This window comes from Cryptomeria japonica, chromosome 1 (assembly GCF_030272615.1).
Source record: "Cryptomeria japonica chromosome 1, Sugi_1.0, whole genome shotgun sequence".
In the NCBI taxonomy this organism is placed as follows: domain Eukaryota; kingdom Viridiplantae; phylum Streptophyta; class Pinopsida; order Cupressales; family Cupressaceae; genus Cryptomeria; species Cryptomeria japonica.
The window spans coordinates 149,811,925-149,884,013 of record NC_081405.1 but is presented as its reverse complement, the minus strand read 5'-3'; the positions used below and the strand labels follow the sequence as shown (position 1 = coordinate 149,884,013).

At 37.4% G+C, this 72,089-nt stretch overlaps 1 long non-coding RNA gene across 1 annotated transcript; it reads right to left on the bottom strand.

Moving 5' to 3' along the window:
- Window positions 1-47,553: 47,553 nt before the first annotated feature.
- LOC131050766 (uncharacterized) lies at window positions 47,554-48,448 on the bottom strand. The gene is made up of 3 exons (XR_009107025.2): window positions 48,242-48,448; window positions 48,075-48,148; window positions 47,554-47,959 (listed from the first exon to the last, which is right to left on the bottom strand). It is a non-coding gene; the product is annotated as an uncharacterized LOC131050766 (long non-coding RNA).
- Between the last annotated feature and the right edge of the window lie 23,641 nt (window positions 48,449-72,089).

Genomic DNA, 72,089 nt, shown 5'->3' with positions numbered 1-72,089 from the left:
AAAATTTAAAAAATCATGTTACAACCATTATCCAAAAAGATATTATCCACTGAAAAGTGTGTGATGTGCTTAGATTGATTTTGTGATAGCTTGATAGTTGATAGTTTGATCTCGTGTTCAACATTGGATGTGTCTCAGTTTTCACTTGATAATAGTTGTCTGACTGTTGTTCTACTTGTTTGATTAAGCTCAAAATGATCAAGAGTTTTGCACCCAGGTAGGTGTAGGATTTTGCCCCAAGCCTAGAAAAAAATTCTTTATGATGTATCCAATGATCCAAACCATGGCAAGAAGCCACCTGGGATGCCTGTGTATGTACAAAGGTTTCTGATGGTCAACGCTGATGGAAGATGAAAGAATGCAAATAGAAAGATGCATGGACTAATAGATGGAAGAGCTAGCCAATAGATAGCGCCTATTTGCCAGGTTTTCACCATCTGTTTTTATTGCACTTTTTCAGATATTTTATTTTTTTATTTTATTTTTATTTTTTATTTTTCACTGTTTTTTATTTTTTCTAATTTTTCACTGTTTTTGATTTTTTCTGATTTTTCAGACATGGAATTTCTTCAGGTGCATGCTATTGATAGGTTCTTCAAGTTGATCACCATCCTATGTTGATAGCTAATATGCTCTTGATTCAAATACTGTTGTGACCACAAACGGACCTAACCAGTTTGGTTCAAATTTTCCTTTCTTTTCTCGATCTGCCTGGTTGTGTGGATTTTCCTTTAGCACTAGTTCTCCCACTTGAAATATTTGTGGTTTAACCTTGTGATTATAGCTTCGGCACATTATTTGTTGATATACCTTTAGATGATCAAAGGCATTTTGTCTTCATTCATGGATTGGTTCTAACTCTTGTACTCTAGATACTCATTGTTCTTCATCTGGGATGAGACTTTTTAGTGATACACGTAGAGAGGGTATCTCTACTTTGATTGGCAATATGGCTTCTGATCCATATACAAGAGAAAAAGGTATGGCACCTGTCGGTGTGCAGATACTGGTGCGGTAGGCCCATAGAGTAGGGTTTAGTTGAATATGCCAATCTTTTCCAGCATCGTTCACTGTGTTTTTGAGGATTTTCATAATAGTTTTGTTAGATGCTTCTGCTTGCCCATTTCCCTGTGGATAATATGGTGTGGAGAATCTGTGCTAAATTTTGAACTTCTCACGTAGCTCTTGTACATCTTGATTGTTGAATGGTTGCCCATTATCAGTGATAATGGTCATTGGTATTCCATAACAGCAGATGATGTAATTCAAGATAAATGTAGCAATTTGTTTTCTTGTGATATTGATGAGAGGTACTATCTCAATCCATTTTGTAAAATATTATGCAACTACCAAGATGAATTCATGTCCATTAGATGAAGAAGGATTTATCTTTCCTACTAGATCAAGTCCCCATTGACAAAAGGCCAAGATGTTGCTAAAATGTGAAGTTCTTGTGTTGGTTCATGAATCAAGTTCCCATGGATTTGACATTGTTTGCATGTTCTTGCTATTTTGAAAGAATCTCGTTCCATAGTCGGCCAATAATAGCCCAAGCATATGAGTTTTTTTGAAAGGGTAAGACCACTTGAATGAGTACCACAAATGCCATTATGGACTTCATGTAAGGCCTTCTAAGATTCTTCTTGTTCAAGACATCTTAAGAGAGTACCGTCTAGACCTCATTTATATAGGGTATCCACGATGAGAGTATAATTGGGGATTGGCGAATAAATTTTCTCTCTTGGTTCTTTAATAAGTCTGGAGGTAAGATGTTATCTTTCAGGTATGTGTAAGTTTGGCCATGGCAGGAGGAATCGTGTCCAATAAGTTGATAGATGGTTTGGGAATTAGGACAATTAAAGGCAGGATGAAACAACTCTTCAACCAAGAATTCATAACGTTGTTGATTTTCCTGTGTTTGTAATAGAGAAGAAAGTGTAGCCATGGCATTTTCTGCTTTGTTGTCATTTCTTGGAATCTGTTCAAAAGTTGTTTCTACAAAATACTTCTTGAAATCATCAACCATCTTTATGTAAGGCATGAGTTTGTCATCTTTTATTTGATAGTCATTATTGATTTGATTAATGACAAGCTGAGAGTCTCCAAAGACTTGAAGTTGTTTTATATTCCATTCTACAACCATTTTGATACCTATAACTAAAGCTTCATATTTTGTTATATTGTTTGTGCATGGAAAGCTTAATTTGTATGCTTTCAGGATTGTATGCCCTTGTGGTGTGATGAATATAATTCCTACTCCTGATCCATGTTGTGTATATGAACCATCGAAGTATAATTGCCATGATTTTGTTGTGACTATTAGGATATCAGCATCAGGAAATTCAATCTGTAGAGGACAATCAACTTGAATTGGTGTTTCTACTAGTTGATCTATGATGACTTGTCCCTTGATAGATTTTTTGTCAACATATTCGATATCAAACTTGCTTAGAATCATGATCCATTTTGCTAGTCATCCTTTTAATGTGGCTTTGCTGAGTAAATACTTCAGAGGATTGATTTTAGCTATTAACTTGATGGAGTGAGATAGTAGATAGTGCCATAGTTTTTGAGAAGCAAAAACTACTACTAAGCATGCTTTTTTTGTTGATGAATAGTTAACCTCATATCCCACTAGTGTTCTATTGATATAGTAGATGGCTCATTCTTTTCCTTCCTTATCTTGTTGTGCGATCAAAACTCCCAATGATGTTTCAGTAGTTGATACATAGAGTAATAATGGCTTTCCTGAAACTGGTGACATTAGAACAGGTGGTTGCATGTGATATGCCTTGATCTTGTTGAATGCTTCTTCACATTGATGGTCCCATTTGAAATTAACATGTTTGTGCAATAGGTAAGTAAATGGTTGACATTTATCTGCTAATTGACCCACAAATCTTCTGATGGACTGGAGTCTTCCTTGTAGTGATCTTAGTTGACTGATATTCTTGGGAGATGCCATTTCCATGATTGCTTTTACCTTAGCTGGATCTACTTCGATACCTCTTGTTGAAACAATGTATCCCAATAGCTTTCCTGAATTAACACCAAAGGCGCATTTCTTAGGATTTAGCCTTAGCTTGTATTGTTCTAACTTGTCAAAGATCTTTTCCAGTATCTCTATATGTTCTTCTCTATTGTATGATTTAGCCAATATGTCATCCACATAATCTTCCATGAATGTATGAATCATGTCATGAAATATAGTTGTCATAGCTCTTTGATATGTAGCACCTGCATTCTTTAATCTAAAAGGAATGAAGTTCTAGTAGAAAGTACCCCATGGACATGTGAAAGATGTATTTTCTTGATCTTCGGGTGCTATTTTGATCTGATTGTATCTCGAGAAACCATCCATTAGAGAAAACATGGAGTGTCCATCAGTTAAATCTACAATGATGTCGATGTTAGGCAAAGGAAAGTCATCCTTTGGACATGTGTTATTAAGATCTCTAAAGTTTGTGCATATTCTGATGCTTTTATCTCATTTTGAAAGAGGAACAATGTTGGGTACCCATTGAGGATAAGCTACAGGTCTGATGAATCCTACATCTAGTAATTTCTTTAGTTCTACCTTGACTAGTAGAGCCATATGCGGATGCATTTTCCTTAACTTTTGTTTAACTAGTTTGGCTCCTGGACTAACATTCAAGTGATGCATAATAAGCTCTAGATCTAACCCTAGCATGTCTGCATATGACCAGGAAAAATTGATTTTCCTTCATTTGAAGAATTCCACATATTGTTGCATTTCTACCTTTGATAAAGATGTTGCTGGATGAAGAATCTTTGGTTGTTCTGTTGTACCAATGTTAACTGCCTCTGTCAGTTCAATCAAGATGGATGACCTTTCTTGATAGTGCTCAGGTAAAGTGTAAAATCTCCCATCTTCCGGCACCTTGAGGAGGTTTTCACCGTTAGATGTGTCCTTTGTTTTTACTATTTCCTAGTCTAATGTTTCCAATAAATGGTTTTCAACATTAGACCTGATATTGTTTTCTTTACTTTCACTTTTGCAACTAGGAGATTTGGCACCCACTTGACTGGAAGATGCATTGCTGACATTCCTGGTGAGAGTTGTTATAGGTTTGATTGTGTTAAGATATACAGATATGGCATGGTCATTTGGAAAGGTATCAATGGTAGTATGTCCTTCATTTTCCTAATCAATAAGCTCAAGGTGGATTAGAGGTAAGGGATCTTTAGGTTAGGATGTTTCAAGGGTTTCAAGGGTCATGATGGATGTATCAAAGTTTTCAATATGTGTGTTGATGTCTATAATGGTACTCTCATTAGAATGATCTCGCGTAAGAAGTTCCTGATCATCCTCGGTTAAGTCCAAGTTAGCAGAATGTGATTCTAATTCAAGTGAACTAGTTCTTGACATTTTTCCTTCATACGTGTGAACTACATCAACTTCTACATCTCCTTCAAAGCATTTTTCTTCTACTGATTCTTCAGAGTGATATGAATCCCATTCCCATTCATTAGAATCTATATCACTTGTAGCCTATAGTCTACATATTTGGTCATATAACATTTCTTCTGCTTTTCTGGCTATACTTTTTCTTCTTTCATATTAAAACCTCTCCAGGACTGAGATTGAGTTTTGTCAACTTTTCTATGATTTCTCTTGGACTTATATTAGCTTATTTATTGTTTTTATTGAGATTTTATTCTGTTGGAGAGATGTTTTTAGTTTGTTTCTCTTGTTGATTTGAAGCTTGCTTCTTTTTCCATTTTGTGTTTGCTTGTGCTTGTTGCTTAGCTGATTTTTCTTCCCTTTCAATTGCCAGTTGTTCTGGTTTGTTTTCATATTCCTCTTATTCTTGCCTAAAATATGTGTCTTCTAGTAGACTGACTTGTCCATACCCTAAACCTATTTTGTATGTAGTCTATTTAGCATGAGGTTGAATAGGTTCTAAGATACCTTCTTTTCTTTTTCTATAGGGCCTGTTCCAATGTATCCCATCCTTCGAAGAATGTTGAATCCTTTTCCATATTTTTCTGTAGGTATTCTGACATTGCTGACCTTTTGTTGAACTTCTTTATCTTTGTATAGCCATTGTAGCACATCTTTGTCTTCTATTTCCTCTGATAAGGTTCTAGCACTAATGAATGCTCCATTGAATATTGGAAGATGCTTCACAATTGGTTGTTGTTTAGAGTTTGATGGTTTTCCCAAGGATTTAGGAGAAAGTGGTAATTGTGATATTGAATATTCTTTGTTCCCTCGATCTCTTAGCTGCATTTGTTTTTCCATACTTGATAGAATAGAGGCAAATTATTTTTCCTTGGATTGTGTGCTCAAATATGTTGCTTCCCTGTTATGAGGAACAATTAGTTCTTGAGCCATTTTCAAATTGCTACAATATTGGAATGGATTTGCATCTACAGATATTGTGATTTCTTGTCCTTTGTAGGGAAATTTTATACATTCATGATAGGTTGATGGGACTGCTTGCAAGTCATGTATCCATGGTCTCCCTAGGAGCACATTATATGATAGGTCCAAGTCTAGAACTTGGCATGTTGTGTCTTTTTGTAGAGGTCCCACTCTGATTGGTAGTATCACAATTCCCTTGGAGGAATGTTCTTCTTCATCATAGGCCTTTATAGTGATCCTTTTGCGAACATCAACTGCATCTTCTGAATATCCTAAGGCATGAACAAGACTCAATGAGTAAATATTTAGGCCAGCTCCACCATCTATTAGAACACGCTTGACTCGTGTTTTATGAATAAGGACTTCAATATGTAAGGGAGCATTGTGAGGGTGTTGCAAGGACATGTCATCATCTTCAGTGAATGATAAGAAATGAGGGGTTGTGAGGTGTCCCACCATGGTTTTGAATTGATTGATATCAAGATCTTTGGATATGGTTGTATCTACTAATGCTCGTTCAAGAATTTCTTTATGTGCGGGTGAAATTTTTAAAAGCTCCAAGACGGATATTTGTGCAGGTGTTTTCTACAATTCCTAGACTAGATTGTGTTGTTTTGATGTAGGGGATGATGTGTTTGTTGTAGGACCCAGAAAAACAACTTTAGCTTTGCTTCTTGTGATAGCCTGAGCATGTTCTTGATTTTGTTTTTCTTTAACTACAATCACATTCACCACATTGTCATATGTATGAGCAAAGTTTACCTTTGCTTTACCCTTACGATTGTTTGTTGTTGATGACTCACCTTTCTCATAGTTTGGAAGTGGATTTTTAAAGGCGGTATGAGATTAATTTGTTGTATGTCCATCCACAGTTATTACACCATTATAAATTAAGTCTTGTATGACATGTTTCAACTTTTGACAATTATCTGTGAGATGTCCCTTGTTTTGATGGAAGGTACAATACTGATTATCGTTCCACCAAGGTGGTTTGATTTGAGGTTCATAGTTCCTTTCTTCTGGTAAAGTGATCAATTTGTTTGTGAGAAGTGTCTTTAGTGTTGATCCAAGGGGTTAACCAATGTTTGTGAATTGTCTTCAAAAGAAAGTTTTGATAGTTGCTCTTTGGTGATTGTTGTTTTGTTGTGTTGCTGCTGAGTGAGTAGATAAATTCAAAATTGGTTGCTTTGGTTTCACATTGTTGTTATCTACTATTCCATAGTTCACGACATTTCAATTTCTATTCTAAAACTTTGGCTTATCATTGTGATTGTTGTTATTGTTGTTATTAGGAGGATGGACTCCTTCTTTGTATATTTTCAACTCACCCTTCTTTATCATGGCTTCTTCTATTCTGATTCCATTCTCAACCATTTTTCCAAAGCCTTGATTTCCTTGCATTTTTAAGTAATAACTCATTTGATCATTTAAGTTGTCAATGAATATGTCCATTTTTTTCGTACTTTGGCAATGTATGAGGATATTGTGATGCTAGGCGTCTCCATCATTGTAAGAATGTCATGAAGGGTTCTCTACTTTTTTGTTTAGTGTTACATAGGTCTTGTTGGTATTTTGGTATGGTTTTGTCATTGATGTCAACACCTACTAAAACTCTAGCACTTTGGAGATCCAACAACATTCACCAGCAAACAAGTGACTTTTGCACAGTCACCAGTATATGGTACACCTACAGGATATAATGATCACCGACACTTGGAATGGCATGGAAAACACTTGGTAATGTCAAAAACATCATTTTGACATCTTGTTTTGGAGAATTGGTTATTGGTATATTCACATTTGCATATTTTCTATTATCGGCAAATAGGTCTAGGGTATACACTGACAGGTTTATCTTTTCAAGATCAGCATGGCATGCTTTGGATATGATTATTTATTGTTGTAAATACATTAAGCTGACATGTTCAATCGGTTATTGCATCGGATATTGTTTTTATTGTAAAATACTTTTACTGTAAATATCTTGTAGAGCCGACCTACTAAAATTGGTCTTAGGTTATGGTATAAATGTAAGATCTTATTTTTAAGATCAAATGTGGAATGCAAAAAAGGATTGTGAGAAGGCATATGTGAGAATAAGAAGAGATATACATGCAGACATCATTTGAAGATTGAAGGAGGGTTTTTGTGAAGACAATCAGAACTACACTAGTACTGAATCCGGCATATGAAGATGCTATTTTGTGTAGTACATTCTTATTGGATTTAACCATCCAACTATAGTCAGTGTGACTCCCATTTTGTGATTGAGTAGTGAGCTCTAGGCGCTTGGCCTTTTTGCATGTGTAGACCCCATTTATGTACACTTACTATCTGCAGTAGTATCATTTGATTGTGGGTAAGGTTTCCCATTGTGGTTTTTCCCCTTATAGGGTTTCCACGTACAAATATTGGTGTTATGTGTTGTGGATGACTTTGTCTTTATGTTTCATGCACTAATCCTTCCCGGTATAGCAATTAACTGTTAAATCTGTCTACCGACATATTAAACTAGTTTATTGGTATTAAGCATTAAGTTGGTTAAGTTGTTTTTGGTTTGAATTTAATAGACAACTAATTCACCCCCCCCTCTGAGTTGTCTCCAGGACCTAAGAAATTGGTATCAGAGCCTAGTCCTCTTTTGCAAAAGTTTAACTGCTTGAGGAGATCCAATTTCTACTAACTATTTCAGAAAGGACAGTCCTAAACTTGATGGAACTAATTATGGCATATGGAAGATTAGAATGGAGACACATCTAAATTGCATTGGAAAGGACATCTGGGATGTTACAAAGAATGGTTATACTGCTCCTACTCCTGGTCAGCCTAATCCACCTACCTTGGGTAAAGATGAAGAAATGATTGCAAAGCAAGAGAAGCACTTTTGAGCACATTATCAGATCAACAAATCATGGGACTATCAGATAGGTCTACTGCTAAAGCTATTTGGGATCATTTGGAAACATTGAATGAAGAAGATTCCACAGTCAAAATTGCAAAACTTGAAAGCTTCCGGGTTAGGTATGAACATCTGAAAATGGAAGAAGATGAAAGGATTTCTGCTTTTATGGAAAGAGTAAATGAGATTGTTTTGGGTATTAAATGTTGTGGAGGAACCTTAAGTGAGGATAAAATTATTTCAAAAGTTTTAAGAGGATTGCCACTGGCATATAAAATGAAAGTCACTGCTATAAATGAATTAAGAACAATGCCTAATACATTAGTAACTAGGGATACATTGATTGGGAAACTTTCAGCTTTTGAAATTAAAGAATTTGGTCTTGTTGCTACTATAAAGACAGATTTGGCTTTTAAAGCATCAACATCATCTGCTCCATCATTTGACAAATCTGATTGGAAAGCCTTTTATACAAGAGAACTTGAAGAAGGCAGGAAAGAGAATGAAGAACTTGAAGTACTATTTGCAAGGAAAATGCCTAAAGCTCCAGTTGGAAGTAAGTATGAAGGCAAAGCACCCTTTAAATGTTTTAACTGTAATAAAATTGGTCATATGGCTTCAATATGCCCTGATAGACATGCTAGAATAAGAGAAGAAGATAAAAGGACATACATGCCTAACCCTGAATATCAGAGATACAGATTTAAGAAGAATAAAGACAAATCTTGTTACATTTCTGATGAAGGTGTGACTAATTATTCTGATGAGGATCCGATAGACAATGGATGGGTTTTTGTTGCTATAATAGAAGATCAACTGGCACCTATTACTCAACCGGTAGAATAGGCCTTGGCAGCTAAAGTTGAAGTAAAGGATGAATGGATCATTGATTCAGGATGCTCACATCATATGATAGGAGACAAAGGTAAATTCTTGAACTTTCAAAAATACAATGGAGGCTTAGGGAGATTTGGAGATGACAAAGCTTGTTTGATCAAAGGTAAGGGTACAATATCTCTTGATGGTAAGCATAACACTAACAATGTTTACTATGTTGAAGGATTAAAGCATAATATTTTGAGTGTTGGTCAATTAGTTGAGAAATGATTTCAGTTACAATTCAAAGATAGAAAATGCAAAATCATGAATAGAACTAGTTTGGAAATTGCAACTGGTAACCAAACTAGAGGTAACATCTTTCATCTAAATAACAATGAAAAGACATGCTTGATTTCTCATATTGATGAAAGTTGGCTATGGCATAAGAGACTCTGTCATGTAAACTTTGATTGCATGGTGAAGATCAGTACTATTAAGGCAGTTAGAGATTTACCTAAAATTGTCAAACCTCACAATACAGTATGTAAGGAATGTCAATTTGGAAAACAAGTTAGAGCTAGTTTCAAAAGTATTCCAAAAAAATCCAATAATGCTTTTGATTTAATTCACACTGATTTATGTGGTCCAACTAGAACTAAAAGCTTACAAGGTGATAGATAGTTCATGCTAATCATTGATGACTATTCTAGAATGTGTTGGGTTACTTTTCTTAGAGAAAAATTAGATGCACTTGGAAAGTTCAAACTATTCAAAGCAATGCTAGAAAATGAAACCAGTAAGAAAATCAAATGTCTAAGATCAGATCAAGGAGGAGAATTTACATCTAAGGAATTTAATACATTCTATGAAGTAAATGGAATCAGAAGACAACTATCAACACCCCCGACACCACAGCAGAATGGAGTTGTTGAAAGGAAAAATAAAACTATCTTGGATACAACAAGAAGTATGTTATCAGAAGTAAACCTACCACATGTATATTGGAGAGAGGCAGTCAGTACATCGGTCTATGCATTCAACAAAGTTCACATCAAAGGTGAAACCGGTAAGACCCCTCATGAACTATAGTTTGGTATTACTCCTAATCTTAAATATTTTAGAATTTTTGGAAGTAATTGTTATATCAGAAGAGATAAGTATATTGGCAAATTTGATCCTAGAAGTGACGAAGGAATATTTTTTGGTTATTCATCTAAAAGCAAGGCATATAGATGTTATAACAAAAGATTGCAGAAAATTGTTGAAAGTACAAATGTAAAGATTGATTAACAATTTAGAGGAACCTCAAGGTATATAGACTCTGAACCGGCAACAAAAATTTTAACAAATGAACCTACACTGAATCCACCGGTACAGGATGAAGATCCAATTACCCCGGTATCATCTGAGGATTCCACAGTAACTGAGGAACAACAACAAACAAAGACACCCCGGTATGTAAGACTGAATCATTCTGAAGATCAGATAATTGGAAACAAGTTTAAAGGAGTTATGACAAGAGGAAGATTGGAAAATGAAGAGGTATGTCTTATTTCTCAAATTGAACCATCATCTGTTAATGAGGCATGTGAAGATAAACACTTGATTAAAGCTATAGAAGAAGAATTAGAACAAATTGAGAAGAATAACACTTGGACATTAGTTTCCCGGCCTACAGATAAAAATGTAATTGGAACTAAATGGGTATTCAGAAACAAACTTAATGAAGATGGTAAGGTTATCAAAAATAAAGCAAGACTAGTGTGTAAGGGATATTCTCAGAAAGAAGGAATTGATTATAATGAAACCTTTGCACCGGTAGCTAGAATAGAGGCAATCAGATTATTCTTGGCTTTTGCAGCACACAAGAACTACAAAGTTTATCAAATAGATATTAAATGTGAATTTTTGAATGGAGATCTTGAAGAGGAAGTCTACATTGAACAACCTGATGGATTTTCTTTGATAGATGACAATGATATGGTTTGCAGGTTAAGAAAAGCTTTATATGGTTTGAAGCAAGCTCCAAGAGCTTGGTATGCAAGCTTGGATAAGTATCTTTTGAAGATTGGTTTTTCTAAAGGAAATGCAGACAACAATTTATACTATAAAGTGACTAATGATGACATCTTGGTTATAGAAGTATTTGTTGATGATATAATCTTTGGAGGAGATGGATTATGTAAAGATTTTTCTATTAAAATGCAGCAAGAATTTGAAATGTCTATGATTGGAGAAATAAAATTCTTTTTAGGATTGCAGATTTCACAGACTGATAAAGGTATATTCTTGAGTCAATCCAAGTACCTAAAAGAGTTACTAAAGAATTTTGGGATGGATAACTCTAAACTGGTAAACACACCTATGACTACAAATAATAAACTATCACTAAGGGATGAATCTACACCTGTTAATCCAACTAGATAAAAATCTATGATAGGGGGTTTATAGTATTTAACACAAACCAGACCTGTATTATGAATGCAGTATGTGTTGTTTCAATATTTCAAAGTAATCCTAGAGAAAATCATGAATCAACAGTAAAAAAGGTTTTCCAGTACTTACAAGGCACTATAAATCTTGGATTATGGTATCCTAGAGATGAAAACTTTGAATTATGTGTATATACAGATACAAATTGGATAGGAGATGTGGATGATAGAAAAAGAACCACCGCCAGAGCATTCTTTCTTGGAAACAGACTAGCTTCTTGGTTAAGTAAGAAACAAATTTGTACATCTTTATCAACAGCAGAATAAGAATATGTTGCAATAGCAACTAACTGTACACAGGTACTATGGCTTAAGCAAATGTTAAAAGACATAAAGGTAAAATGCAAGGAACCTATTACTATCTATTGTGATAACACTATAGCAATTGATATATCTAAGAGTTCGGTATTGCATTCTAAAACCAAACATGTTTCTATCAAACTGAATTTTCTAAGGGAAAATGTTGAAGCAAAGGAGATAAAACTAGTTTATGTGAATACTAAAGAGCAGATTGCAGATATCTTTACTAAACCTCTGCCTAAGGAGACTTTTGAATATCTCAGAGATCAGCTTGGGGTCATACCCCCACCGGTAGAGACTTAGGAAGTTGATGATTGTCATCAACCAACAAAATTAATAGAGAAATCTTTTATTCCAGTCTTTGATGGGAAGCTACTTCTCAGGGGGAGTAGTTGGTATACTAAATTGATTGGTATTTTGTATATGAACTTGGCTTGGTAAGAACATTAGCATTTGATGTCAAAGGGGGAGAGATTGGTATGGAAAAACACAAGGAAAACACATGTTTCTCCCAGGGGGAGAGATTGGTATGGAAAAACACAAGGAAAACACATGTTTCTCCCAGGGGGAGAGATTGTTGTTTGGGAGAGATTATTACTCTCTGTATCTATATTTTGATTTCTGGTTATGATCTCTTTTTGGAGATGGGTTTTTGGTATTTGGCATATTCTGTTTTTGGCACTTTGATGGTTTTTCCATCTTGTGTTGCCATCAATGCCAAAGGGGGAGATTCTTGGTATTTTGTTACGGTTTTGTCATTGATGTCAACACCTACTAAAACTCTGGCACTTTGGAGATCCAGCAACATTCAACGACAAACAAGTGACTTTTGCACAGTCACTGGTATATGGTACACTGGTAGGATATAATGATCACCGACACTTGGAATAGCATGGAAAACACTTGGTAATGTCAAAAAAATTGTTTTGACATCTTGTTTTGGAGAATTGGTTATTGGTATATTCACATTTGCATATTTTCTATTACCGACAAATAGGTCCAAGGTATACACTGGTAGGTTTATGTTTTCCAGATCAGTATGACATGCTTTGGAGATGATTAATTATTGTTGTAAATACATTAAGCTGACATGTTCAATTGGTTATTGCATTTAATATTGTTTTGTTTGTAAAACGCTTTTACTATAAATATCTTGTAGAGTTGACCTACTAAAATTGGTCTTAGGTTATGGTATGAATGTAAGATCTTATTTGTAAGATCAAATGTGGAATGCAAAAAAAGGATTGTGAGAAGGTATATGCGAGAATAAGCAGAGCTATACATGTAGACATCATTTGAAGATTGAAGGAGGGTTTTTATGAAGACAATCAGAACTACACCGATACTGAATCCAACATAGGAAGATGCTATTTTGTGCAGTACATTCTTATTGGATTTAACCATCCAACTATAGTCAGTGTGACTCCCATTTTGTGATTGAGCAGTGAGCTCTAGATGCTTGGCCTTTCTGCATGTGTAGACCCCATTTATGTACACTTACTATCTGCAGTAGTATCATCTGATTGTGGGTAAGGTTTACCACTATGGTTTTTCCCCTTACAGGGTTTCCACGTACAAATATTGGTGTCATGTGTTGTGGATGACTTTGTCTTTATGTTTCATGCACTAATCCTTACCGGTATAGCAATTAACTATTAAATCTGTCTATTGGCATATTAAACTAGTTTACCAGTATTAAGCATTAAGTTGGTTAAGTTGTTTTTGGTTTGAATTTATTAGACAATTGATTCACTCCCCCCCCCCCCCCCTCTCAGTTGTCTCTGGGACCTAACAGGTCTAGTATTGTTACTTCATGTTGTATGTTGTAGGAGTATTGTGAAACAAACTTATCCATCAACTCTAAAAATGATTTGATTCTAGGTGTAAGTTTGGAGAACCATTCCATAGCTAGTCCAGTTAAGCTTTTTGGAAATAGTCTCATTAAGTAGGTATCCTCATGTGCAAACTCCATACTAATTGTGCAAAATTCTCATTTATGATCTTGAGGGTCAGTGCTTCCATCATATTTTTTGTATCTCGAAGTTTCAAAACCTATAGGAAATGTTATCATGTTTAGATTTCTGTCAAAATGATAAGGACATATTTCTTGAAGTGAGTATCTTCTAACATTTCCTCTTTGCATCTCTTGGATTTGTGTTTGCATTGCTTGCAGTTGTTGTGTTAGAGTCATGATAGGATTATCAACATGATTTGTTCTTGCATGATCATGATTTTACATTCTAGGAGTATTGGGATCTCTTCTTGTTTCATCTCTAGCTCTTCTTGTATCCTCATTAAATTGAATATTATTCAGGATTTCTACTTCATCTCTTCTAGGTATGTCAGTTTCTTCATTGGTTATGGTATTATTGGGAATTGATGTGTCATTCATGCAAAGACCAAAGATGTCCTCATATTGTTTGTTATTAGGGGGAGGGTCACTTTTCTTTTGTGTCAATTTATTCACATCAAAATACTGGGGATGTGTAGCACCAGATTTGGCTAGCATTAGAAAGTATTTTTCTTTTTCTTCCTCCAACAATTTCTGCATAAATTTGTCGAATTGGGGATCTTTCTTGATGTCTTTGATGTTTTGTTCTGTTATCTCTTCTTCAACTTGTATTTCATCTTCATGTTCCATGTTTATATGCTTTTTGAGTGTTTTCAATGTTTCGATTTCAGTCTTTGTGATCTTTCATCTCTGAGCTCTAGTTAGAACGGGCATACACGTGTGTTATTTTGCTAGGATTTGATTATCCAAAAGGTTGTTTTTGGTAAGTGATCAATAGTCAATTTCAAGGCAATAGAGTGACATGACACTAAAGGAGAATTCAAGTGTTTAAAAGTTTGCAAGTTTTTCGATCTTTGATTTAGGAGTGCAATGATGGTGATTTGATAAGAACCAGGTCCAGTAGGAATGATATATCCTACGATGTGGGACAAGGTTATCTTGACCAAAATTTTTAGTTTCGTGATAAAGGATGATTAATCTTGATGAGAAACTATGTTTGAGTGATTAGTTTATCAAAGATGGTGATAATGCACTTTGAGATGTTTAGATCTTGAACTTGTTGGGGGTGAGCACTTGAAAATCTTAAGGTGTTTATCTTCTAGAGTCTAATTTTGATGGGTGATAACTTTGACCAAGCAAACTAAGGGGACAATTTAAGCACAGATTGATAGATAACAGGTGTTTATGTTTACTGTAAATTGATCAAGCAGAAATGATAAATTTGAAACAGGCATGCAGGACACATCTCTGGATTGCCAAATGTAGATTTTCGTATGACAGGATATGTAGCTTAGAACGACACAAGATATGAGTCTATACGACAAAGAAAAAGTTTTCATGTAAAAAGAAGAAACTCATACGACACACTTTTTTTAAACCATATGACAAAACAGCTAACTCGTATGACACAAAATTTTGTGTAACACGACACAAGATTTTATGAAAACAGGTTTGTACGATAGAGATCCTAACTTGTACGACAGATAACCTGACAGAGATAAAAAAATGTTTGTTTGGTTGAATTATTGATAACTGAAGTTTAATGTTTTTCTTATGTCTTCTAGTTTTTAGATGTTTGATTTGTTGATTTAGGGATGAATACATAGAAAACACATGATATGATAAGTGACTCCAATCAAGCTAAACCCTAAGGGAGTTGGCTGAGAATTAAAACCTTTGCTTGCTGACTTAGGTACACACCCAATAGCTAATCAAAATATGACTGCTGAGTCTCATGCAATGGATTCTCAATGCCGTATTATCTGACTCCAAATGCTAATGGGGGCACGATATGGCAAGTGTCTTGGGAGAGTTACTATCTCTCTTACACAAAGATTATCACCCTTTCGGAGGTGAATCAGGTAGCTTCTATTTTAACCGACACTAGTAAAGGATCCATTCAGCGCATCGGGGTATAAAATCAATTAAGAGGTCTCCTAGCCTTGAAAACCAAGGTTTGATATACCCAAAGGTATGGAGGAGAGCTATTCCCGAGCACTATCGTTGCTTTGATTTTCATCAAAAACACATTTATTTTATAGTGGGTTGGATTACTTGGCGTTAGCCATTCCCACTTAGGTCATTCCCCTCTCACTGACCTTAAGGGCTAAGAGTTATTACTCCTCGGGAGGGTAGGTCTACTAAAGAAATGCACCAATGAAAGCAAAAGATGAGTCTAGGTTTCTAATCACCTAAGAAAGGTGAGAGCATACTCGCCTATCATCAAAGACACGAAAGACATAGTTGTTCAATTCTTTAAGCCCAAATTGAAGTGTGCCTAAAAATATTAAAGAATACAAAAAGTTTTAGTTGAATCCTTAGGCAACCTGCAAAATAGATTCGTTAGTAGTCATGATTGTGTTTTGAATTTGTCTTTAACAAGTATATATTTGACAAGCGTCCTGCAGAAAAGAGTTAGGCTACAAACATCTCATAAACAGATCAGAGTTACTGTTAGAAAATTTCAGATTAGAATAAAAAAACCCTAAAATGCGGTTTGTTAAAAATCACAGAGCCAGAGACTTGTACGACATAGATTTCTAGTTAGTATGACACAAATTTAGATCTCTGACACAAGCCAAAACTAGCTCGTACGACATAGAATTATGCTTAGTACGAGTAAATAATTTGCAAGAAATAGACTCGTACGACACAGATTTAGATCTAGTACGAATAAAGAATTTTCAACATAGAAGCTCATACGACACAAAATTATACCTAGTACGAGTCAGGATGAGGTGTCATCCTAAGATGAAAGGAAGTTCGTACAAGCTGAAAAGGTAACTCATGAATTTTTGAACCAGAGCCTGATAGAGATGAAGTTTGTTGAAGATTAAGAGGCCAAGAGTGATGATTCCGGCCCCACGGTGGGTGCCAAAATGTCATGCTCTGTGAAGTGTACTTGTACCTGTACCTGCAACCACAATGCACTCAATAAATCATTACAAGCATGGTTAGAAGATTTAAATCAAAGAAAGACAAAACCATAGCTAATCGGCTTATTACCTCCTAGTAAATATGAGTATGAAAAATCTTCTGAGATTTGATTATGCATATTCCAATGACTTTACTACAATTAGATGGAGGATTTGAATGATGAAAATGCATGATCTAGCAAGAATAGCATGATTAAGCTATACAAGCTCATGATTGATCTATAAATGAACTAAGATTAAGATGCAATTAAGCTAAAATTGAGCATGATAACATTGCTAAAGATGATAAGCTATAAACTAGATGCCTATAGTAACAATGCATAAGATGAGAATGAGATGGGATGCATATTGCTCAAAATGAGGTCTATTTATAGGATTTTACAAGGCTAGGGGTGAGGTGGCAAGAATTAACAGTCAAGATTGATCTGAAGATATCAATGGTTAAATTGGAGGAAGTTGGCAAAGGGGGTTGGATTAAAAGGAACATCTATCATCTGTGTGGTGACAAGTGTCAAGAGGCTTTGAGAAGGAGTTGGATGAAAGGGAACACTTAGTGACAAGTGTCACAAAGGTTCTAGAAGAGGTTGGATGAAAGGGGACATGGTGGTAGGTACAATGGGTTAGGTTTTAGAATGGTTAGGTTTAGGAGTGGTAGAAGTTAGGAGAATTTGAATTTAAAAATTCAAACAATAGGAAAAGGCTATTTAATCTCAACAACTCATGGATTTGATTTGTTTTAATTAATTAGGAGATTTAGAAGAAATGAATTTGATGGGGGGAATTAATTAATTTGAATTAGTTAATAAAAGGGGATTATTGAAATGAACCTATTAAATAAATCCTTAGATTTATTAATAAGTAGATGAAAGGGGAAATTTAATCAAATTGTTGATGAATTCAATTAAATTGGGGAGGGGAGATTAATTAAATAATTACTTATCGAATTAATTATCTTTAGTCCATTTTTAGGTGTATACATCAACCATTTAATACATGTGAGCAAAAGAAAGAAGCAATAACATAAACCAAACAGCCATAACACCATAACACCAAGGCTTTTATATGTGGAAACTGAGGTAAGGGAAAAACCATTGTGGGGATGAACCCACAATATAAATATACTCTGCAAAATTATATAAATGTTACAATGGGGAATGCACATGCATTCAGGCACACTTCCTAGAGCTCACTACTCAAAACAAAGAGGCCTACAACCCCAAGAAGGCTCACTACCGTAAAAATTAGTTATAAATGATTGTAAGAGAATATGAACTTTTGAAAAGAATCTACAAATGTTTGGATATAGTTCCGGTTAAGCACATTGACCACTAATTTCATATTCTGCCTTATACTAATCTGTTCCATAGTTTTTGCAATATTCCACAGCATAAATCTTCAACTTGCGCACATGAAACTACGAAAATTGATCATGAACATCTTGCATACACATCGATATACAAAATGATCATAACAGTTGACCATATATATCCGCAACAATAAATTATGTAAGTTATATGTCAGCTTCAAGAATATTCAACAAATTATGAATGTGTACATATTGTCAACTGAATCTGATCTCTAATGCATATGCGAACCAAAAATAATTATCCACATGCTTCCCAAATCTCAGCTAAACAACCTCAAACCTAAAAATAATCACAAAAACTTCTCCATCAATTTCGTTCAATGATCAATTACACAAGTCGGCCATACTATATTGTTCAACTCCAGAACCAATATACTGTATCTTCTACCTTTCACAACAATCATCACCAGAGGATAAAATCATGGAATAAGGTACTCCAGACATCTATCAAGCTTCCCTTAGCTCCACAACACAAAATATTGAACTGAAATTAAATATCGATCAACATACTATACTCTATCGGACACCGTATTCTAACTTACCGGACTTAACTAAATCTTCACTCAGACTTCCAGTATAAGACAATCAATCACTTTGGATGGGAACGCTAACTTGAGTTGACATCAATGAAAAAATCTAATGACCTGAGAAGTGTCTCTTGCCAACAATACAATATCATACAAAGAAGGTGATATGGGTGTCCCCCCTTAAGATATCAATATAGCCCTATTTTGATGTCTTAAGGAAGCTAGAAACAAGGATACTTGCCTTCAACAATGAGGAGATATCATTTAAGCAACAATGCCATAAATCCAAGCTAAGGAAGGAATACTCTTAGGAGAAAGGATAAGATAGTTGAAAAAGAGATATCTTGCAACAAGTGTAAAGAGGATCCTTAGAGGAGAAGAGATATTTGCACAAAAGACATCTACTTCCAAGAGGAGTTCTTGAACAAAGCTAACATATTCTACAAAAATAAGGGAAGGAGAACAAGGATGCATATCTTCCTCTTATTACTAAGTGAAAGAGATTCTTGATGAAGGATGACACACTTTTGACCCAATGTGAGGGGCAAACTTATAATAGATATTCATTTTCAAGTGAAAAAAGAGGTTGTAGCCAAGGACATACACCTCTTGCATAAGAGAGAATCCGTGAGCAAAAAACAACTTCACATAAGGAATAACATCAAATTATAATCAAACACCACTTAACATAGGAAAAGTGGATCCTTAGAAAGGACAAGAGAGAGAAATAATTTCCACCCAAGTGCAAGGACAATGAGAAGAATTGTACACAACCTCTAAGGAGAGATTAGACAAAAAAAAATGCACAATGTACTCACATGAAGGAATATTCAATGCAAGAAAATATATTTATATATGTAAAATACAACTCTTAAAGAAGAGGTAATCTTGAAAGGGAAAGAGAGAAATATTAGAATGAAGATCACATACTCCACTAAAGAGAAAGATTAATCATAAAAGATAATATTCCAAGAAAGGATATCAAAACATGAAAAATACAACCCATAAAGAGAATAGTGACACTTTACAAAGAAAGAAAGGAATAAGTTAAAGGAAATAATGAATAATGTTGCTGCCCCAAAATATTTGATATAGAAAAAGCATCATCTCTTATGATAAATAGCCCTCAATTAAGTTAACTACTAGTGTCATAGGGCGAGGAGCAACATGAAGGCTGAGTAGAGTGCTACGTCGCTACTTTCTCACTAAGAAAGAGAGTAAGATTAGTTGAAAGATCTATGCGGGCCCTATTGAATTGTAGTTACACTCATACAAGATGTACATATTCAATATTTCATCAATGATTTTACTAATGAAAATTAAGCATGCTAATCATATCAAACCTTACCACAAATTTTGTACTTGGCCTTGTGAAGTTTATTGTTATAATCTTGTCCTACATGACCAATGAAGTGGTTTAAGATAGCTTTATCTCCTCAGTGGTTATTTGTTCCAAATACCATGCTCATAATCTAAGATGATTAAATTAAAAACAATTAAAAATCTCACGTAAATAAATATTTTTATTTATTGTTTAATTATGAAGAAAAATAGATTTTTTTATAAATGCTAGTTAAGATTTCTTATGATTGCTCTAAAATTGAAAAATACTCATATTCAAATTTGTTATAAATCATTAAAAATAAGCTAAAATTTTAAAACTGAAATCATTTTATTGAATATTTTAGTTCATTTAAAAATACACAGAATAATATTATTTCTTTATTTTTTAAGAAGGTAATAGTATGTGAAAAATTGAGAATAAAACTTTTCATTTAAAATTTAATGTTTATATTATTAAGACAAAAAGAAGAATATTATTAAATGATATTTCTAAATAAAAATAATAATAACTAAAATTTTAAGAGGTAGGGCAGAGGGGCCTTTAGTGGAGCAAGATCTAATTGTGGGGATGTCGGGGGAACACAATTAGACTATTAGTGGAGCACAAAAAGTGTCATGTCAATACTTATCCCCAAAAAGGTTCCACTAAAATTGAAAAAGCAATTACTTATCTAATGTCACATTGGTACACCAATAAACATGAATTAGTGCACACTATGGGTCTTACTTCTTTTTGGATCCATTTTGGACACTTCAATGAAAAAAGTCATGTGACGAGGCATCATATTTGACCATGTAGACTTGAAACCAATTTTCTTAAGTAGGTGACTTGACATGTAAGCAATTGTACAAAATTGAAAGTGATTTGAAATATGTAAAGTAGATTTTGGGAGGTGTGAAGTTAGGGTGTTACATAAAAAGGTCCTTGCCCCTAGAAATCCACCATTAAATGTTTTATTTATTTTGATTTGTCTTTTCTTATGTATAAAAAACTAATTTATAATTCTAAATAATTTTAATAGTTGTCATGATTTATAGGCATTGAATTTAAAAGTGAATATCAACATTAACTTTACATTGTAGTGTCTATTATCACATGTATATATGTTAAGGATAATATATTTATTTGTACATATTTTTTTGATGAATAGGCCTTCTCTATTAAATAAAAATATTAAAGTACATATTTTCATTTTAAGTAAAACATACATAAATTAGAAATTTTAGATTTTTTTTTTCTATTTTAGTGAATTTTAGATTTATTTCTATAGTAATATTTTATGTTAATTCTAGTTTCTTGTAAGAGTGTAGGACTAAACATTAATTCTCTTTTGGCTGAGAGAACAACATTATTTGGAGTACAAAATTTACTCTCCCTTTTTTCATATATTTTTAGAATATATAAATCTTAATTGATGGTAAAACAAAAGATCCTGTATGAATATTCAAGAATTTAAACAACATTATTTTGATAAATTTATATTTTATTTCCCAAAATTACTTTATAATTATATTTTTATTTATGATCAAAATAATAAATTATCAACACATTAATATACTAATAAAAATAAAATCTATTCCATTGATAGACTTCTATTATAATTATTGAGTTCATAAATATATCATTATAATTCAAAGGACAAACACAATAAAACATTAAGAAGTGCACACAATAAGTGCACATTATCGTGATCCCTATATTGTTTACACCTAAGATTTTGAGAGTGTCTTTTAACCTAAAAAGCTTAGAATTTTTGTAGGGAGGATTTCAACTTCATTTACACCAGTGGGTTTCTAGACTTTGTTTATAGAACATCATGCAATAAAAGTTAAGTTCTCGCAATAAAATCTTGGTAAAGGCTATAAGAATAATTAAATTAGTTTAATTGTATTCTGTTTTTTAAATCATTGAAACTTGATTTAATAAAGTGTTGTCAAACTAAGTATTATTATTATAAGTTTATCCACCATTATGCTAAGATACTTTGAAAAACACTAAAGCCCAAAAAACTTGTTTATATTAGACTTTCAAAATACTTTGTTATCAACTGATACATTTCTAAAACTATAAGATACTAGTTAATGTCAAAGATATACAAAACTGTAAAGGCCAAGACTGAAAAAGCATAATAAATAGATAGGGAAACCGTAATCCACTCTCAAGATTGCTTCACATCATACATCCTCCTCGTCTCTTAATTGGTCTGATCTTAGGGCAACGCTATCCACTGCTATTCATTACATCGATTTTGAATTTCTTTTCGGAGGAATTATCTCAAATGACTTTTTGGGGAGTCGTGATAGAATGAGTTTTTGTGGAATAGTAATGGTGTTGAAGAAAAATAGCAATTTGGAAGACAAGTGGAATGGCACATGATTATCAGTTGAAAATTATAGGATAGATAAGTCACATGCAGTGTACACGGATGCATCACTGTCGATTGTAAGGCTGCAATTGACTAACCTGTCACTAACACATTGTATGAAAGATCTGTTTTGGAATTAGAATAACTGCAACTATATAGACATGATTTTAACTAGACAATGTGTAGATTGTCATGCTTTGTACAGGACGTGTCTATTCTGGCTCCAAAAGTGACATGTCGTACAAACAACATGCATCCAGAGTCCATTGACATACATCCCTCCCATGCCCTCCCATAATGCGATGAGTCACATTCTGGGACCCACCATCAGGTTGATCTAGAGGCATGTTGCCATTTTCCAGGTGACAGAAAGGCTTAACGAATTCACTCGAAGCATTGACCGTTTAGAGTGGCTGGTGTGGGCCCCTTTGACCCGTCCGCTTCGCTGTTACCGGTTACCATTTCTATCATCCGTAATCCCGCTCAAAGTTTGATTTTTTCAAACTCTTTTCTCCCGCTCGTAAGCCAAAATGGGATCTTTCAAACTAAATTAATATTCCCCCCATTATTGGAAAGAAAGTGGTCACTTCGTTTGTGCCACACAGCCCACGAATCAGCGAAAGTGACTAACACGCTATGTTAGTCGAATTCGTTGTTTCGCGAGGAAAAAGAAATGGCGGCCACGTAATCCATGAATCAGCAAAAGCGAATAACACACCATGTTAGTCTAATTCATAGGTTTCGTAGGGCAAAAGAAAATGGCGGCCATGCAGCCCACGAATCAGTGAAATCTACTAACATGCTATGTTAGTCGAATTCGCTATTTCGCGGGGCAAAAGGAAATGGTGGCCACGTAGTCCACGAATCAGTGAAAGTGACTAACACGCTATGTTAGTCGAATCTTCCATCAACACGCTATGTGCCTAAACAATGTTCCATGAATCTTCTCTCTCTCTCTCTCCCATTCTTTCTTTCTTAAGTCTCTCTCCCTCTTTGCCTCTATCTTTCTATCTCACTCTCCTCCTCTGTCAAGTGTATCTTTTTCCCACTCTCTCCCTACCTCCCCCCCTCCCTTTCTCTTTTTCACTTAACTCTCTCTCTCTCTCTCTCTCTCTCTCTCTCCCATTCTTTATCTCTCACTCTCATCTTCTCTATCTCACTCTCCCCTTCTCTTAGATGTATCTCTCTCTTATTCTCTCCCTCTCTCCTCCCCCTCCCTCTATCCCTTTCTCATTAACTATCTTTCTCACTCTCTCCCTCTCTCCCTCTCTTTGCACCAATTAGGGTGACCTCCAATGGTTAAATTGAGACACCAAGATCCAAAATTACCAAGAAGGGGAAGTGCACTAACATATTTAAATTGAGACAACCTATGACCCCTTAGGACTCCATATGACATCTTATGTATCGTTACAAGTCATATGGTGTCCTATGACCTCGTAGGACACATGCATGGATCCCTAGGATACCATATGAACCCTAAGAATACCATATGTCCCTAGAGAGGGAGAGAGGGGTAGGAGAGCGAGGGAATGGGAGAGAGACACACCTAATAGAGGAGGAGAGTGAGATAGAGAGATAGATACTGAGAGGAAGAGACAATAGATAAATGAGATAAAGAGAGATGGAGAGAGAGAGAGGAGGGGAGACCGAGATAGAGATAACATAATATTGATGAATCAACACCTTGAGGTCAACATAATTTGTATTATGATGATGTTTCAAAATCATTGTTGAGTTATTATAGATGTATCTTCTTCTTCATCAATAACATACAAAGGTAGCTCATTAAACAAAACAAGCATTATCTCATCATCTTGCTCAATATAACTAGGTAACTCATTAAACAAAACAATCAAAAACTTGTTATCAACACTTTTTCCTTGCTCTTTAACCTATTGTTCTATATCATCATACATATCATTTTATTGCAATAAATTTAATTTTTCTATTTCTACATCATTTGCAGTTGTATTGACAAAAGATAACTTTGTTTCTACCTCAAAAAAGTCTCTCTTTTGTTCAACAAAATAGCTCTTTAGATATATAATAGGACCTCTTGGACAAAGGAAAATGATGCTAGGGCATGAAAGTTGATTTGCAAAAGGACTTTGATAAGATTTGGGGATTCCTTGAGGTGGAGACATCTCTTTAAAGGGTTTCTCTTGGGGAATGATGACCTAGTCTTCTACATACATTTAACATCTTGCATGCGTTGAAGGCTTCTAAATCTTGGGATTTCAACTTTAGAAGAATCACTTGAAGGTTGAATAGGCTTAACTTGAAGGTTGAATCTCTAGTCTCTTCTTCTCTTTCCATCAACCTCTCTCTCACCTGGGATCTTTCTCTAGTCTCATACTCATTTTCCATCCCTTCCTCCCTCTCACTTATTATCTATCTCTATCTCTTAGGTTAGGCTTGGGAGGGAGAGAGGGAGAGAGAAGAGAGTATGGAAGGAGAGAGGGAAAGAGAGGGTGAGAAGGAGAGATACTTGAGAGAGAAAGAGAAAGGGAATGGGAGAGAAAGAAAGAGTGTTAGAGGGAAAGAGAGAGACTTGAGAGAGAAAGGGAGAGAGGGAAAGAATGGGAAAGAATGAGAGAGAGAGACACTTGAGAGAGGGGAGGGAAATAATGGGAAGGAGAGTGGGCGAGGGAAGAGAGAGGATGGGGAGGGAGAGAAGGAAAGATGAACATAATAGGAAAGAGAGACATGTAAGAGACCCGAGAGAGAGAGACCCGAGAGAGAGAGAGAGAGAGAGAGAGAGAGAGAGCTGAGAAAACAAAGATAGAAGGGTAGGGAGAGACACTAGAGAGAGAAAGAGAGAGAGAGAGAGGAAATAATGGGAGAGAGAGACCTAAGAGAGAGGGAGAGAGGGGAGAGAGAGATGGATGGGGAGGGAGGGAGGGAGGGAAAGACTGGAGAGAATGGAAAGAATGGGAGAGAGACACCTATGAGAGAGGGAGAGAGAGATAGAGAAAGGGAAAGGGAGGGATAGGGAGAGATGGAGAGAGAGAGGGAGATAATGAGAGAAAGAGAGAGATACCTAAGGGAGGGGGAGTGAGAGAGATAGAGATAGAGGGTGAGAGGGAGAAGGGGGTTGGGAGGGAGAGAGGTAAAAAGAGTTAGAGGGAAAGAGATATAGACCATATGGTATCCTAATGGGTCATATGGTGTTCTATGACCCCTCAGGACACCATATGACTCCTTAGGACACCATATGGTGTCATTATTGGTTGTATTATGTCCTAAGGGGTCATATGGTCTTCTATGATCCCTTAGTACACCATATAACCCCTTAGGTGTTGTTAGGGGTCATATTGTGTCCTAAGGGGTTAGATGGTATCTTATGACCCCTTAGGACACCAAATGGTGTTGTTATGTGTCATATGGTGTCCTAAGGGGTCATATGGGGTCCTATGATCCCTTAGGACACCATATGACTCCTTAGGACACCATGTTGTGTTGTTAGGGGTCGTATGGTGTCCTAAAGGGTCATATGTTGTCCTATGACCCCTTAGGACACCATATGACCCCTCAAGACTCCATATGGTGTCGTTATGGGTCGTATGGTGTCCTAAGAGGTCATATAGTATTCTACGACCCCTTAGGACACCATAAAACCCCTTAGGAAACCATTTGGTGTCATTATATGGTGTCCTAAGAGGTCGTATGATGTTCTATGACCTCTTAGGAGACCATATGACCCCTTAGGACACCACATGGTGTTGTTATGGTTCGTATGGTGTCTTAAGGGTTCACATGGTATCCTATGACCCCTTCAGACACCATATGACCCCTTATGTGTCATTAGGGTCATATGGTCTCCTATGAACCCTTAGGACACCATATGACCCCTTAGGACTCCATATGGTGTCATTATGAGTTTTATGGTGTCCTAAGAGGTCATATGGTGTTCTATGATCCTTTAGGACACCATTCGGTGTTGTTATGGATTGTATGGTATACTAAGGGGTCATATGGTGTCTTATGTCCCCTTAGGACTCCATATGACCCCTTAGGTGTCGTTATGGGTCATATGGTGTCCTAACGGGTCATATGGTGTTCTATGATCCCTTAGGACACCATATAACCCTTTAGGAGTCCATATGGTGTCGTTATGGGTCATATGGTGTCTTAAGGGCTCATAGGGTGTTCTATAACACCTTAGGACACCAGATGACCCATTAGGACACCATATGACCCCTTAAGACACCATATGACCCATAATGACACCATATGGTGTCCTAAGGGGTCATAGGATGCCATATGACCCCTCAGGACACCATATGGTGTCCTAAAGGGTCATTTGGTATTGTATGACCCCTTAGAACACTATTTGGTATTGTTATAGGTCCTATGGTGTGCTAAGGGATAAAATAGTGTCATATGACCCCTTAGGACACCCTAGGACCCCTTAGATGTCATTACGGGTCATATTATGTCCTAAGGGTCATATGGTCTCATTATGTGTCTTATGTTGTCCTATGACCCTTTAGGAAACCATATGGTGTCGTTAGGGGTCGTATGGTGTCCTAAGGGGTCATATGGTCTCCTACGACCCCTTACAACACCATTTGTCCCCTTAGGACTCCATACGGTGTTGTTATGGGTCGTATGGTGTCCTAAGAGGTCATATAGTGTTCTATGACCCCTTAGGACACCATTTGGTGTCCTATGACCTGTTAGGACTCCATATGACATAATATGTGTCATTACGGGTCATATGGTGTCCTAAGGAGTCATATAGTGTCCTATGACCCCTTAGGACACATGCATGGAACCCTAGGATACCATATGACCCTAGAGAGGGAGAGAGGGGGAGGAGAGGGAGGGAATGGGAGAGAGATACACCTAAGAGAGGAGGAGAGTGAGATAGAGAGATAGAGACTAAGAGGGAGAGACAAGAGATCACAATTGGACACACTAATGTGTGCCCCAAGCTTCAATATTATTTCTTTTGAATGAGTCTTTCAATGATATAATCTACACTTGCTCTAGCCTACAAAATTTTATAGTTTTCCATAGACGTAGCTAATAGAGATAACATGTAACCAATAAATAGAATCTAAACTTTTTATTTGACTCCTGAATGGATGATATGATGATGTTCCTATGGTTTGTTTAAAGATCCTTCAATTTTGTCTCATTTATGCATTTTCAAGGCAAGAAGTGTCATGTTAGTAGATGTTGTATGTTTTGTTGAGTGTTTTGACAAGTTGAAGTTGTGAATACAATCATTTTCCTTCAAGCAATTATTGAATTTAAAACTTTCTTATGAATCAATTATATACTACATGTTTCTAATTTGAGTTGTGAATGAAATTTGATCTCCATTGAAGTTGATTGTGATTTTAGGATAGCAAGTAGAATCTCAAAATTCTAATACATCACCTCCTAGAGCTAGTAGTTTTCAATTCAAAAGCAATCTTTCTATCATTTTCTCTTCTCAAGTGCAATAATTTTAGGAGGTTTTCCAAGGGAAGTATCCCATAATATGGAGGTTCATCCTTGTTTTAGGTCACTCATAGCTTGAGAAACTCCCCATGTTGTGCAAGATTACTGAGTTTTACATCTTAGCATTTGGGCACAATCCTTAGTAACAATAGCTTTTGGCACACCAAGTGGGATCATTTGGATTGTTTCAGTCTAAGGATTTTCCATACATTGTTGATAGTTTTATTTATATCAATGATATCTTCCTTTTCAGGCAATATCTTCACATGCCTAGTGACTCTGAGTTCAAATCTATTGGTTCAATAGTCCAAGTGTTGGTATGTTTCAAAGCGAATCTATTTTATTTTGATTCTCCGGCTCTTTGAATGAATAAATATGTCTATACTTCATAAGAGTTTTTCTTATCAACCCCTATTTCATGAGAGTAATTTTCCTACACCATATTATCTACATTAGACCCGAAACACTGCTAGTTTTATCCTAGACAAACTTTCTACAACAAGCTATTAGCATATTCAATATGCTTACCACCTACCCATCCCTACTCAAACCCCTTGGGAACTTGAATATAGATCATCTTATGAGGTAAAGGTTCGTAAGTTGATATGTATGATGATATAGAACAATAGATTAAAGAGAAAGGAAAAAGTGTTGATTCATCAATATTATGTTTTCTCTATCTCGGTCTCCACCCCCCCTCTCTCTCCATCTCTCTTTCTCTCATTTATCTCTTGTCTCTCCCTCTCAGTATCTATCTCTCTATCTCGCTCTCCTCCTCTATTAGGTCTATCTCTCTCCCATTCCCTCGCTCTCCTACCCCTCTCCCTCTCTCTAGGGTCATATGGTATTCTTAGGGTTCATATGGTATCCTAGGGATCCATGCATGTGTCCTATGGGGTCATAGGACACCATATGACTTGTAACGATACATAAGATGTCATATGGAGTCCTAAGGGGTCATAGGTTGTCCTAAGGGGTCATAGGACACTATATGATCCCTTAGCACACAATAGGACCTATAACAACACCAAATAGTGTCCTAAGGGGTATAGATAATGAGATAGAGGTAGAGAGATATAGATATAAAGAGATAGAGAGATGGAGTGAATAAGAGAGAGATAGTGAGATAGAGGTAGAGAGATATGGATAGAAAGAGATAGAGAGAGGAGTAAAAGGGAGATAAAGAGAGTAATAGAGAGATGAAGATATAAAGCAAGAGAGATGGGGTGACTAAAAGAGATGTATAGATAATGAGATATAGATAGAGAGGGATAGGGAGATATAGATAGAGGGAGCAATAAAGAGAGAGAAAGGTGATGAAGACAAGTAACAAAGAGAGGAACAAAGAGATAGAGAGAGGTGGAAAGGAGATTTATAGAGAGATAGAAATAAGGAGTGTGTGTATGAGTGAGAGAGATAGTGAAGTGTTGTAACTTGTAATGTAACACAATTTACACAACTTGTTGTGATAGGTTAGTCAATTGCAACCACTAATTGCAAAATTGATGGTGTAAAACGTGCGACTAACACGCGTGTTACTCATTACTGACCAGGTATCGGTATAGCAGACCGAGACCACTCTCGATAGCCAAAACATAGTCCGATATGTCCCATCGGGTATCAACATAGTTCAATTTATGTCCCTCCAATGCCCCGATGATCTCAATATACCAGTCCGCATTGTGACCAAGTCCCCCGCATCATCAACATAAATCACCCCAAAGAACTCCTAGCAACTCTCTATCTGCCTTAATAGTCTTATTGGGACTCGACATAGAATAATATTGCTTCTTCCGATGTCCCGATGAGTCCTAATACATGTTTACTTTATCGGTATAATTTACACTGATATCCCTGCAGGTGCTTTTATCTTCATTGGGGGTTAGAATAGCTATTTTCTATTCCTCCCGAAGTCCCGATCAGTCTCCGATGCACTTTTATGCTTTATGCTTCTGAGTTTATTTTATCGATATAGGTAATACCGATGGTTTCGCCTTCCTGATTCTCCATGTCATATAGTGTCTTAGCGACAGGTTAGTCAATCAAAAGCGCGCGTTACCGATAGGTTAGTCAATCGCAACCACGCTTTACTGACATGTTAGACAATCGCATAATGTTGGTCACAATATGGATGGTGTAAAATGGATTACTAACACGCCTTAATAGTCTTATCAGGACTCGCCATACCATAATATTGCTTCTTTCGATGTCCTGATGAGTCCTAAAGCATGTTTACTTTATTGGTATAATTTACACTGATATCCCCGCAGGTGCTTTTATCTTCATCGGGGGTCGAAATAGCCGTTTTCTATTCCTCCCAAAGTCCCGATCAGTCTCCGATGCACTTTTATGTTTTATGCTTCCGAGTTTGTTTTATTAGTATAGGTAATACTGATGGTTCCGCCTTCCCGATTCTCCATATCATACAATGTCTTAGCGACAGGTTAGTCAATCGCAACCGCACGTTATCGACAGGTTAGTCAATTGCAACTGCGTGTTACCGACAGGTTAGACAATTGCAGAATGTTGGTTGCAATATGGATGGTGTAAAACGGACTCTAACACGCCTTAATAGTCCTATCGGGACTCGGCATAACATAAAATTGCTTCTTCTGATGTCCCGATGAGTCCTAATGCATGTTTACTGTATTGGTATAATTTACATCAATATCCCTCTAGGTGCTTTTATCTTCATCAAGGGTCAGAATAGCCGTTTTCTATTCCTACAGAAGTCCCGATTAGTCTCCGATGCACTTTTATGCTTTATGCTTCTGAGTTTTTTTTATCGGTATAGTTAATACCAATGGTTCCACCTTCCCGATTCTCCATGTCATACAGTGTCTTAGTGAAAGGTTAGTCAATTGAAAGCGCACATTACCGACATGTTAGTCAATCGCAACCGCACATTATCGACATGTTAGACAATCATAGAATGTTGGTCGCAATATGGACGGTGTAAAACAGAGTACTAACATGCCTTAATAGTCTTGTTGGGACTCGGCATAGCATAAAATTTCTTCTTCCGATGTCCCGATGAGTCCTAATGAATGTTTACTTTATCGGTATAATTTACACCGATATCCCCGCAGGTGCTTTTATCTTCATCGAGGGTCAGAATAGCCTTTTTCTATTCCTCCCAAAGTCCCGATCAGTCTTCGATGCACTTTTATGCTTTATGCTTCCGAGTTTGTTTTATCGGTATAGGTAATATTGATGGTTCTGCCTTCCGATTCTCCATGTCATCGGGGATCGATATAACTATTTTTGCACTAGTCTTTTTCTCTGATATGGCCGTTTTTTTTTTAAAATCAGGACTAGTCTAATCTACCAGGCCCACCATTCTTTCATTGCTTCGCAAAAGATAAACTCCATGCTATTTTGCCCACCGAAATAACATAGACCATCGGATCCTTTTCAAGATGCACCTTCTTTACTTTCCACGTCATCCTCACGCTGGGCCCACTTCCCTTTTGCTTCTTTGCAAAAGATAAACTCTAAGCATCTTTCCTTTACGAAACAATGCGAGCCGTTGGATCAACTGGAAGATACTGTCTGTTAACCTTCATTCTTTAACCCACTAGCCGGGCCCACCACTCTTTTTTTCGCGGCTTCGTGAAAGGTAAAGTTCAGGCTATTTTCCTTTGTGAATTTACGCACACTGTCAGATCTACTAGAACTTGCATGGTTTTTACGGGACCTGACATCAGGTTATTGGGAGGTCCCAATTTATGTTACCCTGATACCCAATGCACTAAATGGAGAAGGGGACTCTATTAGAGAGACTCTCTCTGATAAAGTGATACCAAGCAAGAAGGGGAGTCGGACTCATCAGGATAACATACATTGTCGGGGAGATGCATTTTGAGTTATCTCGATGTCCGATGAGGAAGATGATCTTGGCACAAACAAAGTAGTCCAAATCAGTCCGACTCAGCGAAAGTGACTAACATGCGATGTTAGTCAAATTCGCCATTTTGTGGGGCAAAAGGAAGGCCGCAGCTATTCTATCTCCAAAACAGACCTATCGTATAGTGTGTTAGTGATAGGTTAGTCAATCGCAACCATTAACTTCAAAATCGATGATGTAAAATGCGCAACTAAAACGCGTGTTAGTCATCGGGATAACATACACTATCGGAAATGAGGAAAAAATGTCATCCAGATACCCGATGGGGCTATCGATGGAGCTCTTTTCAATAACCAATGGAGTGATGTCTTCATAGCTGTGACATCGGGTTATCGGGAGGTCCCAATTTATGTTACCTCGATAATCGATGCACTAAATGGAGAAGGCGACTCTATCAGAGAGACTCTCTCCGATAAAGTGATACCAAGAAAGAAGGGGATTCAGACTCATTGGGATAACATACATTGTCGGGGAGATGCGTTTTGAGTTATCCCGATGCTCAATGAGGAAGATGAGCTCGACACAAATGAAGTGACTACATCGGGGAAGCCTATGCCGATAAGACCGAAACAACCCAAAAGTGACTAACACGCTATGTTAGTCGAATTCGTTGTTTTGTGGTCCAAAAGGAAATGGCGGCCACGTAGTCTTCGAATTAGAAAAATAGACTAACATGCTATGTTAGTCGAATTCACTGTTTCGCGGGGCAAAAGGAAATGGTGGCCACGTAGTCTGTAAATCAATGAAAGTGACTAACACGCCATGTTAGTCGAATTCGCCATTTTGCAGGGCAAAAGGAAATGGCAGCCACACAGCCCGCGAATCAGCAAAATCCCTTTATTGTCATCAGGATAACACACACTATCGGCAATGAGGAAAAAATGTCATCTTGATACCCGATGGGGCTATCGGTGGAGCTCTTGCTGATAACCAATGGAGTCATGTCTTCATAGCGGTGACATCGGGTTATCGGGAGATCCCAATTTATGTTACCCTGATACCCGATACACTAAATGGAGAAGGGGACTCTATCAAAGAGACTCTCTCCGATAAAGTGATACCAAGAAAGAAGGGGAGTCAGACTCATCGGGATAACATACATTGTTGGGGAGATGCATTTTGAGTTATCCCGATGCTCGATGAGGAAAATGAGCTCAACACAAATGAAGTGACTACATTGGGGAAGCCTACGCCGATAATACCAAAACAACATGAAAGCGACTAACACGCTATGTTAGTTGAATTTGTTGTTTTGTGGTCCAAAAGGAAATGGCAGCCACATAGTCCTCGAATTAGCAAAATAGACTAACATGCTATGTTAGTCGAATTCGCTGTTTCGCGGGGCAAAAGGAAATGGTGGCCACGTAGTCCGTAAATCAACAAAAGTGACTAACACGCCATGTTAGTCGAATTCGCCATTTTGCAGGGCAAAAGGAAATGGCAGCCACACAGCCCACGAATCAGCAAAAATCCCTTTACTGTCATTGGGATAACATACACTATCAGCAATGAGGAAAAAATGTCATCCCAATACCCGATGGGGATATCAATGGAGCTCTTTCCAATAACTGATGGAGTGGTGTCTTCATAGCGGTGACATCGGGTTATCGGGAGGTCCCAATTTATGTTACCCCGATACTCAATGCACTAAATGGAGAAGGTGACTCTATTAGAGAGACTCTCTCCGATAATGTGATACCAAGCAAGAAGGGGAGTCGAACTCATTGGGATAACATACATTGTCAGGGAGATGCCATAGTCAGACTCATCGGGATAACATACACTATCAGCAATGAGGAAAAAATGTCATCTCGATACTCGATGGGGCTATCGGTGGAGCTCTTGCCAATAACCAATGGAGTCATGTCTTCATAGCAGTGACATTGGGTTATCAGGAGGTCCCAATTTATGTTACCCTGATACCCGATGCACTAAATGGAGAAGGGGACTCTATCAAAGAGACTCTCTCTGATAAAGTGATACCAAGCAAGAAGGGGAGTCAGCCTCATCGGGATAAAATACATTGTCGGGGAGATGCATTTTGAGTTATCCTGATGCTCGATGAGGAAGATGAGCTCGACACAAATGAAGTGACTACATCGGGGAAGCCTACGTCAATAATACCAAAACAACACGAAAGAGACTAACACGCCATGTTAGTCAAATTCACTATTTCACGAGGAAAAATAAATGGCAGCCATGCAGCCCGCGAATCACCGAAAGTGACTAACATGCCATGTTAGTCGAATTCACAGGTTTTGCAGGGCAAAAGAAAATGGCAGCCACACAGCCCATGAATCACCAAAAGCTACTAACACGCTATGTTAGTCAAATTCACTATTTTGCGGGGCAAAAGGTAATGATGACCACTTAGTCCATAAATCAGCAAAAGCAACTAACACGCTATGTTAGTCGAATCTTCCATCAACATGATATGTGCCTAAACAATGTTCCATGAATCTTCTCTCTTTCATTCTTTCTCTCTTAACTCTCTCTCCCTCTCTCTGGCTCTATCTCTCTATCTCACTCTCCTCCTCTATCAAGCATATCTCTCTCCCATTCTTTATCTTTGAAGTCTCTCCCTCTCATCCTCTCTCTATCTCACTCTCCCCTTCTTGCAGGTGTATCTCTCTCTTACTCTATCCCTCTCCTCCCCCTCCCTCTCTCCCTTTCTCATTATGTCTCTTTCTCACTCTCTCCCTCTCTTCGCACCTCTCTCTCTCTAGTCTCATGTACTCTACTTCCATCCCTTCTTCCCTCTCACTCAGACTCTGTCTATCTCTCACCCTCTCTCTCACCTCTCTCTCTCTCTCTCTCTCTCTCTCTCTCTCTCTCTCTCTCTCTCTCTCTCTCTCTCTCTCTCTCTCTCTCTCTCTCTCACCTTCCCTCCCTCCATCTCTTCAGTCTCTCTTTCTCTCCCAATCTCTCTATCCACCTCTTAGATCTCTCTATATCTCCCCCATTCCCTATCTCTCTCTCTCCCCCTCTCTTAGGTCTCTCTCTCTCTCTCTCTCTCTCTCTCTCTCTCTCTCTCTCTCTCTCTCTCCCCCTCTCTCTCTCCATCTCTATTTCTCTCATTTATCTCTTGTCTCTCCCTCTCAGTCTCTATCTCTCTATCTCACTCTCATCCTCTTTTAGGTGTGTCTCTCCCCCATTCCCTCCCTCTCCTCTCCTCCCCCTCTCTCCCTCTCTAGGGTCATATGGTATTCTTAGGGCTCATATGGTATCCTAGGGATCCATGCATTTGTCCTACGAGGTCATAGGATACCATATGACTCGTAACAACACATAAGATGTCATACAGAGTCCTAAGGGGTCATAGGACACCATACGACCCATAATGACACCAAATAGTGTCCTAAGGGGTCATAGAACACTATATGACCTCTTAGGACACCATGCGACCCATAATGACACCATATGGAGTCCTAAAGGGTCAAATGGTGTTGTAAGGCGTCATAGGAGACCATATGACCCCTTAGGACACCATACAACCCCTAACAACACCATATGGTGTCCTAAGGGGTCATAGGACAACATAAGATACATAATGACACCATATGGCCTCCTAAGGGGTCATAGGACACCATATGACCCTTAGGACCTAAGGGGTCATAGGACAGCATAAGACACATAATGACACCATTTGGTGTCCTAAGGGGTCATAGGACACCATATGACCCTTAGGACACAATATGATCCCTAACGATATCTAAGGGGTCATAGGGTGTCCTAAGGGGTCATAGGACACTATATGATCCCTTAGCACACCATAGGACCTATAACGATACCAAATGGTGTTGTTATGGGTCGTATGGTGTGTTGAGGGGTCATATGATATCCTATGACACCTTTTGGCATCCTGTACTCTCCTTCCATCCCTTCCTCCCTCTCACTCAGACTCTCCCTATCTCTCACCCTCTCTTGCTGTCTCTCTCTCACCTTCCCTCCCTCCATCTCTTTGGTTTCTCTTTCTCTCCCAATCCCTCTATCCACCTCATAGATCTATCTATTTCTCCCCCACTCTCTCTCTCTCTCTCTCTCTCTCTCTCTCTCTCTCTCTCTCTCTCTCTCTCTCTCTCTTTGAGTCCCATTCTCTGTGTCGCTATCTATCTCTATCTCTCCCTCTATTTCATTATATTTCCCTCTCTCTCTCTCTCTCTCTCTCCATCTCTCTCTCCCCCTCTCTTTCCCTTTCTCTATCTTTGTGTCCCCCTCTCTCTCTCTCCATCTCTTTCTCTCATTTATCTCTTGTCTCTCCCTCTCAGTCTCTATCTCTCTATCTCACTCTCCTCCTCTCTTAGGTGTGTCTCTCCCCCATTCCCTCCCTCTCCTCCCCATCTCTCCCTCTCTAGGGTCATATCATATTCTTAGGGCTCATATGGTATCCTAGGGATCCATGCATGTGCCCTACGGGGTCATAGGACACCATATGACTTGTAACAACACATAAGATGTCATATGGAGTCCTAAGGGGTCATAGGACACCATATGACCCCTTAGCACACTATACGACCCATAATGACACCAAATGGTGTCCTACGGGGTCATAGAACACTATATGACCTATATAGAACACCATACGACCCATAATGACACCAAATGGTGTTCTAAGGGGTCAATAGAGTGAAATAGAGAGAGAGAGAGAGAGAGAGAGAGAGAGAGAGAGAGAGAGAGAGAGAGAGAGAGAGAGAGAGAGAGAGAGAGAGAGAGGTGTGAAGAGGGGGAGAGAGTGAGAAAGAGAGGTAATGAGAAAGGGAGAGAGGGAGGGGGAGGAGAGAGGGAGAGAATAAGAGAGAGATACACCTGAGAGAAGGTGAGACTGAGATAGAGAGAGGATGAGAGGGAGAGACTTAAGAGAGAAAGAATGGGAGAGAGATATGCTTGATAGAGGAGGAGAGTGAGATAGAGAGATAGAGGCGGAGAGAGGGAGAGAGAGTTAAGAGAGAAAGAATGAAAGAGAGAAGTGTGTGGGGGAAAAAGTGACACTAAGCAAACATGCCCTAATCTCACTTTCAATCACACATTTGTGGAATACGAAGGAGCCTAGAGGTATCACACAATTGGCTACTTCTTTTTGTGGAAGAGAGAGCCACAGGCTACCTATTAGGATTTCTATTCCTTTGTTGTAATTGAAAGATAAAATGATGCAAGTTCAACTACTAGCCCTAGAGTGCAAGTATGAACTAACAACAAGATTGCAAAATTGAACTTAAACAATGGAAAGCTATAAACACAAGGACAAGACAAGAATGTAAATGCGTACCCGGTGTTAAAATCTGAGTGAAAATGTTCGGGACGGGGGTACGGGCGCCACTGTCCTGAAACTGCTGTTTTTACAACCTGAAAAGCTGTCAGAAAGTTGCTGAAAGTTGCTGTTTGACCGAAGGACCAGGGTGCCCAGCGCCCCTGTCCCAGGGACCAGGGCGCCCAGCGCCCCTGTCCTAGCAAGACCAGGGTGCCCCACGCCCCTGTCCTAGTCTTTTTCTCTGAAACTTGGTGTGAAGTGCTGTCTCGGCCTACTTTTCCCGGATCTGCAACTTGCGACGTCGTCCGAATCCCGAAACTTGCACTTATATCTGAAAAGGGTATGGTGGGCGGCTATATAGGGTTTTGCCTTAGTCAAACCCCCGCTTTGGTGATTTCCACCTCCACGAATAGCCAAGTTGTATTGTAAAAGTAATGTGTGTGCAGACCTTGTGTGTGTGCAAGATCCTAAAATGCAAGTAAGCAAACTAGAGCAACCTAGAAAGTAAACCCTAATTTCTTGTAAATGATAATGTAAATGCTCCAAATCAAGATGCAAAGTGATCTAAAGCATGAATAAATGATATATTGAAGCTTATGCAAAGACATGAAAACAACATGAAATCATACCCAACCCCCAAGGGAGGGGTACAAGCCAATCTTCAGTCGGTAATCGCCTATTGTTCTTCAATGTCTTCCAAGCCCTAAATGGATGAATGGAATTGATAAATGCTTGATAGAGGGATGTTGAATGTTGTTGAAGTCTTCAAAGATCTGCCCTTTCGGTGCATATGAGGTTCCTCAAAACCAAAAATCCACCTCCTTTCAAATGAAGAAAGAGAGCTCTTATATATGAAACCCTAGGTCTTAATTTCAACTTTTGGCCGACCTAGAGATTGAATATCTTGCCAATTTCTTGGGGTTAAGCTTTATTTTATGATTGGATTGCGCTCCTAAAATTTCGGGAAAAATGTCCGGGACCATGTGCATGCCGGGCGCCATGGTCCCGACAACTTTTCACCAAATTTTCAGGGCCATCGGATATGATGATTTTAGAGAGAATCCCGAAGTTACAGGTGATTTGGAGATGTTTTGACCCCCGAAATCAAGCCCCCAAGTTCAAAATAGGACCTAATTAGGGTTCTTGATTAAATGATGTATTGGAGGAATAAAATGGAAGGGACACACTTTAATGAAAGGGCCCGACTTTATGATGTGGAAGATGATGAAATAGAACCTTAGACCTAATTAATTTAATTAATTTAGTGCTAAAGGGGAAATGCAATGCAAAATGCAAGATGCCCCAAGGCGGGTGCTAAACTAGGTGTGAAATTGTACCACCCTAGCAAGTGCGTACAATTTACGACGCTACATTTAGCCCCCACTTTAGCGGTCATATGAACACTACGTGCATATGCAAGCTAAAGTACAGAAAAGTAAACATTATTTGAAAAAGGATATATCCATAAGTCTGTCGAACGAAGCCCCCAGCGGTATCTGCAGTACACAGTTAGGAACCGCACCCTACAAAACACACGTTAGATCACAAAATCAATTAATGCTTACTAAGGAAGGTGATGAAAATTCGAGGGTAGCTATATGCCCCCCCTGTTTCGGCTTGCTAATTTTTAGTGAGTTGAAATAGGGTATCATGTTTACCACTTCGAATTGTTAAAGAATATTGATAACAAATGCTCACAAGAAGATTTGATATCAGATCAAAAACTAATGGAGAATCATTTGGTAAGAAAGAGGACTAAATCTCAATTCCAACACAACAAAGAGTGTGAGGATTTGAGAGTTCTCTAACACAAGATGAAGGATGTAAATGGAAACAAAATGCAAAGAGAAGAAAAGAAAGGAAAAAAGCATGAATACACACATTGGTGATCCATGAGAAGAATAGTGAGAGAGAAAACATGGACTTCTCGCCCCTAGATCTTGTCTAGGTGATCCATGGGAAACAAGGACATGGAAAACTAGCCCCTAGAGCCTGTCTAGGTGATCCATGTAAGGGAGGAGAGTGAGAAAGTCTAGCCTTATGCCGCTAGTTCCACTCAACCTCATGCATGTGTGTGTAAGTGAGGTTAGAAGCACCTCATAGGAGTCTATGCCCGAGTATGCTACAACCTGTATATGTATAGTAAAAAAACGTGACATCTCGCTCTAAGAGTCTGTGCTCTGGTTCCGAGAATAATCACCTTGCATAAAACAAAAATGGAGACATCTCGCTCTAAGAGTCTGTGCTCTGGTTCCGAGAATGACCCATTGCTCAAAAAGTGTAATGTTTATGTCATAAGAAAAGTAGAAAAAGGATACCTACCTTCATCACAAAAGAAGATACCCCAAAAATGCAACAATGTCATAGATCCAAGCAAGAGAGTTTTGCACTCTTTAAGCAAGGATAAGATAGTTGAAAAGGGATATCTTGTAGTATGTGTAAAGGAGATCCTTAGAGGAGAAGAGATCTTTGTACAAAAGACATCTATCCCCGAGAGGAATTGTCTTAGACAAATATAACATCTTCTAGAATAAGACAAAGAAGAGAGTGAGAATGCAATACTTCCTTCTTTTGCAGGGTGAAAGTGATTCTTAATGAAGGATGACGCTCTTTTTAACCCAATTAGGAGAGTGAATTCATTATGGATGTATTTTACCAAGTGCAAAAGAGGTTGTAGTCAAGGACTTACACCTCTTGTGAGAGAGAATCCTTGAACAAACAACAACAAATGCATACAAGGAATAACATCAAGTAATAAAGTTCACACCATCCACGAAATAGGAAAAAGTGGATCCTTAGACAAAAATAAGGAAAGATCATTGCCTCTTGAGGATAAGGACAATGAGAAGGACTTACACAATCTTCGAGGGAGAAATTTAGACATAAGCAAAATGTACTACATACTCACATGAGTTCATGCAAGCAAGACATTAGTGTATGTAAAATGCTCCTCACAAGAAGTGGGTAAGGTAAGAAAGAGAATACACATCTTCTCCCATATCTAGGAAAAGAGGATTCTAAAGAAAAGATGATCAATATTTCCACACCATTACCCCATAGGAACAAGAGATAACATAGAAAAATTAGGCTATTATGTTGCTTCAAAAATATGATTGCACTTGAAATTGTACCATCATGAATGACAATGAGCCCCCAGTAAATGAGCTACCAATGTCACATAATGATGAGCAACATAATAGCCATTAATGTTATTTAAAGACATGATAGATTAAATGAGGTATTTGAATATGACATGCTAAATGCTCAACTATAAGTGAGATCAAAAACATGTATAAAGTGATAAAAATTGAAGAAGAAAAGTCACAAGAAATCTTAGAAGAGGGATGAGTGTAATTTATTAGAGCCTTATCCCTGGAGGAAAGGACTTTATGATGAATAGGAGATAAAGATTCATAAGTGGATTTAGAAATTTGAGGGGAGTCATAAAGAGATTTGTTCATCGCCAAGATTTCCTTATGAGGGGAATGAGAGTTGATAGAAGTAGAAGATGATTTAGTTGAAGTGAGATCATCATCACTACTAAATATAGCATTCACATTGAGAGATGGTCTTTTAGATGCTTTGGTGGGATTAGAAAGATTATATCCAAGTCCAAATGAATATTCATGCATGTTATGTTCTAAAGGAACTTTAATTCCTTGTTCATTTGTTCCACAACCATTTCCACTATAGCCACTCTTAGCCAAAATGTGAAAACCACGACCATAACGATTAGCCATTTCAGAAAGAAAAGGTGGTTTTTCATAAGACAAAGAATCAAATTCTTCAGAATTAGAGGTGTGAGGAGAAGAAATTTGAGAAGCAGCCACAAAATTATTGCTCATAGGTTCAGGTAAGACTGATTGATCTCTAGTTTTTTCCTTCTTTTTAACTTTAAGCTCTCTAGGAGGAACCCTATACTCACCTACAAAGGTGGGATTAAAATCAAGAGATCCCCAATCATCTTCTACGAGAACCTTCTCAGGATCAAAAGCCTTTTCATGTGTAGATTCAAGTTGAGAAGAGTCTTCTTTAGGAACTTCAGACTCATCCAAAGAATTTTGATTATTAGAGGGTGATGATTCATCCATAGGTATCTTATTTAACGAGTCATCACTAGAAGAGGAAGGCTTAGAAGAACTCCCTTTGGAAGTAGATGTTTGCAAACAAGCTTGAAAATTAGTATCACCTATCAAGGTATATGTCTTATTATTATAAATAAATTTAACCTGTCTATGCAATGTAGAGGGGACAACTTGCATACTGTGAATCCAAGGTCTCCCTAATAACAAGTTGTATGTTAGATTTCCCGACATAACATGGATAGGAGTAGGCAAAGTAACAGGTCCCACTGTGATGGGTAAGGTGATAATACCTAATGAAGACTTGGCCACATTATCAAAGCCTCGAATGGGACGAGGGTCAGGCTCAATAAGGGATGTATCCACATTCATCTTATGCAATAGATTAATGCTACACACATTAAGGCTAGAACCATTATCTACCAGTGTTCGTCTTATAGCAGTGTCATTTATGATAACCACAATCATCAAGGGATCATATTGATGTTGAATTTCACTAGTAGGCAACTCATCTTGAGTAAACACAATTTGAGCTTTAGGATTCATCACAGAGTTAACCAAAGACACTATATTACTAGATGTATTAGGTGGAGGAACATTCAAATCTTTCAAGGCATCTTGTAACATTCCATGATGAGCGGAAGAAGTTTGGATCAAATCCCAAAGGGATATCTTAGCAGGGGTAGCTTTAAGTTGTTCTATAAGATCATATTCCTTACCAAGAACTTGTGAAATACGCGGAGCTTGAGGAAGAATAGGTTGGGAGGGAGGAAGTGAAGTTGGGATAACTGGAGGAGGATTAGGTTGCCTATTGTTTCTTGTGTTATAGGTATGAGCAACCGCATTATAACTCTCTCTAGTCAGTTGATTAGCATACTCATAAGGGCTCTTAGTAGAGTAACCTCCTTGCACAGTAATAATAGGTTTGTTAGGAGTGCAAAAAGAATCATTAGCATGACCACCTTGAACCACTAAGATAGGCATGTTTGAAGGTTGAGAATTTTGAGAAGGACAAGCACCTTGGACAGTGAAGAGAGGTTTGTTAGGTGTTTCATTCACATGTGTCAAATTGATTGAGGATGGTTTAGAGGAATGAACAAAAGTGTTGGAAGAATTGTTGATAGTCTTCTCTTGCACTAAAATCTTATCATGGATTAAATCAATTTTAGGAGAGAGACAAGGGGTAGGCATTGATGTTCTAGTAGGAAAGGTCATATCATCCTCTATCATCAAAGGATCTACATGGGGAATAAACTCTCTAGGAGAAGGATCAACATTACTCTTTAAAGTCTCACTTTTGAGAGGGAGATCTTTGAAAGAGATGTTAACCATCTTGCTTTGAACTAGGGTTACCTTATGAGTAGAACCAAGTTGAGGAGAGGGAGATGCTTTATTTTTAGAGGGAGAATAGTTGAGATTCAAGGAAGGTAGGAAACTATCAAGGGAGTCTTCAATCTTGATGTCATCCCCTTTGGCTAGGGTTCTCTCATGGGGAAGAGAATAATTTACACCTTCTTCTAACGGTTCATCCCAAATAGTGAAGTTGTTGAAAGGAATTTTTGAAGTATTGTCAATTTCGGGAGAGGAGATAACATTGTTTATTAATTCCTCATTCTTAGGAGGGAGAGCATCAATAGATGCGTTAAACTCATCCTCTTTCCTCAAAATATGTTCAATATGATCTTTAGGGGAGAGAAAATTAAGGAAATTACTTATTATTTCATCTTCTTTCTCTAAGGGATGCTTATGGGTAAGACAAACTTTAGGAGAAGGGTAAGCATTTATCATTAATTCATCATCTCTAGTGGGAATTTTGTTGGAAAAGGAAATGCCATCACTAGGAAATGTAGGGATAATGTCATCTTCTTGCACAAAAGGATCCTCATGAAGGGAGTGTTTTTTAGGAGGAACATGAACATATTTCTCCAAAGATTCATGCTTAGGAAGGAGATCTTTGAAAGAAGTGTTCATAACCTGTTGTTGCACTAACATGCCCCCATTGGAAGGACCAACTTTAGGAGAAAATAAGTCAATGTCCATCAATACCTTTTCACTTAGAGAGGCATCATGTAGGGAAGGTGAAGTAACATTAAGAAAGGTGTTTATGATATCATTCTCTTCCTCTAGGATAGCTGAATAGGAAGGGCACATTTTAGGAGAATTGTCAAGATCACTCTTAAAGTCTTCATCCTTAGAGCATGGGAGAGTCTCAAAGGGATTGATGGCAACTCTTTTAGGCACTAAAACATTGTTATAGATGGGGGGAGGTTCTTTAGGAGAAGGAAAAATTGAAACAAGGGAAGCTAACCCATTATCATATCTATGAAATGAATGCATCATGACAACAATTTTCCTCTTTCAAATGAGAACACATGCAAAATAGAAGGAAATGTTTAATTTTAACCAATGCAAGCACTTAGAATGTAGATTTAGAAAATGAAATTTATGATTCAAATGAGTTCCTAAATCAGATTTGAAATTAGTTAAGCTATCCACAAGTTCAACTTTGAATTTTAGCAAAAATTTCCTCTAAATTTTTGAATCTTGCAAGAAATTAAAACTTGTAAATACAAATTTGAATTTGAAATAGCATGAACACTCAAATTTGAAAACATAAATCAGAATTAGAGAAGATTGGAGTTCACGTCAGGTTCACCAAAATGTGTGGGGGAAAAAGTGACACTAAGCAAACATGCCCTAATCTCACTTTCAATCACACATTTGTGGAATACGAAGGAGCCTAGAGGTATCACACAATTGGCTACTTCTTTTTGTGGAAGAGAGAGACACGGGCTACCTATTAGGATTTCTATTCCTTTGTTGTAATTGAAAGATAAAATGATGCAAGTTCAACTACTAGCCCTAGAGTGCAAGTATGAACTAACAACAAGATTGCAAAATTGAACTTAAACAATGGAAAGCTATAAACACAAGGACAAGACAAGAATGTAAATGCGTACCCGGTGTTAAAATCTGAGTGAAAATGTTCAGGACGGGGGTGCGGGCGCCACTGTCCTGATTCTGCTCCTGAAACTGCTATTTTTACAACCTGAAAAGCTGTCAGAAAGTTGCTGAAAGTTGCTATCTGATAGAAGGACCAGGGCGCCCAGCGCCCCTGTCCCAGGGACCAGGGCGCCCAGCGCCCCTGTCCTGGTAGGACCAGGGCGCCCCACGCCCCTGTCCTAGTCTTTTTCTCTGAAACTTGGTGTGAAGTGCTGTCTCGGCCTACTTTTCCCGGATCTGCAATTTGCGGCATCGTCCGAATCTCGAAACCTGCACTTATATCTGAAAAGGGTATGGTGGGCGGCTATATAGGGTTTTGCCTTAGTCAAACCCCCGCTTTGGTGATTTCCACCTCCACGAATAGCCAAGTTGTATTGTAAAAGTAATGTGTGTGCAGACCTTGTGTGTGTGCAAGATCCTAAAATGCAAGTAAGCAAACTAGAGCAACCTAGAAAGTAAACCCTAATTGCTTGTAAATGATAATGTAAATGCTCCAAATCAAGATGCAAAGTGATCTAAAGCATGAATAAATGATATATTGAAGCTTATGCAAAGACATGAAAACAACATGAAATCATACCCAACCCCCAAGGGAGGGGTACAAGCCAATCTTCAGTCGGTAATCTCCTATTGTTCTTCAATGTCTTCCAAGCCCTAAATGGATGAATGGAATTGATAAATGCTTGATAGAGGGATGTTGAATGTTGTTGAAGTCTTCAAAGATCTGCCCTTTCGGTGCATATGAGGTTCCTCAAAACCAAAAATCCGCCTCCTTTCAAATGAAGAAAGAGAGCTCTTATATATGAAACCCTAGGTCTTAATTTCAACTTTTGGCCGACCTAGAGATTGAATATCTTGCCAATTTCTTGGGGTTAAGCTTTATTTTATGATTGGATTGCGCTCCTAAAATTTTGGGAAAAATGTCCAGGACCATGTGCACGCCGGGCGCCATGGTCCTCTCCGGGCGCCATGGTCCCGACAACTTTTTCACCAAATTTTCAGGGCCGTCGGATATGATGATTTTAGAGAGAATCCCAAAGTTATAGGTGATTTCGAGATGTTTTGACCCCCGAAATCAAGCCCCAAAGTTCAAAATAGGACATAATTAGGGTTCTTGATTAAATGATGTATTGGAGGAATAAAATGGAAGGGGCACACTTTAATGAAAGGGCCCGACTTTATGATGTGGAAGATGATGAAATAGAACCTTAGACCTAATTAATTTAATTAATTAAGTGCTAAAGGGGAAATGCAATGCAAAATGCAAGATGCGCCAAGGCGGGTGCTAAACTAGGTGTGAAATTGTACCACCCTAGCAAGTGCGTACAATTTACGACGCTACAAGAAGATTCATGGAACATTGTTTAGGCACATATCATGTTGATGGAAGATTCGACTAACATAGCGTGTTAGTCACTTTCACTGATTCGCGGACTGAGTGGTCATCGTTTCCTTTTGCCCCACGAAACAGCGAATTCGACTAACATAGCGTGTTAGTAGCTTTCGTTGATTCATGGGCTGTGTGGCCACCATTTTCTTTTGCCCTATGAAACCTGTGAATTCGACTAACATGGCATGTTAGTCGCTTTTTCTGATTCGTGAGCTGCATGGCCACCATTTATTTTTCCTCGCAAAATAGCTAATTCGACTAACATGGCGTGTTAGTCACTTTCAGGTTGTTTTGGTCTTATCGGCGTAGGCTTCCCTGATGTAGTCACTTCATTTGTGTCAAGCTCATCTTCCTCATCGGGCATCAGGATAACTCAAAACACATCTCCACGACAATGTATGTTATCCCGATGAGTCTGACTCCCCTTCTTGCTTGGTATCACTTTATCGAAGAGAGTCTGTCTGATAGAGTCCCGTTCTCCATTTAGTGCATCGGGTATTGGGGTAACATAAATTGGGACCTCCCGATAACCCGATGTCACCGCTATGAAGACATGACTGCATCGGTTATCGGTAAGAGCTCCACCAATAGCCCCATCGGGCATCGGGATGACATATTTTCCTCATTGCCGATAGTGTATGTTATCCTGATGACAATAAAGGGCTTTCGCTGATTCGCGGGTTGCGTGGTCGAAAAAATGAATTTGACTAACATGGCGTGTTAGTCACTTTCGCTGATTCGTGGACTGTGTGGCCACCATTTCCTTTTGCCTCACGAAACAATAAATTTGACTAACATAGTATGTTAGTCACTTTCGCTGATTCGTAGACTACGTGACCACCATTTCCTTTTGGACTGCGAAACAACAAATTCAACTAACATAGCATGTTAGTTGCTTTCGGGTTGTTTCGGTCTTATCGACGTAGGCTTCCCAGATGTAGGATGACATGGAAAGTAAAGAAGGTGCATTTTGAAAAGGATCCGACAGTCTACGTTATTTTTGTGGGTGAAATAGCGTGGAGTTTATCTTTCACGAAGTAGCGAAAGGATGGTGGGCCCAACATATTAGACTAGGATGTTTCGAGAGGCAAAAGGAAATGGTGGCCACACAGTCTGCGAATCAGCGAAAGCGACTAACACGCCATGTTAGTCGAATTTGCTATTTCGCAAGGAAAAATAAATGGTGGCCATGCAACCTGTTAATCAGCGAAAGTGACTAACACGCCATGTTAGTCGAATTCACAGGTTTCGCAAGGCAAAAGAAAATGGCGGCCACATAGCCCATGAATCAGTGAAAGATACTAACACGCTATGTTAGTTGAACTTGTTGTTTCGCGGGGCAAAAGGAAATGGAGGCCACATAGTCCGCAAACCAATAATAATAAATTGTAATTATTAATAATTTTTCACTTCAGAAAACTAAATTGTAATTTTGGGGGCTTCAAAGCCATACTGATAAGGCTGCAGGTAAAACTTGAGCATATGTTACATATGCCTCATCCATTATCTACACTAACCATTGTGACTGTAAAAATTATAAAGCAAACGTGAATATGAATTTCATAAAGCAATATGAAGAAAAAAAAATGAAAAAAAAATTGAAGACAAATTTTTTTCGTAGTCTACAATAATAATAATAGATTGAAATATCTCTGAAATGTAAAGGGGAAAAAATGTTATCTATTTTCTTCATACACTGGTAGATTATGAAGTGCGATTCATTCACACATTTTATAAAATACAATCACTTCACATTCATAGCACCCAAGAGTCACATTAAAATATAGACAAAACTTTTCTTATTCAAAGAATGTGACATTGATTAACATGAAATGTCTCTAGGTATGAGAGTACAAACTTTTTCCACTGATGTTTGATCAAACTCTATGATGGAAAAAACCTCACAAAATAAACTCTATATCTACAATGACATTGATTTCAATATTTCAGATTCAAAAACACCACTGGAGAAGCATGACAAAGACTACGAAAGAACCAAGGGAAATTATTCTTCTGTAACTCTAGACATCGTTTTAATCATACCCAGCTACAACAAAAAAACAAGACAAAATTTTTGTTTACACTATGTCGTTCGTACTTAAGAAAAGATAAAATATCAAGCATTTACAACCCTAGCAATCCATGCATTCTGTGCTTAGATAATGTTATGATAATCAGATGCTCAAAAATAACATTCACACACTACTTTCTGTCCATACATCCTTCAAATATTGCAATCCAAACTTTGAACAATAAACCCAATTTTATGTTTATCATGGAGACGGAGCAACTGGATGGGTGGTAGGATCATGATAATCGGATTGATGAATCCAAATTTCTGCTCTCCCTTTTTTAATACTTTTGGTTTTGTACCCATACCCTTCTGGAAAAAATCTGATTTCTTTCTTTCTTTTGGCTTCTCCAAGCTGTTATAGATAAAGAAACAACAATTCATGCTTGTGCATCACAGATAAAAGAAACAAAACACTAAATATGCAGTCGGAGGAAAAAATATGTTATGGGTATTTTAAGTATCAATACCTTATCTCCTAAGATTGGTCTGCCATTGAAATCTTTCCCATGCAAACTGATTTGACCATGGGCAACAGAAATATCTGTAGAAATCATCACTGTTATTAACAACTACAATATAGACTAATAGATTTAATTAATATGTAACTCAAACCTATGTCATTCAATGCCTCAACTGAAGTTGCCAAAATGCATATCAGCATGAAAGAATAATGCCAGAAATCTCCCAGAAAAGTCTTTGCTCCATCCACGCTAGGAAAATAAGGTGGCTCCTTATAGATCTGAGACAAAACGTCGGGAGCACCGCTTCTATAAGACGAACCCTTCATCTCCACGCTTCCCATGACGACAACGACCAGCACCAACAAGAAAAACCTCTTAACCCCAGTTCAGCTGCGACATCCAAACCTAGCATCAAAAAATGGAAATGAAATTGCACCATTAGAAAATGAAAATGGAATTCAATAGCGGTAGAATTCAAAACAAATAGGTTTGAAATTATGTTTGGGCGGGAGCGGGAGAGGAGTTTTAAAATTGAAATTCAAATTTTTTGGACACACGTGGCTACAAACTGTAGCCGTGCCCGTGAGGCGTGATAGGGAGAGTGGCCGGCAAATATTAGCCGCGTGCAAATACTTTCCGTCAACAGCATGCCTCCACGTCAGAAGCCCGATGGTGGGTCCCCGAACATGTTGTATGGGGCTGTATGGCATGAAAGGGCATGCGATTTTGGGGAGCCACATCATGGCATGACATGCCGTTTTGGAGCCAGAATAGCTACAGCCCTTTGTACACATCATAGTTGTCATGTCATGTCATGGGTTTTAATACACATATTATCGAAAACAATATCAGACGATATATAGAAATGTGCGCGCTAATATGATATTGTCTTACTTGGGATACATTTAATGAATACTGTGTTGGTCCACAAGAAAATCTATGTGAGCAATGACATGCTTCCATCTTCCATCTTATCTCTTGGGTGATCACTCAATTCAAAGACAATTATCACAGTCTACCTAAAAGGATAAGACTATCAGAAACGATTATAATTGGAAAACAACACCTGCGGAGAACATTAATTATTGAATTTGAAATCTTATTACATAATAGTTGTCATGTCATGGGTTTTCATACACATCATATGTTATTACATATGGGTTGTCATGTCAGGAAAAATATATCAGACTGCGACCCTGTAGGGCCTGTATATAGAAATGTGCGCGCTAATATGATATTGTCTTACTTGGGATAAATTTAATAGATTCCAGCTTCAATCTTAATCAGCTTCCATGTGTTGTATGTGGTCTTATCAAAATGACTGCGGTGGTACTTTGCTTACAACATATGAATACTGTGGTGGTCCACAAGAAAATCTATGTGAGCAATGATATGCTTCCAGCATCTATCTTATCTCTTCTGTGATCACTCAGTTCAAAGACAATTATCACAATCTACCTAAAAGGATAAGACTATCAGAAACGATTATAATTTGAAAATAACAACTGCGGAGAATCATTAATTATTGAATTTAAAATCTTATTATATAATTTGTTTGATTGTCCAAGTTTTATTTAAATCTAACTACAAAATGTTTGGAAGAACCAAAATATTTATCTAGAACTTACCACAAACTCTTGGAAGAATCAGTAATTAATATCTTAAAATCAAGTACTTTTTTTGGTTATAATTATTATTAGTATTTTTAGATAAAGGATTTTAAAAATATTTGTAAATATATTATTAATATAAAAAATCAGAATATATAAATTTAAAAACTATCATGGCAGACAGTGTAAGAGTAGTCCATCCAAACTCATACTGAAAAACTATTTACTAGCTACCCCATTACATAACATCAGATAATATAAACCCAACATCTAATTGCATTATTGTCATAAATATTAGAATTTAGATCTTTTGTGGATTAAAGGTTGAGGGCTCTAGTGGGAACCTTTTGCACATTGCAACACAAGAGCCTTCAGAACATTTTGATCTTTGATAGGACTTGGTGAAAAACAATTTAATAGAAGGCAGAGACCAAAGAACTTCAATTTTATGTTTTTCAAAGAGCTCCTCATTGAGTAGGTGGTTGTGAGAATCAATAGCACAATTAAGGACTAGATTGTAGTGTTTGCACAATCCCTGAGTGAAACCATTACAAAGACAATTAACCTTTGAGGAAGAGATGAGAAAGGAGCTAGAGAAAATGTTACCAACTAGACAAATCCCCTAAAGTATATCATAATTCTTATAAGATTCTAATAGTTGGGCATCACTAAAAATTAAATCCCACACATGTTTCTAGCAAATTAGGAGCAATAGGTGTGGAGTTAAAAATTTTGAAGGGGAAGGAGGTGTAGGAAAGGTAGCTAAGGATGAAGACGAGGTTGATGTGTGTGTGTGTGTGTGTGTGTGTGTGTGTGTGTGTGTGTGTGAGTGTGTGTGTGTGTGTGTGTGTGTGAGAGAGAGAGAGAGAGAGAGAGAGAGAGAGAGAGAGGAGTTGTAGGGAAGGTGACTAAGGATGAAGACGAGGTTGATAAACATTGAAATGGTCCCTTTTTACTATCAACAATACTCTTTTATTGTTGGGTGCTCCCAGTGAGAGCTTTTCTAGTTGGTGAAGGAAGAGGATTTGTCACTGCCTCCTTTTTGAAATGGCATGTTAAGGGGTTTTCAATTCCTACTCCTACCCTAATTTTGTTTGATGCCCTTCATGAAACCCTTTCTTTTGACCTGGGAATCATTTTGTTGTACTTTTTTTAGTCCTTGCTTATGATGGGTTCTCCAAAGTTGCATTTTGGTTCTTAGTTATTAGTATTGGGCATTTTTGCTATTGATGGTTATGATAACTTCTCTAATATCCCTAATGTTTAGTGTGGACTCTGTATTGCTGGAGATTTTTCTGGAGTTAGTGTCTTCTACTCTTTGCCTACTACAATGGTGTGGAGTGGGGATAGAGAAAATTTGGGGTTTGGATTCATAACTGCTATATGTTCAAAACCCAAGTTGTTGTGTTGTGCTGTCATTGATCTCAACTTGTCGTGTATTGTCATTAATGTCACCATGCTTTGTAGATAGCTAGGAAATGAGTGTTCTAGTTTTGTTGAGTGGTCTGGTGAAAATGTTGAGGTGTTTCCAAAAGGATGGTGTAATGGAAGTTTCAATATGAAAGAGAGAGTATTTATGTAGGAAAGGGTTTTTAATGTCCTTGTGGAGGAATGCATTCCTCTAGTATGTGAAGATTATGTGTTATGGTTCTAGATATGATGTTTATGTTATGTGTATATTGTACTATTAGATTTCCAAGTCCTTCATTGCTCAAATGGTAGAATTGACTATTGTTGTTTTTGACAGTAAGACTATTTGTCAGAACAAGTCTAGAGAATGCTTGGTTGCTTCTAGATATGTGCTTTCAAATTCTACGATTTAGAGGACATTTTTATGTGGTTTGTGTAGTGTTCTAGTTTAGCTTTCAGGTGATATTTTGACTAGCAAGTAGAGTTATGATGTTATGAGTTCTATTTTGTTAGCTGGTCTAGTTTTTGGTTCACTATGGTGATGTATCATGCTCAGTTCAGATTCCTTTGGTTGAAGTTTTGAATGAAGATGTCAATGAAGATTGGGAGATGGTTGATGATAGTGAAGTCTTGAATGAAGATGTCAATGAAGTATTGGATGTCAAATAACAATTTTGGCTAGTCAAAGAGCTGAGACATGATACTAATCCTTCCTCCAAAATATTCGAATCCTAAACAAAATAACAATGCATAATGATAACTCTTGTGTGTGTCATCAATAATGAAGGAAAGGGAACTTTTCATAGAGAAAATGAGGCAATGGATAGTTGAGATTGATTTGGCTTAAGAAGGGATATGATTTCTTAAGGATTCCATGATCCTAAATCTATGTGCTCTTCCTCAAGTAATCAAATTCTTACAAGTTTCAACAAGGGAAGACTTAAGAGGGAATGGAGAAAGCCTTAAGGCTTGAGAAGACATGAAGGAGCCATTAATGGTTGATTTGATGGGTTTGATCTTAACTGAGGGTCCGAGGAATGTGCAAGGGTTAAAGTGGGGGTTAGAATGGTCAAACCCTTTAAGGCTTTAGGGGACTTGAGGGTTACCATGGATGGTTGAACTAATGGAGAAAATATTTAACCAATGGTCAAGAGAATGAGCAAAGGTTAAAATGGGGTTTAGGATAATGAAAACCCATGTGGGTTTTCCTATGGAGGGGAGAAGGTATCGAAGGCTTTGTAAGAGCCTTAATGGCTGAGAAGTGACTTCTTCTTAACCCCTTGGATTTAGGAATGCACAAACATTTAGAGGGGATTAGGTTACTAATAGGGGCTTCAGAAATGATTAAGGGGAGGGTTAATGTGCAACATCCATTTTCTAGAAAATGCAAGTGGGTGAGAGGATGTAAATTAAATAGGGTAATTATTTAATTTAAATACACATGGGAGGATAAAGGGATTTAAATAAATATTAATTTATTTAAATTATTTGAGGGTGGGGGGGGATTTATGATAAGATGAATTAATAAAACAAATATGTAAATTATTAATTTAATTAATAGTTAGAACATGGTTTAATGAATTAAATCAAATAAATAGAATAATTTATTTAATTAATAGAATAATTTATTTAATTAATAGCAGAACATAGCTAGGGTGAGTTAATTAAATATTAATTTAATTAATAGCTAAATGATGGCTAAATAATCAAATAAATATTAGATATATATTTAATTAAGTGGACAGAAATGGGTCTCTACATTTGCCCCTCATTGAAACAATATGGTTTATTGTATTGTTTCAAAGAAAAATAAATCAACATGTTGTATGCCCTAATGGCACTAGGTTTGTGGTTAGGTATGCCCCCTTGAGAGATTGGGTGGATATGTTTTGAAAAATTAGGGTGATTTCACGAAAAAATTTCCAAACAAATTAGGCATGGTAGAATCAAGGATTTTGGATTTAATGGTGTAGGAATGAGCAAAAAAGGATGAGTTGGGTGTGAATGGTGAGCAACAAATGAGAAGGGAAAGTGATTAAGTACCCTTGTCCTAGATCATGTAGGTGATACTGTGCAAATGCACTCTTTTGAGACGCCTTTGGTTGATGTTACACAATTGATCAATACACTTTTTGCACAGTTGTGTAGATAGTTTGAAGCAATTGTGTGAATTGCCCCAATTTTAGTCAAAGAGTGATAGTTGATGTCAGTTTTCGCTCAAACAAGATTAATTCCAAGTAATATAGTTTTTGCATAGTTGTGTAGACAATTTGAGGCAATTGTGTGAATTGCCCCAATTTTAGTCAGAGAGTGATAGTTGATGTAAGTTTTTTCTCAAAGAAGGAGTTGCAGGGAAGGTGACTAAGGATGAAGACGAGGTTGATAAACATTGAAATGGTCCCTTTTTACTATCAACGATACTCTTTTATTGTGGGGTGCTCCAAATGGGATCTTTTCTATTTGGTGAAGGAAGAGGATTTGTCACTGCCTCTTTTTTGAAATGGCATGTTAAGGTGTTTTCAATTCCTACTCCTACCCTAATTTTGTTGGATTCCCTTCATGAAACCCTTTCTTTTGACCTGGGAATCATTTTGTTCTACTTTTTTGAGTCCTTGCTTATGATGGGTTCTCCAAAGTTGCATTTTAGTTCTTAGTTATTAGTATTGGGCACTTTTCCTATTGATGGTTATGATAACTTCTCTAATGTCGCTAATGTATTGTGTGGAGTCCCTATTGATGGGGATTTTTCTGGAGTTAATGTCTTCTACTCTTTTCCTACTACAATGGTGTGGAGTGGGGATAGAGAAAAATTAGGGTTTGGATTCATAACTACTATATGTTCAAAACCCAAGTTGTTGTGCTGTGTTGTCATTGATCTCAACTTGCCTTGTATTGTCATTAATGTCACCATGCTTTGTAGATAGCCAGGAAATGAGTGTTCTAGTTTTGTTGAGTGGTCTGGTGGAAATGTTGAGGTGTTTCCAAAAGGATGTGTAATGGAAGTTTCAATATGAAAGACAGAGTATTTGTGTAGGAAAGGGTTTTTAATGTCCCTGTGGAGGACTGCATTCCTCTAGTATGTGAAGATTATGTGTTATGGTTCTAGATATGATGTTTATGTTTTGTGTATATTGCACTATTAAATTCCCAGGTCCTTCATTGCTCAGATGGTAGAATTGCCTATTGTTATTTTTGACAGTAAGAATATTTGTCAGAATGGGTCTAGAGAATGCTTGGTGGCTTCTAGATATGTGGTTTCAAATTTTACGATTTAGAGGGCATTTTTATGTGGTTTGTGTTGTGTTCTAGTTTAGCTTTCAGGTGATATTTTGACTAGCAAGTAGAGTTATGATGCTATGAGTTCTATTTTGTTAGCTGGTCTAGTTTTTGGTTCACTATGGTGATGTATCATGCTCGGTTCACATTCCTTTGGTTGAAGTTTTGAATGAAGATGTCAATGAAGTATTGGATGTCAAATAACAACTCTGGCTAGTGAAAGAGCTAAGACATGATACTAATCCTTCCTCCAAAACATTCGAATCCTAAATAAAATAACAATGCATTATGATAAATCTTGTGTGTGTCATCAATAGTGAAGGAAAGGGAACTTTTCATAGAGAAAATGAGGCAATGGATAGTTGAGATTGATTTGGCTTAAGAAGGGTTAGGATTTCTTGAGGATTCCATGATCCTCAATGTATGTGCTCTTCCACAAGTAATCACATGCTTACAAGTTTCAACAAGGGAAGACTTAAGAGCGAATGGAGAAAGCCTTAAGGCTTGAGAAGACATGAAGGAAGCCATTAATGGCTGATTTGATGGGTTTGATCTTAACCAAGGTTTGGAGGAATGTGTAAGGGTTAAAGTGGGGGTTAGAATGGTCAAAGCCTTTAAGGCTTTAGGGGACTTGAGGGTTACTATGGATGGTTGAATTAATGGATAAAATTTTTAACCAATGGCCGAGAGAATCTGCAAACGTCAAAATGGGGTTTACGATAATCAAAGCCCATGTGGGTTTTCTTGTGGAAGGGAGAAGGTATCGAAGGCTTTGTAAGACCCTTAATGGAAAAGAAGTGACCTCTTCTTAACCCCTTGGATTTAGGAATGTACAAACATTTAGAGGGGATTAGGCTAATTATAGGGGGTTTAGAAATGATTAAGGGGAGGGTTAATGTGCAACATGCATTTTCTAGAAAATGCAAGTGGGTGAGGGGATGTAAATTAAATAAGGTAATTATTTAATTTAAATACACGTGGGAGGATAAAGGGATTTAAATAAATATTAATTTATTTAAATTATGTGAGGGAGGGGGATTTATGATTAGATGAATTAAGAAAACAAATATGTAAATTACTGATTTAATTAATAGTTAGAACATGGTTTAAAGAATTAAATCAAATAAATAGAATAATTTATTTAATTAACAGTAAAACATTGCTAGGGTGAATTAATTAAATATTAATTTAATTAATAGTTGAATGATGGCTAAATAATCAAATAAATATTAGATACATATTTAGTTAAGTGGACAGAAATGGGTCTCGACATTTGCCCCTCATTGAAACAATATGGTTTATTGTATTATTTAAAAGAAAAATAAGTCAACATGCTGCATGCCCCATTGACATTAGGTTTGTGGTTAGGTATGCCCCCTTGAGAGATTGGGTGGATATGTTTTCAAAAATTAGGGTGATCTCACGAAAAAATTTCAAGCAAATTAGGCATGGTAGAATCGAGGATTTTGGATTGAATGGTGTAGGAATGAGTGAAAAAGGATGAGTTGGGTGTGAATGGTGAGCAACAAATGAGAAGAGGAAGCGATTAAGTACCCTTGTCCAAGATCATGTAGGGGATACTGTGCAAATGCATTGTTTTGAGGTGCCTCTGGTTGATGTTACACAATTGATCAATATAGTTTTTGCATAGTTGTGTAGACAGTTTGAGTCAATTGTGTGAATTGCCCCAATTTTAGTCAAAGAGTGATAGTTGATGTCAGTTTTTGCTCAAACAAGATTAATTCTGAGTAATTGATTCAAATTAACCTATTGAGACTTATACAATTGATCTAATTTCCCAATGAAGTTAAGGTATCTGAGTCGAATTACCCATTGAGACTTAGACAATTGAATGTTTGACCAATTGTCAGTTGGGTTCAAATGGCTAACACTTTAACTTGTTTTTCTTATAGGATGACCTAGATGACATAGGCTATACATCCCCTCCTTTTAAAGATAGACTACGATGTACTTGGCTTGACCAATTTGTGGCACATGATATAGGGTATTCAATGAGGATAACATAGTTTGTGGACCAGTTTTAGATAGAATGTCCGAACGACCTAGTACCGAGTCCTTTAGCTCAAGGCTACCTTTTGAAGAGGATTCAATATAGTATCAATTGTCTTATAACTTATATGTATGAATGATATGGAATGATATGGATTCCTGGATGGATGGAATGAAATAAAATATAATTGTAGGATATTTTCATTTGAAATAAAATGGATGGATCTTGTGCCTTTAATAGTGTTTCTTTCATCATTGGGCTTATTTGGTACTGATCTTGACCAATGTATTGGAAATCAAGGTTGAGCATTTCACCTATAGACAAACATATTGTAGATAAGGAATATTCTCCTTCATTTTGGTTCATATACTTATGGTGGAGGTATGTGTTGTGTTCAATAAGACACATGGTTCCATGACTCTATCGTTTTGCATAGGATCACTTAGCTTAGTGAACTTCCAATGTAGACACCATTAGTATTTTCCCCAAAACTTCATTGGAACAATCCACAGATAGAAAACAAAGAAAAGATACCATGAACCATCTTGGCCATATAAATCTGTAAAAAATAATAGCATTAATAATAGTCAAACAACAAAATAATATTCTTACCAAAAGATGTGCCACCATGTCTTATTTTAAGGAAGGATGCATCCTTGTTAAGACAATTTCTTGATGTTGAGCCTAGGCATTTTCCAGTTCACGGACTAAGTCCTATCTGAGTATTTGATTTGAAAGATTATTTTGTTTTCATGTCTGATTAAATGTTTGTGTAAACAAGAACCAATTTATTGCATTGTTTTCAATTTATTTTTGTGATGTTTTTGGATTTAGATTTTTTTTAATGTTTTTGGTTTTCTATTTCAGGATAGTTTTCGAATATTCTTGGTTTTCTTTATGATATTTATTTTATTTTTTTGCATAAAGTAGTTATATAAACTAGTGATATTTAGGATCCACTCCCATCGTTATGTAAAGGAAATTTTCTCACAGTTAGGTGTTGAGTGCTAAGTATGATACAAAGATATAGGATAATGATTAATGATAGATCAATATCAAGATATGGTAACTACGTAATGTTGTGGGTGGATGAATTTTATTTAATCCCCTATTTCCTCTTTTAAATAAATTAAATAAAATATTTATTTAAATCTTTTATCCCCCCCCACTTGCATTTTCCAACAAATGCAAGTTGCAACCACAAGTTGAAATAAATTAATTTTATTTTAATTTAAATCCCAAAATTCCTCCCACTTGCATTCTCCTACAAAACCCACTTGCAATCCTTACCCCCTTCTAGATTCTTCTAACCCCTTCCTAATTAGCCTAATCCATCCCCTAAATATTGTCACATTCCTAAACAACTTGGAGTCACTTCTCAAAGCCCTCAAAGTCTTTGAAAGGCATTTAAGGCTTTAAGTCTTCAAATGGTTAACCTCTAAAGTCTTCCAAACCATTAAAGGTTCTTAAATAACCATTTATGATTAACTCACCTTTTACCTTTGGTTAGAGACTTTCCTCTAACTTAACCATCCTTTTGACTCATGGGTCTCTTCAAAGCATTTATTTCTTGACTAGGGTAACCATCATGTCCCCTCAAGCATTTAATGTTCCTTATCTCTCCTCTCAAGCCCCCTCATGGTGACACTTGTCAACATGGGATTGGGTTGAAAGTCTCACATGGATTGAATATCTTTCAATCTTAACCCTTGTTAAGATTTCTCAATCTTAACCCTTCATTTCCCCATTTCTTCTATAAATAGAACCCTTCTCCTCAAGCAAAGGAGGAAGCATTAGAGTATTGTTGTTATACTGGTATTAGCATAGAGCTTTTTCATAGCATCACTATCTTCACTTTCATAGCATAATCTTGAGATCATTTACAATCTTGAATCTCCATAAGCATCCATAGTGCAAAAAGCTGCTGAGAGCTACACTATTTTGGAACTTGGAGAGGAGAGGAACAAGGAAGGAGAAACTACCAGCATGGTAGAGAGCATTTGGAGGAGCTTAGTTGCTTTTTGTAGATTCCTTAAGCTTTCTTTGTGCTTAGTAGTGTCTTTCTTGATATGCATTCTTAGGATAGTTTTTAGTTTATGATTTTCTAACATCTTACAATCGACTCTTGTTGTTTCTTGTTTAGGTGTTTGTTTATCCTAACCTTGTCCTTTTTGCAGAGCATCATTTGGTGAACCCGACGTGAATCAAAGAGCAATCATTTTGAAGACTACTAACTTTTGAATGTTTTAATTGACACACAATTCATTCTCTTGTGCTTTTGTTCTCAGTGTAGCGCCTTCACAAATTGATACTTTAGCGCTATTGTCTATACTATTTCTCTTTCATGTTAAATAGCGCTTCTGTTTTCACACAGAGTAGAGCTATTGTAACAGAGAGTTGTAAGAAAATTCCTTGTAACCAAAAACCAAAATTTTTAGGCTTGTAGATGCCCACCAAAACATATGGTTTTTTCTAAATAATTATCTTTTGTGTAGGTTTTAACTATCCCCTACAATAGGATTTTTTTAGTAATTTTAGCTTAGGAAATAAATTTGTTCATATTGCTAACTTTGTCTTTCAAGTCAGGATAAAATAAATTCATTTTCCTTTTGGGTTAAAATCAACTACACTTTCATTTGGAATTTTAAAAAGAACCACATCTTTCATTTAGAGCTTTGAAAAGAATCACACTTGTTCAAAGTTAAAAAGAATCACAAAAACAAACACACAAAATTATTTTTTGCAAAGTTAGGAACAAATTATTTTGGTGTTTAAAATCAACAAGGCAAATTTTATTTCTTGCATCAAACTAAAATTCACAATCAACACTTCATTTTGTGCAAGTTAAAAAGAATCCCCAATTTGTCAAAGTTGTTCTCAAATTGATTTACTTCAAGCAAAACATGCTCTTAATTCAGTTGACCAGGATTTCCAATTCCTAGATTACAACACATTTTGCCATTGAAGGATAAAAAGAACACCATGACTGTTGGAGCAACATCTCCAAATAGTTAGATCACATTGCAAATGATGAGTTAAAAAGAACAAGTATCTTTTTTGTTTGGCATGCTTGTGCAAAGTTTGTCGAGTGGTCCTACTTCTAACACACACTATCCTCTCCCTTGGCTTTCGTGGTCCTAGGTGCAAGAGAAAAGTGTTAGTAATACTCAAAGTTTATATTTTTAAGAGAGGCCTACTAAGAGACACATCACTCTTGGGAATGACCTCATGTGGTAAATCCTTCGAGCTGCTATAGAAATCAGGTGAGAGAGAAAGCTGTAGCCATGGGTATAACTGTTCCTACAATGTAACTTGCCAAAAGGACAAATGGGCCCCACCACAAGTTACAAGGCTCTTAAGTGAGTCACTGCAGAATGAACGTATATCCAAAAGCATAAAAAAATACTAAACACCTTTAAGTAGTAGCCCACCCGTTCTATTGTTTGAAGATATTTGTGATAAATTCAGTGCAAGAGCATAGAAGGTTTTGCTCCCAAGACACTCACCATACATATTTACTTGAGTAGAAACATAGCTTTTTGAAAGGTTATTTGTAGCTCGATAAAAGTGGTGACTCCCTTATCATAGGGATTATCTATTTGTTATGCTCGTGCAAGGCTTAGTATATCACATCCTTACCTGCCACGACGAGATTCATAAGGTATGCAATACCAAAGTCGAAGAAATATCAAGTTGTGGGCTGAACTTATCGCAACTGGCCATTTGACCTTAGGGATAAAGAGTGTTTGAAGTTTTTTCATTTTAGTTAAGATCAAGTGCAAATTGAGCCGACTTCAAGCTTTGGAAAACACCTAAAATACATTTAAAGGAAAGGGTCATAAAAAGTCCAAGGATTGGGTTGATCTAGACCCATACTTATTTGTGCCTTTTTCAGGCAACATTCTTGTGTTTGTGTGCTTGTTTTGTTTTCTTGTCAAAGAAAAATCAAAAATCAATTCCAAAACAAGTATTCATCCAACACAAACATTTTTTCAGAAACCAACAAAGGATCAAAATCAAACAGCATAAGTATCAAACTATATGACCATTCTTCACATCTTGAGAAAGAAGAATCTTCATCAACACATCAACTTGAAGAAAAGATCATTGAGCTCAAAGGCTCTTATCAAAAGGAGGAAATTCTTCTATCTTAATAGACAAATATTTGTCTCTAATAGAGCTTTTCTATGTCACATGTGTCTCTATCTTAAAGGGAAATCAAACAAGTTTGATCAAGAGTCATTAAATCACCGAGCTTTTATGCAATATTGTGCTTTGAGTTATCACAAGAACAAAGGAGGCAAGATCAATCCTGACTTCTTTCCAGATATTTGCATCACATATAACGTAGCTCAGGAAGAACCAGCAAATCCTGAAAGACAAGAAGAAGAATTTGTCCCATATGTGACACAAAGCTTTTATTGAAGTTAACATTTCATCCATTACCACATTCACATCTCATCAAATCCATTCCAACTCTCAAAACATTAAAGAGGTTTTTGTCCTAAGTTCTATTTCGATATTGCTTGAATCAAACACAATACATCACTTTTTAGAGTGTCTCTACATCTAGGATAAACTAATCCTAAGAGGCATTTCTATGTAGGTTTAAACTAGTCTATGAGTGAATCCTCTCATTACTAGGTAGTTGAGTCTGTAATACATCTCATATTTCTCTAAACCTTATCACATCAAACTTTGTCAGTCAAACACAACAAGCAAATCAAGAAAGAACTTTTGGTAGCATCTACCTTTAGTGCTAGAGATTCATATGCAAAACACCCCACCAAACATCAATCTCTCATTTCATCAACAAATCATCATCATTTTCACCCAACTTCAACAAAAACTTGTAAACAAAATGGCTCAAACCAGATCTAGAACAAGACAAATAGAAATTGAAGAAGAAGAGGAAGACAATATCAATGAATTCCAAGAAGCCCTGGGAGGAAATGTAAATGACAAAAATCCAAGTACTCCTACTCCCATGACAATAGAAAGGGCACAACACAACCCTCTCTTTAATAGATTGTTTGATGAAATTCTCAGGAGCAATGCGGATGCTCACTTTTAAAAGCTTGCTCAAGAAGGAGCCAAACTCCCCTCTGACTTTGATCTTACACAACTAAGACAAGCATCAGAATGACAGAGTCGCAATGAGGATGATAGAGGTAGAGATCGCATCAGATATAATATTCCTCAAGGTAATCCACCACCTCCTCCTCCTCCAAATGACATAGAGATGTTGTGGCAACAAGTTGAAAATCTCACCCAACAACTCCATAGTGGTGTGAAGACTAATCAATTCTCACTTAATGACATTTGTCCCTATCTCTTTGATAGGAATCTTTATATGCCACCTTTTCCACGAGGGTTCGAAACATCCAAGTTTGAAAAGTATCGAGGAAAAGGGGATCCTTGTGATCATGTCAGAGAATTCCATTCAGCATGCCTCGAAGTGGCATACGAGGATACATACCTAATGCGCCTTTTTCCCCAAAGCTTGGGAGGAACAACCACATCATGGTTTTCTTGATTACCAGGTGGCATTAGGACATTTGAGGAACTCATCCAGAAGTTCCTAGCACATTACTCAAATAACATTGAACATGATATCACCATGGCCGATCTGTGTAACACTAAACAAAAACCAGGTGAAATTTTCTCAGTCTTCCTGCAACGATGGCGTGAGATGTCTAGCAGACATTCTCTTCAGTTACCTAAACATGAACTAGTGGAAATATTTATTTCCAACTTAAATGAAGAAATGGAATTTCACCTGGACGTAAAAGACACGGATTCTTTCAATGATATGATCACCAAAGGCTTGAAATGTGAGTGGGCCCTCATCAAGAAAGGACTTATCAAATTCTACAATGAACCAAAGGATGGCCCTCATCAATGCTTCAATAGTGACAAACCAAACATCTAGAACAAAAACAAAAATATCGTCAACGATGGGGTTGTGGATGCTAGAACTATCAAAAGTGCATGACCTCTAGTTCGATTTGAAAGATAGAATCCCCCACCTCAAGCTAACACAGTTGCTCCTCCAAATCAAGGCCACATTACATCTCAAGAGGAACCCAGACAACGTCAACAAAATTTTAAACCAAAATGAACATACACTCCCTTAGGGGAACCCATTGAAACAGTGTTACTTCAGTTGGTTTCTCAAAATCTGGTGACCTTACCCAAAACATCAAATTATGAACCTCAAGTCAAACCTTCATGGTGGAGGGATACTGAGCATTGCGACTTCCATCAAGGGAAAGGACATAAGACAAGCAATTGTCATAGATTGAAAGATCTTATTCAGGATCTTATTGACCGAGGTGAAATCAAAATCGAAGGACATGACCCAAAAAAAATAAACAATGATCATCTTATGTTCAAAAATCCACTTCCATCCCAAGATCAAAGGGGTCCTTCCACTTCAGGGAGAAACATAGATACCATTGATTATACACAAGCCGCGTATAATTACACTGTGAATCACCTATATGATGCCAGTGAACAAATTGCAACTATTACCATCGAAAATCCCAGCTCCACTTGCAATGTTGTTACACATCGTGGCAAGATTACCATAAAAGCAGCTCCACAAGGCACCTCATCTATCCCAAAGTAGTATAACCTTGTGGAACAGTTAGACAAAACACCCGCACTGATATCTATCTTAGAGATATTGCACCTATCTCCATCCCATAAAACAATCTTGGATCAAGCTCTCCAAGAGGCATCAGTCCCTGCAAACCTAAATATAGATCAATTCCAAGCTATGGTTGGAAACCTAAGATCATCACCTTGTCTCACTTTCTCTGAAAGTGACAACTCATCCTTCTAGCAACCTCACAATGCCTCACTCCACATTGAAGGGTTTATCAACCAACATAGGATCAAGCGAGTCTTGATTGATAATGGAGCAGGCCTGAATATCTGTAGACTACAATTAGTCACAGCTTTGGGAAATGCAATTGAATCAGTGGATCCCTGCAAGAAGATCACAATCAAAGCTTATGATGATGCAGAGTGTTCATCCAAAGGAGCTATTGTACTATCAATTCGAGTGGGCCCCGTGGTGAAACACATCATATATCAGGTTTTGGACCTTCCTTTGCCATACAATTTGTTTTTGGGGAGACCTTGGATACATGCCATGCAAGTCGTTCCATCCACCTACCATCAGTGTATCAAGTTCCCACATAATGGTGTAGAAATCATGATCCTAGGTGATGCAAACTCCTTTGCATATTGTCATAACATAAGTCATCAATTAAAGATTACCATTCCCAATAATAGAGAAGCCATCTCCTCCACATCATACGTAAGTCCAACCTCTCTTTTTAGTTCAAACACCACTATACCCAAGCAAGAAAAGCTCAAGATGAAAATAGAAGAGGAAGGTCCTAGGGAATATAATTTGAGCCAACTCTTTTGTGTGGGACAAATGCCCACTTCTCCTAGAACACATGGCAAACCTCAATGGTTACTTCAAATGCCACTAGACAAGCTAGCATGTCCTTTGATGCCATTCATCCTAGGAAAGAGTCAAGAAGAAGAAACAAGAGATGAGGACTTAGTGGAATGGATCTATAAAGATCCCATCACCACTGATATTTCGCAAGCTAAGCTTCCCACAGATCAATATGGAAAAGACCTTCTCATTATGCAAAGAATGGGTTATGATGGTTAGAGTGCTTTGGGACCTTGCAAGCAAGGATGACATGAACTGCTGTAGCCGGAATTAAATCCCGAAGATAACACAGGACTAGGCTTTAGAAAGGAGATCTTTCCTAAACTCAGATTCAAAGGGAAACCCAACAAACCACTATATCAGCCTATTACAAAGAGGTCACCTTTGGTTATATCAACAACACCACACACCACACCAATTGCTCCATTAAGGCTAAAAATCCTAGCAAAACCATCTACAACACCCTTCATCCCACCAATCAAACCAGCGATCCCATCAACAACAACAATAACATCAATAGCACCATTAGCAGCAGCAACTGTATTAGAACCCATAGCAGTATCTACAACACCAGCAGTTCCAGCAAAATCAGCAGAGTCAACACTACCGATGCTCCCCATCTTGGATTCACTGATCCCCATAATCCTTCTTGCAGCACCGATCATCTCATCTACAATGGTACATCAGCTGATCACACTTGCAGTGTTTAACTCAAAAGATATCCTAATATGGTATAGCAATCGGATATTAGAAAGTGACTTAGAAACTGACTCACATGAGTGGGAATTTGATTCCATATAGCTTAATACTTCAGATGAGGAAGACACATCACTACCTCCACCCTGAAAAGATATCCCTATTTATGAAGAAGCACAGATAAAGACCTCTTGGGTTCCTAAGCTGGAAACATCTTCCACAGACCCTACGTCACATCCTACACCTGATTTTGACAGGGAGAGTACCATCAATGACCTTCACAATAATGTTTTAACCCTCACTGATACATCTAATGAACTTAACCTAATCGATGAAGTAATGCCCATTATCCATCCTGAACTCATCAAATGGAACCAATCTAATCCCCCATGTCTTGACCACTTCCAAAAAGATGAGGTGATCATTGACTTTTTTGAATTATGGGATAACATACCAAGCAAGGATCACAAAGATGGATTTTCCATAGAACTTAATAGCGCAACATACTTTGGGGCAGATGCCAAACCTTTCAGTAGCAAAAATATAACAATAAAACATGGGTCTTCCAGTGAAAACCACACTGTGGCACTGTTTGATCCTATAAAAGTAAAAATAAAGAGTGTATCCAATGGTGAAAACCTCTCTGAGGTGCCTGAGGATGAAAGGTTTGACATCCTCCCCTCTAGTACATAGCAGGAATGATCAATGGTTCTCATCGAGGAAACAAAATAATACAATGTGGGGACTCCTGAAACTCCTCACCACATACATCTGGCATCTCTTTTGACTTCAAAGGAACAACCCAAGTTTGTTGAATTCTTCCAGAAGCACTAGATCAACTTTGCATTGTCATACACATACATGCCTCAACTTGATCTTGATTTAGTCATGCATCACCTCACCATCACAGAAAGAGCCAAACCTATCAAGCAGAAACTTCGCAAGATGCATCCTCAGATTGTAATGCTAGTCAAAGTAGAACTTAAGAAACTCCTAGATGTTGGTTTTATTAGACCAATTGATCATGCCGATTGTATATCCAATATTGTGCCTGTCGGCAAACCAAATGGGGGCATCTGTATCTGTACTAACTTAAGAGATCTGGACAAAGCATGTCCTAAAGATGACTTTCCCCTACCAAACATTGACATAATCGTAGACCTAATAGCAAGATATGTCATGCTTTCACTCATGGATGGCTTTTCAGGGTACAATTAGATAAAGATCACACTAGAGGATCAACATAAGACGACCTTCACATGTCCATGGGGAACATACTGCTGGAATGTAATGCCTTTCAGTCTCAAGAAAGTAGGAGCGACCTATCAACGAGCAACGACCACTATCTTCCATGATATGATGCATACCATAATGGAAGATTATGTTGATGACTTATTGGCAAAATCACTAACAAGAGAAGGTCATCTAGAAATATTAGAGAAAATATTTGATAGACTAGAACAATATCATGCTCGACTCAACCCAAAGAAATGTGTCTTTGGAGTAACCTTAGGGAAGCTTCTAGGGTACATTGTCTCAAGCAAAGGCATTGAGGTTGATCCTGCAAAGGTCAAAGTAATCATGGACATGCCACCTCCAAAGAACATAAGCCAACTAAGGACACTATAAGGGTGGCTTCAATCTATCTGTAGATTCACTGTACAACTGGCAGATAAATGTCACCCATTTACACACCTGCTACACAAAAATATCCACTTTCAGTGGGATGCTAGATGCCAGCAAGCATTCCAGATGCTTAAATATTATCTCATGAATACGCCATTTCTGATCCCACCAGATCCCAGTTAGCCTCTATTGCTCTATATTTCAACAACAAGTTCAGCATTGGGTGTACTATTGGCACAACATGATGTAGGAGGGAAAGAGTGTGCTATTTACTACATCTCTCACACATTGGTTGGCTATGAACTTAATTACACCCCTATTGAGCGAGCTTGCCTAGCAGTAATCTTGGTAGCCACTAAACTGAGGCACTATTTGTTAACACATAAAGTACAACTCATTGCAAAGATTGATCCACTCAAGTACTTACTTAGCAAAATAGGATTGACAGGACACTTGGCCAAATGGGTGATGATTCTAAGTGAATTTGATATCGAGTATGTGGACCGTAAAGCTATCAAAGGATAAGTCATTACAAATCAGCTGGTCAATGCACCACGCATAGGCGATCATCCCCTCATTTCCAAATTTCTAGATGAAGAGATATTCATGATCACGACAGCACAACCATGGAAACTATACTTTAATGGTTCATACACTAGGCATGGCTCGGGGGCAGGCATTCTATTTATCACACCTCAAGGTGACATCATCTCGAAATCTTACAGACTCACATTTCCATGCACCAACAACATAGCAGAGTATGAGGCCTTCATCATAGGACTCAGGATAGCCATACAATGGAATTTACAAGAACTACAAGTATATGGCGACTCCCAACTGGTCATTCGACAAGCAACAGATGAATATTAGACCAAGGATGACAAACTCATGCCATACAAGCAAATGGTGGATAGTCTAAAGGCATCATTTACTACTATCACCTTTGAGAAAATACCAACAGATCAGAATCAAGCTGCTGACGCTATGGCTACTATTGTATCTCTCCTAGATCTTCCAAAAACTTCAACATGCTACGAGTTCTTGGTCAAACAACTTTGGATTCCTGCTTATGGTATCCTTGAATCCAGATGATATGTTGCCTTGTTGGTTCCGAATCCCCATGGTATGGTGAGTTCTACACCTACCTCCACAATCACACACTTCCTCCTAACCAATCGAATAACCAATGTAAAACCTTCATTTGCCAAACCGCTCGATATACCATTATTGTTGAAACCCTATACCGACGTAGTCTTGAAGGTACTCTCCTTTGATGTTTGGAACAGGATGAGATAATAAAGGTCTTGGAAGAGGTACATGAAGGAATTTGTGGGACTCATGCAAGCCGTCTGTCACTAGCCAAGAAATTCATGCGCACTGGATACTATTGGCCATCCATGGAAAAAGACTCCTACTACTTTGTCAGAAAGTACAAGAAATGCTAAGTTCATGGAGACCTGATACATGCACTAGCACAAGAATTGCAACCAATCACAACACCATGGCCTTTTTGTCAATGGGGACTTGACCTTGTGGTAAAATCCATCCCTCTTCATCCAACGGCCACAAATTCATTATTACTGCCACTGAATACTTCACAAAGTGGATTGAAGCTATTCCACTTACCCAAGTCACTGACAAGAAGATCGCCTCATTCATCCTCAATTACATCATCTGCCGGTATGGTGTACCCATGTCTATCATCACAGATAATGGGCTTCCTTTCAAAAATCAGGATGTCCGTGAACTCTGTGAGAAATTTCACATCCGGCACCACTTTTCCACTCCTTATTACCCACAAGGTAATGGTCAGGCTGAAGCATCAAACAAGAACATATTGAGAATCCTAAAGAAGACAGTCAATGATGTCGGCCGTGATTGGCATGTTCAATTGAATCCAGCACTATGGGTGTATCGAACTAGCATTCGAACCCCTACAGGTGCATTTCCCTACTCATTGGTCTATGGTGCATAAGCTATTTTACCTATTGAGGTTGAGATACCATCACTATGGGTTTCCTTTCATAATCTCATCGATGATGAAGCATATAGAGTATCATGTCTCCAAGACTTAGAGCTACTTGATGAGAAATGACAAGCTGCATACACTCACCTCAAAGCCTATCACCAGCACATGAGAAAAAGCCATAATCATCAAGTTCAACCTTGTACATTTGAGGTAGGTGATCTTGTTCTTTGAGATAATCCTCATAACCAACCAAATCGAGAACATCAGGAAAAGTTTGAATCAAACTGGCTGGGTCCATATGTTATCACTGCTGTATTTGGGTCCGAGGCATATCAGTTAGCTACTTTCGAAGGAGAACTGCTAGCAGATCCAATCAACAACATGCACCTCAAATGGTTTTATACCTAAAAGTTGTACAGAAAAACTCCAAAAACATTCAAAAAAATGTCTTGAAGAAAATACAAAAACATCAAAATAGTAAAGAAAAATCATGCATCCAAATGGTGAACAACCACTTCGGTGGCACCTTGGGTAAGTGCGATGGTGAAAACATTGCAAACAGGTGCCACTCGTAAAGGCTATGGCTCCATTGTCTTATAGACTTGTTGCGATCACATTCATTTCATCCACTCATCCATCAGTCCAAAACCATGGCTTGTTATTGATCTGCAATCAATGATAGTACTTCATGCGTCTTGCATCCTGCTTTTTGATAGTCATATCTAAACTGGTGACAATGCCCTTAATCTAGTTGAAGGAAGTGGATTCTACATTATTTTGTGATTCATTGAGTTCTTCATTCAAAACTATCTCACAAAATCGAAAAACATTGAAAAACGATCTCACAAAATCCAAAAACATCAGAAAACATCAAACAAACAAAAACATGGCAACACCTTGTACATATGTTTTTTTCAAAACAGATACCAAACAAAACATTGTGAAATAATCCAATGATGACCACTTATCACATTGACCAAACAATCAACATCAAACACGCAAACTGTCTAAACAAGGATACATCCTTCCTTATCAAAACAAAGACAAGATGACATTTTCTTTGACAAGAAAATTTTGTTTAAGCTATCAAGTATTTGGTTGATTTGTAGGTTATTCATTCATTTATATATATATATCAGGTTCCTACAATATTGTTTGTGTATCTTCTATGAATTATTCTGATGAAGTACTAGGGCATGTACTAATGGTGTCTACATGGGAAGTTCACTAAGCCACGTGATCATATGCAAAATAAAGTCATGGATCCCTATGGCTTGCTGACTACAACGTATACCTCAACCATATGAGCATGAACCATTATTGAGGATCCATATTCTTTATTCTTTATATATGTTGTTTTCTTACAGGTACAATGCTCCATCTTTGGTTCCTATTGCCTCATCCACGCTTGATAATGATTTATCTCTTACTACAGTATGAACTTGTCTTAGGATATGATCAACAAAAGATCAAGGAGGATGTTCCAAGTCATGCATGAAAGGAGATAATCCTTGTCTATTCTGCAAGCAATACTTAGGTCAACTTGACCCATTATATCAAGTTGTTTGTATTAACTTGCTATATCAAAACAATGTAAGAAATACTTTGGTCATCTTGAATCATTATGTCAAGATGCTTGTATTTTCTTCCAACATGTTAAAGCTTGATGATGAAAAAATAAAGCACTATGGATTGTCATTTCATCCCATCTGTATATATATTGCATTCCGTTTCATATCGCCCATCCATTCACTCATTCATATGTAGGATTTGTATGCAAATGTGAACAAAGTTAAAATGAGTAGCTATGTAAAAATTAAAACTGGTCTTGGATACAATCACTGCCGAGTACTCTGATACATCATCAATGCATCATGCAAAGTCTAAAAACACCCTGCATTCATCCATCATGATCATATCATCATCATCATCATTACATTTAGTTGCATTTGCATCAAAAACATTTCATATCATTTTAGTTGTTTAAAATGCATATAGTTCATTATCATTTATTAAACATTTATATCATCTCATCATTACATAATCAGGATGTTTAGATTCATTCATATAAACCAATTGTCCTTAATTGAATTAGCCATTTACTATACATTCATTTAGTGTCAGTTATCCATTATCATATTATCATCCTTTATCATGTATCATTGCATACATTCATTTAGTGTCAGTTAAAAAGTGCATTCGTTCATCCATTATTAAGTGTCTTATTATGCTCATTTTAGGATTCATTTACATTGCATTCATTATCCTTTCTTTTAATTGCATTAAGGTGCAGTTATTAAACCATAAGTTGCATTATCATCACATTATCCTTTTTACTTAATCATATTTAGGCATTTAGAATCATAAAACCATTTGTCTCAAACATTGGTTCATACCATTTTATATATCCATTATACGTATGCATTCATTTAGACATCATCATATAAACATTTGTACTTTACATTTGTTTATATATATTTCATTCATCTAAAAACATCTAGATGCATATCCATACATAAATCATTCATTCATTGCATTAACATCTGCATATCATTATCTCATCATTATATCAAACATGAAAGCACAAAAATCCTGTTCATAAATCATCATAAGCATACATCATCATCATGGCATTACATACATAAAGCATTACATCAAACAAAACATGCACACATGTATAAACCTACATTCATATGTCAGTATCCAACATTATAAATCATCATAAAAACATGCATATAGGAATCATCTCATAAATGCATACATATACACGTATCCATCTAAGCATAAACTCATAAAATCTCCATCCTGCATAACATCCATACATATCAAATGCATATCATCAAAATATGGGATCTCCTCATATATATCATCTCATATATCAAAGTACAATGAAGTCTACCAAATCGGCTACCAAGAGCCATCCAAGATACAATCCAAAAATAAGAATGATAAAATACAAATATGCAAAATGCTCTCTTAGATGCCACTCTGACCAAATGCTGCACCACCATCGCCACTTGCTCCACCACTAGTCCTCGCACCATCTGATCTATCTCTCCATAGAGGCCCCATCAAACCCCCACTAACCCCTACACCCCCTGACTTATCTCTCCATAAAGGACCCATCACACCCCCACTACTCTGCATCCTCTGGGATCACTCTAATCTAGCCTGTTGCTGTGAATAGCTTAGTGCTCACTGACTAGATGGAACCACCTGCTCATATAAACTCCACCAATAATCAACCTCTCCACCTACTCTTTGTACCTCCCTTGCCAATACCTCCATAGATGGCCCCTTTCCCTGTACTCCCTCCAAAACCATCACTCTCTCCTACAACTGGACCACCCTATCAACAGCCTGATCTCTCTCCCGCAACACTACAGTTAGCTCCGACTCTCATGTAAATAGCTGTGCATCTCTCGCTGCAACCTTTGCCTCTAGATCCTCCACCTGTGTCTCAGCTGCTGTCAGTCGAGTATGAAAATGTGCTAGCATATGCTCCCGAGGATCACCACCCCCTGTCGCTCCCTCCCCTGTCTCCATAGGTGCCTCTCCAGTAGCTTCCTCCCCTCTGTCCATTGGGATCTCCCTCTCCATACCTCAGCCACCTAATCTGACTCCGCCTGGCACCAATGGTCCCAGTGATATCTGCAGTGGCAATCTGCCTCTCCCTCTATGCTGGACCCACCACCTCCACCACCTCCACCATCGCCTCCTCCTCCTCCACCACCTCCACCATCTCCACCACCTCCACCATCTCCTCCTCCTCCATCACCACCATCCCCCCTCCCTCGTCCACCTATCACCAGTCCTCAACCTCCTCCTCTCCTCCATCTCCGTCCCCTCCCATCCTCAAAAGCAAGAATCGGCTCTGTTGGATCGGATATTCACAGAATCAGATGAGTTGCCATATACTGTGTATACTCATCTGACACCCCAACAT